The sequence below is a fragment of the Manis pentadactyla genome, chromosome 12 (genome assembly GCF_030020395.1).
Source record: "Manis pentadactyla isolate mManPen7 chromosome 12, mManPen7.hap1, whole genome shotgun sequence".
Classification (NCBI taxonomy): Eukaryota; Metazoa; Chordata; class Mammalia; order Pholidota; family Manidae; genus Manis; species Manis pentadactyla.
In genome coordinates, this window is record NC_080030.1 from 52347291 (window position 1) to 52419379 (window position 72089).

General features: G+C 39.3%; 1 protein-coding gene across 1 annotated transcript; it reads left to right on the plus strand.

Annotated features, from left to right (window-relative positions):
- Positions 1-3993: 3993 nt before the first annotated feature.
- On the plus strand, positions 3994-43813 carry TXLNB (taxilin beta). The gene is made up of 10 exons (XM_057489148.1): positions 3994-4166; positions 6395-6851; positions 14094-14181; positions 19345-19515; positions 26233-26427; positions 28229-28348; positions 32048-32122; positions 36980-37072; positions 39236-39331; positions 40555-43813. Exons 1-10 carry the CDS (start codon positions 4031-4033, stop codon positions 41311-41313), a joined length of 2190 nt encoding a protein of 729 aa, XP_057345131.1. The 5' UTR covers positions 3994-4030; the 3' UTR covers positions 41314-43813.
- Positions 43814-72089: the final 28276 nt, after the last annotated feature.

The window sequence follows — 72089 nt, forward strand, 5'->3', positions numbered from 1 at the left end:
CCTCCACAGAGGAAAAAAGAAATAGATCGTACAAAGGATCAGGAATAAGAATGACCTTGCGCTTTTAAGAATAAAATAGAAAACTAAAAGACAAGAGAATGATGCCTTTAAAAGTTTGGTAGATATGAAAAAAGTTTTGTCAAAAACCCTTTTTTACATTTTGTGAAAAAGTTTGCATCCAGCCCAACCATCAATCAAGTAAGTATAAGGGTAGCAAAAAGGCAATAAAGACATATGGCTTTCTTAGGAAGCCAGTAGATAATATGTTTCACTAAATGAGGAAGTAAACCAAGAAAGGGGAAGAATGGGACTCAAGAAATAGGAGGGAGGTAAAAGGAATTTCCAGGATGACAGCAAGGGAAGTGCTAGGACCACATCTGCGCAGCAGACTGAGAAAGTCACCAAACCAGACTGGAGAAGGAAGTCAAGGCTCTGGGGGTGTTTGCATGTGGGGTTGATATTTCCAAGAAAATACCAGAATGTATAAATTATCTGACTTATCTTATCTGGGGGAAAATTGCGTAGAGAGGCATTTTACAGAGCTCCTGTGTATTTTGGGAAGACAATATTTTCAATACTAAGCAAAGAAAAGAAAAGACAACTATAATTCCAAGAATACCAGAAAGTTGTAAAAGATGGAACTATAATCACATTGTTCTACCTGATTTAGCAGTGAACATTATTGCAATAATGAAAACGTAAACTATGAATTAAAAATTGAGATGCAATTTTATTGAAAAAATGAGGGGAAAGGGGAGTACAAATAATTAAAATCCTTATCTTATGGGAAGACAAAGACAATAGTATTGTCAAAAATTGATGAGTTGACAGCAACATAGGTATTTTATTTACAAATGAGAAAGTAAATCACAGAATAAATGTAAGCAATAGTTTAATATTATTACCTCTGGGGAGCACAAGATTGGAGTAATGGGAGGAGGAGGAAGAGGACAAGGGATTATCAATTCCTGTGATAAGCTTTTTAGCATCATTTGACTTCTTAATTGTTTTCTTGTAATGTTTGTCTAACAATTAAAATGTTATTTTCAAAAAAGAAATGCATTCCTTACAATAGCTCAAATGTTTATTTTATAATAAAATACTGAGCTCTATTAATTTCTCTTCCTTACCTACTCCAGTTCTTTGGAACTATAGCAGACCACAGATGAGTTCTTGGGAGCCACAGCATTTATAGTCATTTCAATTGTAATTGGAAATGTATAAACCCATTCTGAATCACCCGAATAATTTGGGTGCCATCGTCGTCATGTGTTTGTTTAATCAACTTAGCTTCAAGTGGCACTACTTTAATAACTGCAGGAAATAGAGAAATTGCTGAATGATAGATTTATCATAGGAAGTCCAATTGAAATTACGGCAGATATTATGAATGAAACTTATGTAATAATTTGAATGGACCAGGTTTCGAAGAAATTGAGTCAATTCACAAAGCACATTGTGGAAGAGTGAACTCAAAGAGACCAGCAGTCAGCGGCAAGTAACAATGTGGATTCAGCAAAAATTATCTGTCGCATAAAAGTAATGTTCACTTGAATTGTATTTATTGGTTTTGTAGAGTTTATTTTTTTATTTTTTTTTATTTTGTTATCATTAATCTACAATTACATGAAGAACATTATGTTTACTAGGCTCCCCCCTTCACTAAGTCCCCCCCACACACACCATTACAGTCACTGTCCATCAGCATAGTAAGATGTTGTGGAATCACTACTTGTCTTCTCTGTGTTGCACAGCCCTCCCCGTGCCCCCCCCACATTATACATGCTAATCGTAATACCCCCTTTCTTTTTCCCCACCCTTATGCCTCCCTTCCCACCCATCCTCCCCAGTCCCTTTCCCTTTGATAACTATTAGTCCATTCTTGGGTTCTGTGATTCTGCTGCTGTTCTGTTGCTTCAGTTTTTCTTTGTTCTTATCCTCCACATATGAGTGAAATCATTTGGTACTTGTCTTTCTCTGCCTGGTTTATTTCACTGAGCATAATACCCTCTAGCTCCATCCATGTTGTTGCAAATGGTAGGATTTGTTTTCTTCTTATGGCTGAACAATATTCCATTGTGTATATGTACCACATCTTCTTTATCCATTCATCTACTGATGGACACTTAGGTTGCTTCCATTTCTTGGCTATTGTAAATAGTGCTGTGATATTGTAGAGTTTTTTTTAATGCTTTTTTTTAATTTGTATCACACACAACTATAAGCACCAGCAGTTTCTACCTATTTTTAAATTTGTCATACTGGTATAAATAATAATACAATAACTTTGTTCATTAATGGTGAGGGATTTTTGTTCCTTTGATTTTAGCATTAAGTTATTCTGTTAAAAGAGCCTGTACATTGCTTAAAATTGAGAACAGTGACTTACTGCTTATATTTATTGAGAGATGTCACTGAATTAGCCTAATATGGAATGCCACCCACTTGTGACCCTCCCCAAATACTCATTAACTGAGAAAGAAATGTTTTTTTCCTGACTCATTTTAATTCAACGACTTTACTGTCAAATGACACAGTAAACAGCTTCATTGTCTTCATCACTGGGATTTCTTTATCCTCACCTCTCCTTGTCGGGTACACCCACCTGTATATGACCCATGCCTCCCCAAACATGGAGAAAGGGGTAGGAAAACAATTGGCAGTGGGATATTTTAATTTCCTTTTGCTACTACAACAATTTTCCATAAATCTAGTAACTTAAACACAATACAAATTTATTCTTTCACAGTTCAAGAGGACAGAAATGCAAAATGAGTTTCAGTGGGCTAATATTAGGTGTCAGCAGACAAGCATTCCTTCTGGAGGCTCTAGAGAAGTATCCATTTCCTTGCCTTTTCCAGCTTCTAGAGACTTCCCAGATTCCTGGGTTTGGGGCCCCACCTCACTCTGACCTTCTGGGCTCATCAAATCTCCTTTTCTGACCCACTCTCCTGCTTCCCTTTTTCACTTAAAAGGAATTTTGTGATTACACTGGGCCCACCCAGACAATTCTGGGTAATTCCTCCATCTCCAGACCCTTAACTTAATCACATCTGCAAAGTCTCTTATACCAGGTAAGGAAACATATTCACAAGTTCCTGGGAGTAGGATGTGCACATCTTTCTGGTGGCATTACCATGCCAGCTACAAGGGGTGTTGCTGTGCCCAGCCAGTCCCAGGAGCAGAAACTCTGATGGAGGAATCCACTTTGGAAAAGAGTGGAAACACTTTCTCAGAAAACAGGAAGAAAAGGGGAATGGATGTAGATTTAGAGAAAGAGGCATTTTATGGTGGAGAAGGAGGCATTTTGAGGTGGATAAGGGAGAAGGTTGAAGCCTTGAGCAGAAAAAGACTTAGAAAAGCATCTCTGGAAGGTGGAAAAACCTCCAACAAAGAACAGGAAAATGATGGCCTCCACAAGGACTTATCTGAGATGGGAAGGAAGTTACCTGAAAAGACATGGGATCTGAGGTCACACCAGGTGCCGTGCACGTGAACATGTCACTAAACCCAGTGCCAGAATAGCTATCCAATTTTTCATTTCAAATTTTACTAACAAACCAAACAATGATACCAAAATTAAAGTTCGACCACTTCCTTTTTGTTATGCCATTGTTTTTCTTTTTTCATGATTCCTATAAGAAACCTGATGCTACTTAGGCTAGCATAAGAGCAAAACAAGATGAATCAGGGGCCACACTGGAAATAAACCAAGAAAAAAGAAAAACTGATCTGTGCTCAAAAGAGCAACAGTGGTGAGAAATTGTGCTGGCCAAGGGCCATATATTGGGAGTTTCAATTTTTTAAAGCACAGAACAGAGTCTGGTAAGATGTGCTAGCTGCTTCTCTCTTGTAAGACAGTGGCTCAGGAGAGAGCTACTGAAGCCTGGGCGCATTTCTCTCTTGCTGTGTCATACCATGTTCCTTGGCCTCCCCACCCCCTCCTTCCTCTCCTGTTGCCTGGATGCCTGCGGGGTGCGTGTGTGTGTGCGTGTGTGTGTGTGGTGTGTGTGTGTGTGTGTGTGTGTGTATGTGTGCGCGCGCGCGCTTGGTTTCTCTCTCCTCTGTAAGAACACAGCCGCCTGCCTGTCTCCTGCTGTTACCGCTACTCTTACTGGCTTTTTGCTGCCTCTTGCCTCTCTTTCTGCTTAGCTCCTGGCCTTCGGGTAAGTATGACGAACACTCCCCTCAGCCCTGTGAGAAGCTGTAGGGTGTGGTTTGTGGTGTTCGAAACCTGCAACTTTGAGATCGCCAGTGAACTGCTGAAAAACTTTCCATTGTTTTATTTATAATTCAAATCTGTTGCTCAGGGAAGGAAGAGTGTGTGATAATCAACTAGAACTCCCAGGGAAAGTGAAAAATTCTCTCTCGGAAGAGGGGAAAAAACAGGCAATAACGTTTAAAGAAGCTGCAATTTAGAAATAATTTCTTGCTGTAAAACTAATAAACATAAAAGGGACTAGGTAAAAGTAACAGAGTTCTTTGACTTTATTTTTTTCCTCTTGTTGATTTATCTTGAGGTTACTTTTAGGGATTGAGTTGTCCTGTGGTTTACAATGACTCAGTTTTTCTGTTTTGAAGTAAACGTGGACCGTGAGTTTAAATGATATCTTTGGAATTAATAGAAAAACATCAAATGATATGGCCTCGGGTGAATGAAGAATAAATCAGATACAAACAAAACACTTGTGTTTAGACTAACCACACTAACACTCCCGTGTGCAGTTAGTTTTAAATTCATTGCTTTGAAGTTTGGTTTACTTTAGATAGTTCACTTAATCCTAAGAAGGCCCCCTAACACTGTAAAACCCACATATATGTCTTGAAACCAGTAAATGTTTACTGTTTTCAATTTGATTAAACGTATTCTCCTCCCTTGGTTTTCAAGGATGAAGTGTTAAATGTCATGGCTCTTTTTAGAAGAGCTGAAAATAACTTCTGGCTGGACAGCAGGTGCCCTGTGTTTTTCTCCAAGTTCAGGGGAAGCATAAGTTATATATAGAGCGTCCAGCAAGTAGGCATCAGGATGAAGACAACGAGGCTGTTCACTGCATGGCTGGATAACAAAGTTGGTGAATTAAAATGAGTGAGAGAAAAAAAAGTACTTCCTGCGAGGTTAATGAGTACTTGGTGAGGGCCACAAATGGGTGGTGAGGTCTGTGTGCTGAATTTTCCACTCTTGCTGGCGTTCAAGCTTTTGACACCTTCTGCCCTGACACCAGCAGCAGGAAGCTATGCAATGCAGGGAGCAGTAGATTTTTGTTTTTGCTTTCATGCCACCACCACAGCAGAACCTGTGCATTAGGAAGACCACGTCATATTCTTAAGCTTCTAATTAGCAGCATTGCCATTAATTATTGTTCACAAGTAACAGCTCCATAACTTAAAAGCCCAAGCCAAATCAATTGCAACCCAAGGTATGGTGATAGCCAGAAACCCTGGAATCCTTGACTCAGCTCATCCCTCCCCCACTATTTCCAAAGAGCCCATATTATATCTGGATTATTTGCCTGGTTTATTCACTCCTTGCTCATTAAACATTGCTATTTCTTAAAAATAATGAATTTATCCTACAGTTTCTTGACTGAGAAAAGAAAGTTGTAGTCTTTTTTTTCCTAAAAGAAAGTCAATTTTTATATTGAAACAAAAAACTGTTACAGAAATTTAAGGAATTATTATTTATAATCATCACCATGTTTCCATACTAATTCATCATTTTATACCATCCTTCATTCTCTGCCTTCCAAAAATGATGCCAATTTGAACCTCAGAAAAAGCGTTTTGCTGATTGATAATTACATGTTGTTCATCTGGGAAAAGGAAAACACCAGAAAAGGAAGGAAGCATCTCCTGTATCCAGTATAATAATTCGTTTACGCTGGTGTACCCATATTCATCAAATCTTCATTTATGGGTTAAAATAGAGTTTAGGAATGTTATCGTTATGCGTGATTTTAGTAATTTCCATGGCTATTGTTCGAAATGTTTTAACTTTGAAGAAAAACTACTTCAAATTTAAATGTTTTAAACATAGACATTCATGCACTTCCAATGATTGTACATCTACATAGACTAATATAAGAGAAAGAGAACACAAACTGGCCATACTAAGCAATATGGCAAACATGGCCGTGAAAAACAATACAGTGAATTACTCTGTTAATGTCAATAATAGGAGATACTACTGGAATTTAAAGACCAAAGCCAAAAAAATAGTCTGAATTAATTTGGAAAACTGACTTCCCACTGTTTCTAACTAATTGCAATACCAGCAGTTTGTGAAAGTACATTCATTCTGTGTTAGAAACTGTAATTAGTAGGTGCCCATTTGGGATATCCTGACCATTTACACATAACTGGGTTAACTACATAAAACCTGACTGCTTCCCACCAGGTACTACTTCCAGTATGGAGAAGAATCACTCTGGACAGCTCTCTGGGGAACCCCAGTCTGCACCTCCAGGGGACAATTCGTCATTACCCAGTCAAAATGGCCTGACAACACAAGAGGATAAGGATTCCTCAGCCACACTGCAAGCACCAGAGAAGGAAGCAGGCACGCAGCCTGAACAGGGAGCTCGTGATATCTCTGAAGAGTTGAACCGCCAACTGGAAGACATCATCAACACATATGGGTCTGCTGCCAGTACAGCAGGGAAAGAAGGTCCCACCAGGGCCAAGGAGCAGCCTGAGGACACAGAACCACCAGACAACGAGGACAGGGACTGTGATGAGGCTACCGAGGAGACTGAGAGGGAACCCACGGCTTCTGGAGAGCCACTCGCAGCCAAAGAGCCTACCAGTAATAAAGAGCAGAAGTTGGAAAAGAAAATCCTTAAAGGATTAGGCAAGTTGTTATGTTTTAATGTATGACTTCTCTTTGAATTATTCCTTAAAAGGGCACTTCCCCCAAACTTGACTAAAAGCCACATCCGATGTTTGGATTACTATAATAGCTGCCTTCAGGGTCTCCCTACATGTCTTGCTGCACTTGTTCCCAACTGCTTCCCCTCAGTAGAGCTCCTGTGAGCTTTGCAACATGTCACCCACCTACCCTCTATCCCCGGTGGTTTCCTATTGCTCTCAGGACAAGGACCAGAATTCTTAACATGGTCTTTCTGGCCCTCATGGTCTAACCCAAGACAGTCTCTCCAGCTTTACCACCACCATGCTACCCTACAACATCCCCTTCCTGAACACTCTGCCCCCACCACCACCCAACACACTGCTTCTGCTGAATAGCTAATCATTCTGATCTACTCATTCAGTTCTTTAAACATGCCTTGCTCCATCCCCTACAGAGCCTATGCTCATTCTATTTTCTCTATCTAGAAAACCCTACCCATTCCCCAATTCAGCCCTTTGGGCCCTTAATCTTTTAGCTCACAACTCAAATGGCATTTTATTAGCCCAACCCTAGATAAAGTCTTCCATTTTCTGTTTCTATTGTACCATATATCTTTCCTTCCTAGCACTTATCAGCATTTGGGAGTGCACATTTTCTTTTGTGATTATTTGGTTAATGCAGGTCTTCCCTCTAAGCTCTTTTATCCCAAAAGCAGAGGCTGTGGGTGTATTTGGATATCACTGGTCCTAGTGACTGGGACAGTGGATGGTCCATCCTAGGTGCTAAGTAAATATTTTTCATAAGGATGACTAAATGAAAGGGAAATTGTTTAAAGCAAAGCTAGTGAAAGCTGGATTTAAATAGGGATGGTTTTATATATAAAATGATTGTCACTTAGACCAATTAATATAGGCCATTACTACATAAAATTTTTTTATTTAACAAACTCTTCAGAAATGTATCCATTATAGAAGGTCAAAAATTGTAAAAACAAGTATTTTTACTCTCATTACTTCATTGGTTCAGCAAATATTTATTAATACTGGATCTTTTTGAGGCACTGTAGTAAGGGCACAAAGATAAATAAGTCGTTATGGTGCCTTGGTTAAGGAGTTCTAGGTATAGAGAGAAAAACAGACCTAGAAATTAATTTTTGTATAGGATTAAGTGCAAGAACAGGTACAGGAAAATTGTTTAAGAGAGCATGGAGGATGGGTAACACCAAAAATGCTATGAAAGAAGGGTGAGTGAGTTAATTTTTTAGCTACTAGTGAAAGCATGTCACTGCCCACACAAGGGTCCCTCTGCCTGTCTTCCTTAATGAATTTCACCATTTCATTCCTCTGAACACCATCAGCATGTTCTTCTAAGCACTGCACTATTGCAGCTACATTATAAGCTACAAAACAAGACATTTTTAGGCTAATCGAAATATGTATTTAGCATTTTAAACATTATGTCAGTTGTCTGCAGGTGTGTTTTAGCAGGTTTCTTGGCTATTTATCAATTAAATAGCACTGCATTATCGTCTAGACCAATGGTTTTCAAATCTAACTGTGCAAGAATCAAAAGCAGACTTTGTCGAAAATGCTGCTCTGGAGCTCAGAGATTCAGAATTAATAAGTCTGCACTGTTGCCAAAGCACCCAGGGCAATTTTGGCACAAACAAAAATTAACTCACTCACTGTCCTTCTTTCACAGCCATGTTTAGTGTTACCTGTCCCCATACCCTCCTTACAATTCCATCACTTCACGAAGTGCCTCCTCCACCCTTTCAGAGAAAGAATCTATTTGGATCTTTCAGAGAATTTTGGTAAATCTTTCCTCCATCATCTGAAGATACATCCTTAGGCTTTGCTTAGGTACTTGATCAGATGAGTCTTTAATTATTGTGTGTTTATGAGATAACATTTGCTTTACTGGTATTCTTGAGATGCTGAAATATTCTGATTCTCTAACCCAAAGTTTTCCCTAGTTTATATTTTGGGACACTTGAGATTTCAAAGTTCAAGTTTCCTTACTGTCAGACTTCTCTGACCTTTTACAGAATAAAAATCTCTAATACTGATGGGCATAATGTACATTTCCAATACTAATTGGACTAAAAACACCCCCCTTTCATAGGACACCTTTGAATATTTGGAAAAAGTCTTTACAACCCATGCACTCAGGGCTTGGGTTTCCTTGAGAGGCTACACATCCCCCCATAATCAACGCACTACACATAGGAGTCACTGAGGGAACATTTTAAAATCTGTTTAGGTGGGAGAGACTTTCTCCTTGGCATCCAAACTGAAAAGAAACAAAAACAGATTCCCCTTTAGACAGCACCATAACACACCCCATTAACATTTTAAACACCCATGCCCCACTCCTTGTTTCCCCCCCTCCATCCTCCAGGCTCACAAATGTCTTATTAGTCACTTCTCTACCAACATTATGTGGGCCTCACAAGCACCCCATACTAAGAAGCACAAAACAACAATAAAATATAATATGCCTTCTGATAGTTAGGTTGATGACTGATTGAGTAGGAAATCATAGGTTTGAAGCATAAGCCTGGGAGGAAAACAAACCTGATCCACAGGTTCATTCCAAGCTCAGAATTCATCTAGTCAACCCAGTAATTTTATAGACAGGAAAATTGTAGCCTACAGAGTTGAAGAGTCTGCAAAAAAAAAGGTTACTCAACTGGTTGATGTGATTGTGAGGTTAGTCATAAAGAATGCAGAGGGCAGAGATGAAGTCACTAATAGGGCAGGGTCAGAGAGATATAAAAATAATTGGTATATTCGTTTGAGGAGCATTTACCAAAGATCGGTTAGTGGGGTTTGGTTCTTGAGTTACAGGTGAGTTTCAGGTCTGCCGGCTAAGGGGCACCTTGAATAGGATGCTGGCATTCCAAAATGTCTTCAGACAGCGATTTACTCATGCTGCCTCCGCATGGGCACTTTCATCATTTTAGCTCCATTCTAGGTTCACTGTAGGAGGGGAACAAACAGTTGTTTTGATATAAATACTAAATTTTTTGGAAGAGATGATAGGAGATGGGAAAGAGGAATCAGGAAAGACCCAACAGTTTCATGAGCAGATTCATCACGAAGCTAGAACTTAGACCAGATCCTGGGAGGAGAGGAGAGTTTAGAGAACAGGAGAGGAAAATATGTCTTGAGCAAAATTATTAGTACCGTCCTCCTGAACAGAGTTGGGAACAGGTGTATTCATTTCTTACTGCTCTCTCTCATGTTTTCTTTTTTATTATAAGGTTTTGCTTTATTTTGTTTTCCCTGGAATAATCTCCTCATTATTAGATGTGAAGCTTTCTTTCTAAGAATGTTTTCTTTATAGTTACAGCCAAGAAATTGGTAATAGTTTAAACATATCATCAACTGGCCTAATAAGAAGTCCAGATCCACTCCCCAACTGAGACACTGAAGTTCCAAATACATATAACAACATCACTAAAACACATACAGGGAAGGTAGTATTTGCAAAACTGATAGAGTCATGAAAACCAAACCAAACAAACAGAAACCCAACTATGAGAGATTCTTGATTAAGTTTCAAAGTATACAAAAGCATTTGGGAAGGCAAATATACCATCCAAACAGTGTTATTTTTGTTGTGTTATCTGAATCAAGCTAAACATGGTTAAAGCTATTCCAGTTATGGAATCATCAAATCTTAAAGGCTGAATTCAGAAACCACTTAGTCAGCCCACTAGTTTTATAGACAAGAAAATTGAAGCCCAGAGAGTTTTAAGAGTCTGTAAAAAAGGTTACTCAGCTACTTGATGGCAGAAGTCAGGATCCCTACCCTGAATCCAGTGTTAATTTAACTGTACTATCGTTCCTTTCTACAGACATGTATCTTAGTTCCCTTAAATGATATTTCCTTTAAAAGTACAGATAATCAGGAATTACATGGATCATGTTCATTATCTTTCAATTATGTTAGAAAGAAAACAAAATTACAGATGGAAATGTGAATCCGGGTCTGACATTTGAAAGAGAATATTCACGGTCTTTTCAGGTTTTAAGCTTCTGCCACAACACGTCAGAATCTGGAAGGGAAAAGAGAGACTCCCATGTGGATTCAAGACCAACTTTTAGCCCCAAAGTTCTAGCAGGGGATTTTGAAAGAGGAAAGAGCAAAATTTCAATGATTCATTAAAACTGCATAAACTTAATATAAATAGTCATCACTATGCTTATAGTTTAAGAAAAATCCCAGTCCACTTCATAGAACCAATTCATTGTTTTTATGTAAGCTTTTTAATTTCTTTGATGTAAAAATAATTCCTTCATATTCCGATACTTCTTCAGCCTACAGCTGTACCACTGTACTCGTGACATGGCTGTTCTTGCTGCACAGGTGGGCCTGCTTCCGTGTAGAAGTGCCACTGAACTGTGTACTTTGCGAAGGGCTGGCTATATGCCCTCCACATGCTTTCCCCAGCCTTTCTGGGGACTTAGATCTGTCCCTTGCTTTCTTTATGACTAATCTCACAATCACATTGCTTTGGAATGACACACTGGAGAGAAGGCAGGTCATCTCCTCTCAATAAAATGTCCCTGATTAAAGTTGATTGTCCCTTTCCTGTCTAACACTGTCACCAAATGACCCCATTTCTGTGGAATTGTAATTACAGCCTTTCTTAAAAGATGAGCATGTCTCTATCTATTCCCCTCCTCCATGGTAATCCCATACAGCACTCTAGTCCCACCAAACCAACAGAAGTTTGAAAACTAAGTTCACTGATGTCACAAATGTATGAATTCTGCACCTACCTGTCTCCCAACTTTTTGGATTTTTGTTGTTGTGGAAGGGAGAATGATTTTTGAAGGGTGGATTGGTGCTTCTGAATATTAACCTTCTATATAAAATAAAAATAGGACAGCAGAAAGAGACCTCAGTGAGTGTGACGATTAAAAATAAACCACCAAAACCATCTTCTCACAGTTAAAGGAAACAAAAAAGGAGACAAGATACTTAACGTGGGGAGAAAAAGAGACCCACTGGACTCACTCAAATGTTTCCACCTCCCCCCGATGAGACACACAATGGTTTTGTATGTCATTACACACATGGAGAGATGCCCTAGGCATATGTTAAATGTGACAGGTGAGAGCAAGACCTGTCTTTTCTCCTGTCGATCACAAATTGGTCTTCAGGTCAGTGTTCATTTGATTTACATGATACTGATGTGCTCAGGCTGGCTTTGTTTTGTACCATTGTTACCAACCCTTTTCTGAGTACTTGCCACGGGCCAAACACTGTGCTGAGTCCTGGGCCAAATCTGACCCCCACTACAGTCTCTTCCTTTAACAGATGGCACTGTACTTCAGGCCAGCAGTCTTCAACTGGGCACCCTCTACAGACTGAAAGCAAGGGTGAAGGGACAGCCTGACCAAGGCAGGTCCATCCCTGCTGCTGGAGAAAGAGCCCAAAGCACAGGCCCAGGGGACGTGCAGCAGGGACTAGCAGCAGCACGGTGTGCCGTGGTCTGTGACTGCAGAGCTGGTGGGGCTCCCCGCACCCTCACCTCCTCCCCTGTCTTAGGCCATGTCTCTAATCAGAACTGGCTCAAGAGGCAAAGATGGACAAAACCAGCTGTTAGGAATGAGGTCATTTTTTAAATTTCCTTTTACTCCTCTAGGTTTCTTTGGCATCAGAATTCCACATGGGAGTGGAGTGATTTAGAGCAAGCAGACAGACCTCGGATCCAAGCCTTGGCTCTGCCCATGCTGATTACATGGCTTTGGACTTCTCTGGGCCTTAGATTCTTAAACAATTAAATTTACCAGTTGCCTGAATACTCTTTGAAGTTCCTCCTAGGCCTAAAATTCTATGATGTCATTAGAGTTACCAGATTAAGCAAATAATGGTACTGGAAGCCCAGGGGAATTTGAATCTCAGATAAACAATACAAATTTTTTTTAGTACGATCATGTGCTGTGTCCTGTATTTCATCTGGCAACCCTAATTCCATGATTTATCTGCCTCTCCAAGATGAAAGCAAATATTCTAGCAAAGGGGAAATGCCAGTTCAGGGGGGAAAAGTTGTCAAAGCTGTTAACCTTCTTAAACAAATTTATGTCAGGAAACATGCGCCCCCTGCTCTAACTGGACAGAGTGGTTGTCACTCTGTCCCACCTTGACTGGATAGAATCCTCGGTATATGTAGGCCTCAGAGGTATCTGTGGGCTCCTCCCTCTCAACACTATCCCAATGGCTGCTTAAAGACAAGATTTCTAAGCCCACAGACAGGAAAACAGGGCAGCCTGTGCCAAAAAGACCAAAGGAAGAACAATGGAGAAAGAAAAGAAAGACTCCAGAGCTCACCATCAAATAATCATGAACTGAAGAGTTTTAAAATGCAGCATAAACTCCCATTGGGAACAGAAAATGAAACTGCCAACAAAGATTAAGGCCCCAGTGGAAAAAGGGAAGGCTCAGGAAGGTTGAACCTGTTATCACAGACACAAAAAGGCCTGTGCAAAAAGCTTTCTATGTCTTGGCTCCATTTTCCCTCTGTATTGATTTTATTCTCTGCTAGGTAGGAAATATAATCAAAGTTATTCCTACCCAAGCCTCATGGAATGGAGACTCATGCATAGAACAAGAGAACTGTTTCCCAAAAAAAAGAAAGAGGAAAGGTATGAAAAGAACAAGAAGTACAATGAAAAATTGGTAGATCCAACCATCAACTTTCTGTGCTCTGGGCTGGAATTCTAGCAACTCCACGTATCAATGCCGACTATGTCATGATTGTCAGAAAGTTTGATTGGCTATTTTGCTTCCTTTTTTATTAATTAACATGGGAAAATGGGTGATTTATTCTTTCATCAAGTCGATGTTTTTATTACTTTGAATGCCATCAAAATACTTAAAATTCTTTGGAATGTTTAGAATATGGAGTGAAACTAACAAGAATGGATTCTTGGGGTGAAAAGTTAGGGAATACTGTGTTAGTAGACATTTACTGAGCATCTGCCATGAGCCAGACACTGAACCACACATTTTCATGAACTTCTCAACTGATCCTCACTTCGTGCAGTAGATATCATCCCTTCTTATGGGAAAAGAAAATTATATCTGAGGCTCAGATAGGTTAAGTGGCTTGGCCAAGTTTGGATAGGACTTAGGAAGTGGACAATCTGAGATGCCAGCCTGTATCATCTGACTTCAAATTCAACTGTTTTTTTTTTTTAATGTCCTATGGTCTTTGTTTCTTTTTAGGCAGAGAAGCCAACCTGCTAATGCAAAATCTGAACAAGTTGCAAACATCTGAAGAAAAGCTTGATTTTCTATTCAAGAAGTATGCTGAGTTGGTAAGATCTTTGATTAGCTCTTTTTGTTGGGAAGCTTTGGGTGCTGGTTAGAACTGAGAAAAGGAGGCTGTTCAATTTTCAGCTACCTCATTATAGACCATGGCTGGTTACCTCATTCATAAGGCAGAATTTTTTTTAAAGAAAAAAGAAACAGAAAATCAGGCATAACAGCAAAAGGAAGAAGGAGAATAGAGCTGGAGTCCACTTCACTTTCAATTATGTTTATATTTTGGAAGATGGAAGAATGACCAATAATTGAAAACTGTGGATATTGTAAAATTTGCTTTGGCTTTGCAATAAAACAGAAATACATTCACTGTACAGGCAAACTTTGATTCAGTTTTTGTTCCTAGGTGTTTTGAGGGGGACCCCTCAGGAAGACAGAGGGTTCAGTTAATCCCACCCCTCAGTTTGTGACACAGTCTCATTTGGTCTTGATGATTTTACTCATTCATTCATTCATTTATTCACTGCCTTCAGTCTTGTCTGCCTCCCCCACATTGGAAAGCGTGTGACGTGGATTGCTTTGTGTCCAGTTCTAGGTCCTCCCCATGCAGTCTCCACGTCTATAAAGTGAGAGCCACTAGGAGGAAGGGAACCCACCCCCAGACATCAGGGAATCCATGTGTGGATTGTCTCCATGCCATCACTCCTACAATGTGGAGCTGGGAAAAGGGAGAGGGCTCAGGGAAGCCAGCATCTCGGATCCTGGTGAACCCCCTCGCAAACACCTGCTAAGGGAGTGACATCTGACGTCTGTGCACTAGACACCCTGAGTATTTGAGATCCACAGCTAAGATGTGGCATCCTCACAAGTGGCGCTAAGCAATGTGCTTCTTTTTCATTTCTGCTTCTTTCCTTAAAAAAAATTTTTTTCATGTACTTATTTCTTTGGAGAAATGGTGGCAGGAGAAAGAAACTTAAGTCCACATGCATAGCAAAATAATTCCTCAGGGCCTCGCACCTGCATGGACCCCTGTAAAAACCAGGACACAATTCTCTACTCTTAATTTTGTTTTTCTAACTAAAAAGAGCCTCCAAGACTGAATAGGATTCACGCCCACAAACCCTTCAGTTCCCTGGTTGCATCTTCTTCCTATTGATGGAGTAGTTTCATGAGTGATTTGTTTTCTTTTTCCCTCTCACTTCAGTACTATAATCCTCATTTGCTCTTTTTCTTCCTTTTACCTTGATGCATCCTGTTAAGCCGAACTTTCATGCAATAGACCCAGAGAAATCTGAAACCCTGGTAGGCTGCCAATAAAACTTCTAAATTATGTTTTAATCACATACACCACGTCATGATGATATAAGACAAATGCTGAATATATAACACAAGTAAAAACATATCTAATCCTGTAATCTAAAACACAACCTCTGACTTATTCATCTTTCTTTTCCAGCTCTGCTATATATACTTTTTATTATAATTACCATCATAAGGTACACATAATTTGTATCTGGTTTTTTGGCTCACATGACAGACATTTTCCCATGTAGTTTATAGTCTTCATAATGATATTTTGTAAAAGCTACGTCACTTTGCATTAAGTGGCCATACCTACTGGTTCTCTAGTTTGGGGATATTTAGATTCCTTCCACTGATTGTGTTACCAGATATTGCTGCAGAGAACACCATCATGCATTAGATTTGTTCTTTCTCCTTCTTTTTTATGACCTTAGGAAAAAGCTCCAGAATCGGGATTACTTAATCAAGCAGTACGAATGCCTTTTTTGTTTGCTTGTTTATTTTTAATGACCATAGTACTTTCCAAAAGAATGATAGAAATTGATAAAGCAAGTATCAGTGTATCAACTTGTTTTTACTGCGACTTTTCTAACATTGGCTATCAACTGTCTATGAACAATTTCAATGCCATAAAATAAGGTAGGTGTCAAAAATAATATGTGTCCCAAAAATATGACCCCTATTCTCAACTGTCCATCCTTGCTTGTTGCAATATTTTCCATGTCATTTTTCCTTTGCCCTTTTAATCCACCTACATACACCAAGGCCATTCCTGTGGGTTCTGGTGCCATATTCTGGCTGGACTGGACAGCATTCTAGACTAGCTCAGGAAGCCATGTGTGCTACACTGCAGCCTCACAGCACTACACTGGAGAAGAATCACTTCTCTAGTCTGCCTGAGATTTTCTGCACTGACCAGGCCTGTTCACCCTGATCTCTGGGTACTCCTTGCATCTACTCACATTCCTAGCCAAGCGATCACTCCCATGGATGCTATTTTTCCAGATATCCTACCAATTTAAGGCTTATGTACTACACTTTGGCATTTGTATCATGTTTTATAAAAAACTTTAAAACCCAGGAGATCATTCTAGAAAAAACGAATTGGAGAAAACTGGCCCAAAAAACCCATTACATTTCCTTTTCAGAAAAGAAAAATTACGAGGAATTTCAATCTTTTACTTGGAGACTAAAACCTATTTCCCTGCTCACTGATTTGGATATTAATATAGAAGGTGTCTGACATATAAGTGTTAACATAAAATAAATCATCAAATTCAAGGCTGTGAATCAAACTGCCACTCTAGCTCACTCATCCTTACAGATTCTGAATCCCATAATGTTATCTACTATTGTGTTCATTAATAAATAAGGACACTGCATGACTAAGTTAAAAAATAACCCAGAAGAAATATTTTTTGCGAATTTCAACTCTAAGGTAGTTATAACAACATCACTAATACTGTTCTAATTTAGTAGATGGCATTAATTTGCCTTTTTTATTTAATAATAAAAAAGAGAGAGAACAAGGGAAATTACAGATAAAAATCCCATATGTCTGCTACAACTGTTCAGGAGAACCATGTCTAAGCGCATCATCAAATCACAAAGCCAGCATGTGGCTGAAGTTGACTCAGTTGCAATATGTTTGCTTTCATTCATAAAGAAATCCCGTGATCACAAAAATCTGAAGTATTTGAATGAAATTAACCACACTATAAAAAATGTGTCAGAGAATTAAAGGATTTTATTTAGAGCAAAGCAAAATAGATCCAGATAAATGTGATCTTGCTTGGTAAAACAACATTAGACAGTCAGTGAGTGAGCACAAATCATTCATCTCTTCCAGTCTAATACACTAGAATGTCCTTCTCCTGAAGCTCAGATAAATCCACATAGAGCAGTGATCCCCAAACAGGGGCAGTTTTGCCCACCACAGGACAATAGGCAATGTCTGGTGATGTTTTGGATGTCACAGTTGGAGGGTGCTTGTGACATCTAGTGGGTAACGGCTAAGGATGTTGGCAAACAGCCTACAGTGCGCATCCCAGCCCCAACAACAAAAAATAATCTGTCCCAACAGTCAGTAAGGATAAGGTTGAGAAACTGACATACGATTTAATTTTCAAAAGATAAAGTCTAAACCATAATGGCAATAACAATATAAAAATCTCAAGAAAAGACAATGGGGCATTTAAAAATGAAATATAAGCACAAGAAGTTTCATCCTATCTAATAACTGGTACAAAATGAAAGGACTTCATTTATTAACAGGAGACTGCATGAGAAATACATAATAAAATATCACTGATTTCCCAACTGAACCTCAAGAAAGATACCAAGTTCAATCAATATTTACAGTAATATGGGCCTAGTTTGTCCTGATGCTAAGTCTTACTATTAAGTAAAAATTGCTCAATGTATGAAGATAGAATGTTGTGATGAACATCCCCAGCTTGGTCTGGCAAGGGGTTTATAATGGTCGTTTCAGTGTGGTGGGAGGCAGGTGGAAAAGAGTAAAATAAGATGTGAACTGAAGGAAGTGTGATAGTCCTGCTCTTGTAGTTCAGGAAGAATAAATGCTTTTCAAGACAGGGAACCTGATACACGTGTCCTGTATCAGCACTTACATCAGGCTCTTTGAGGCACCAGGAACCAGAGCACCGAAGGGTTGCCCAGGGCTTTTCCTCCTTATTGGCCAACAAGGTCGTTATTAGCACAAGTATCTACCTGGCTTAAGCACCCTTCAGGACTTGGGAAACTAAGTCCAGCAAAGGGAAAGGCTTTGGTAAAAGATAACCACTTGCGTAGGGCCACACTGACTGTCAATCTGGGATTGCCTCTCCTAGAGTATCTTAGTCTGATCCCCAAACTTGCCTCACTGTAACAGGAATTCCATTAAAATATTTCTCCATTTAGCAAATAAAAATACAGAATGACCAGTTAAGTTTGCATTTCAGGTGAACGATTTTTTTTTTTTCAGTAAAAGTATGCCCTTACAATACTCTGGATATACTTTTACTAAAAACATATTCCTTATTTATTTGAAATTCAAATTTAACTGGGTGTCCTACATTTTATCTTGCAAAACCAATCTCAGGACTTCAGCATCCCAAGATGGAAAGTCCAGTGGAACATGGGCTTCGCTTTCCATGCCGCCCCTGATACTTTAGTTTGAGCTGCTGGAGGACTGGTGGAAGAGGCCCCGGCAGTGCTCAGCAGAAGCAAGTGTCATGATTTATTTGCTCCAAGCACGGAGGGAGCAGGGGTGGTCAGGGAGCAGGGCATGTAGCAGATACTTGCCATTCATGATGTTGAGCTCTGGCCAGTGGCTATTTCTGAAGATTTGGTGAATTGTCAGTGCAACGAAGTCGAGGGGAACTTGTTCTTCTCCCCGTCTCGCCACCCACAGCCTTCATCTTCTATACATCGTGGCTGCTTTTTTCTTTCCTATTTTGAAATAGTTGCTATAAGCTTGTTTGAAAAGAGAACCAAATGCAAACCATGCAGACACCCTGTTGACTGTTTCCCCAGAGAAGGAATTACCAGAAATCCTAGCAGTTCACAGATTCTGAGACATGCCTTCCTTATTGACTGGTATCATTGGACAGATTCAAGAAAATACAACTATTTCTAGACCACAAAAAAGAAGATAAAAGTAAGAAGAGATCAGTAATAGCAATGGTGATAAGGAGAAAACTATAAATGTTATGCTCTCAAAACCGTATCTTCAAGTATTGTAAAGTTAAACTTTGTGGAGTCATTTGATTCCCACAGGATAGTGAAAATAGCAAAAAAAAAAAAAATGTGTCCAAAACAACCATAGAGTGATCTTTAGGCATTTCCTCTTCCTTTTCTGCCAACTCAAAAGAGATTTCTGTCATTTTCTTTCACCTCTGCACCCTCATGTCTAGCTGGATGAACATCGCACTGAACAGAAGAAGTTAAAGCTCCTGCAAAAGAAACAGGTACAAATTCAAAAAGAAAAGGACCAGTTACAAGGCGAACACAGCAGAGCTATCCTCGCTCGAAGCAAACTGGAGAGTCTGTGCCGGGAGCTGCAGAGACACAACAAAACACTGAAGGTATGTGTCACCGCGGCTCTGGATAACACACTTTCTTGCTTGCTGCATGGACACCAGCTTCTGCTACTTGTAGGAATAGTGTAAGGTTCTGACACTATTGTGCGTCCACAATCCCCTTTGCAGCCTGTTTCCTCACCCCTAAATGGGGATGTTTCAATGTGTAGTCAGGAAAAAAATTCAATGAGGTCATACAGGTAAGATACCACATAGCCCCTGACCCAGAGCAGGCCCCAGGGAAAATGTGTGCCATTTCCCTTACGTTTTTCTTATGCTGAGTTTGTTTTGTTTTGTTTCTTTAAGGTAGGCCTTAGTTCTACTTTTAAAATACAAATTTGTAAAAATTCAACATTTTTTGTATTATAATGAAATCCGCATGACATGAGATAAACTGACACAAAGCTAAGTGATAAAGCAAGATTTCAGAGCCAAAATGTCAGTCCTCAGCTAAAAGAGAAGCTACTTGTAAAAAACACTGAAGCTCTTCAGGCTTAATTATTCAATCTAAAAACAATAGACTGATCGCTTCCTTCAGTCTGCATGGGTTTCATTAATTACAGCATCAGCCTCTAGCTGTGTGTCTAATTTGATTACACACAAATGCTAGCTCCATTCAATGCAACAAGTTGTAGGGTTCTCCAAGATAATACAGCCTGCATCCACAATCCCCTTTGCAGCTGAAGATCCTAAAGCTTTTGACAAATAGTAATTAATTAAACACCAAAATTCCTGTGTGATAGGTATTGTTACATGTGTGCAAAAGGAGATACTTTAAGAAACAGAGAGATTAAGATCATCACTGAGTTTATACAAGAGAGTCAGGAAGAGCAATAGAAGAGGCTAATGGCTCCTTATATTCCACATTCTTTTTCAATATCCGGAAAATGGGAGCCCAGGGTGATGAGCTCTAACTTTCAAGTTACTGGGCCTAAGAGAGAGGCTTCTGGCATCTCTGCAGTCAGTGCTTTAGGGACAATGAGACCCAGGTTGGAACACGGTGCCTGAGGATGGGGGCATCATCCTCAGCTCAAGCTATGTGTTCAAAATTACAGCACTCTGTGTTTACATAGATATGGCTTTCAGTGGTAAGGGGACAAAAATTTAAATCAGACATAGTGGGAAGATTTATCAACAGAGAGATTTGAAGAGTAGAATGATGTGGCTTGGGCTCCAGGTAACATTCCAAGACAGAATGATCAAAGTGGCAGGAAATTGTGGCAGGTAAAAGGAAATAACAGTACATAATAACACAGAAAGCTATTGTTATTTTATTTAACAACCCTGTGAGGTTTAATATGTCCATTTTATTGGCAAAGAAACTGAGGGTCAGCAAACCAAATCAGTAGTCCAAGGACACGCATATATTAAGTATCAAAATCAAGATTCAAACTCAAAATATTTTCTAAATTCCCTTTTGAATTTTTTTTGACCCTTGCATTATTTTAAAATGTTGCTTAATAAATATATGTTATATATATGTGTGTGTCTGTGTGTGTATATATATATATATATATATATATAAAGCATATATAAAGAATACATATATATATAGAAGTGTTGCTTAATATATATGGTCGATCTTGAACATACTATGAAGAATGCTCTTCAGATGTTAGATGTAATGTCACACAAGAGACAATTAGCTATTGGTTGTTTATGTCTTTACTGAATTTCTGTGTAGTTCAAAATTTTTGTGTCAATTGCTCAGGAACAGTCTGCTAGCATAATCATGAAATTGTCTACTTCCCTTTTTAGTTCTATTTTTGCTTCAAGTATTTTCAAACATTAGTAAAATGCATATACACATTTATGATTGTTCTGTCTCCTTGATGAACTGACTGCTTTATCACTATGAAATGTCATTCAGTAATAATCTTTACCTTGATGCCTACATCTGATATCAATATAGCCACTGCAGTTTCTTACTCTTATTGTTACATGGTAATCACTTTCCATCTACTTGTTTTCAACCTGGGTCTATATATTTAAAGTACATCTCTTATAGTGCATCTCACAACATATGGAACCTTGTTTATTTTCATTCTTATAATAACTCCCTTTATTTAGAGTGTGAGTCCATATAATGTAATTATTAGCATGGTTGGATATACATATACCATTTTATTATTTATTTACTATATGTTTTCTGTTTTCTGGTCCTCTGTTCTTTCCTGCCTTCCTTTGGGTTTTTTGAATATTTTTAAAATTCTACTTTAATCTATGAATTGGATTTTTAATTAAACTCTTTGCATATTTAGTGGTTGCTCTTTGATTACTATATGCATTCTTAGGGTTTCAACAGTCTACCTGGAGTTAATACTGTTTCACTTCACATATGTGAAGAAACATTGCAATTAAAAACTTCCATTTACTGCCCCCCACTTTTAAACTTTTGTTGTTATATGTATTATATTGATATATGTTTATAAAGACCATGAGAAAATGTTATCATTTTTACTTTAAATGATCATATGCATTTCTTTAAAAATTAAGGGCAAAAACTGTGCTTTATATTTACCCATATATTTACCATTTCTGATGTTTTTAATCCCTTCTGAAGCTTCAAGTTTCTGTCTGGAGTTATTTCCTTCAGTTTGAAGAACTTCCTTTAGTATTTCTTATGGTTCAGATCTACTGGAAATTAATTCTTTTATTTGTTTTGTATCTTTAAAATATCTTTATTTTGCTTTTATTAATAAAAGCTATAGTAACTGGATATAGAATTCGGCATTGACAAAGTTGTTCCTTTTCTTTCTTCCTCTTAGCCTCTTATAGATCCTGTATTCTTTATTCAAGCCTTCATAATTTCTGATGAAAATCAACCATTTGAATTATTGCCAGCTTGTATGTCATACGTCATTTATCTCTGGCTACTTTCAAGGTTTTTCTATTGATCTTTGGTACTCAGAACCTTGACTGCTTTATGCTCATGTGGTTTTCTTCATATTTATTCTACTGGGGATTTGCTGAGCTTCTTGTATTGGTAGTTTATGTCTTTCACCAAATTTGCAAAAATTTCAGCCATTTTTCCTTCAAGTATTTTTTCCTTCCCATTCTCTCTCCTTTCCTTCTAAGATTCTAACTCCATGTCTGCTAGACCCTTTGACATTGCCTCACAGTTCCTTGAATCTGTCTTCATGTTCTTCAAAAATCCTTCTTCTCTCTTATCTTCAGATTAGGTCATTTATACTGGTCTATCTTCATATTCATTGTCTCTTTCCTCTGTTATCTCCATTCTGCACTAAGTCTACCAGGTGATTTTTAAATTTCATATTTTGTAACTTGTAACTCCAGAATTTCCATTTGGTTCTCTCTTACATTTTTTCTCTCCTGAGATTTCCTATCTTTTCATTAATGAGGCAATACTTTCCTTTATGTCATTAGGCAAAGTTATAATATCTGTTTTTAAATTATTGCCTGCTAATTCCACATATGGGTCATTATGGAATAGGCCTCCTCTGATAATCTTTTCTTTTGAGAGTGGATCACATTTTCTTAGTTCTTCATACGTCAAGTCATTATAGATTATATCCTGGATGTTGTGGGTATGATATTATAGAAAACATGGATTCTACAATACTCCTTGAAGAATGCTGGAGTTTTTTTAAACAGGCAATCAAACTGCAGACTCTCTCTTGGGCAGCATATCAAATCTCAGTTCATTGCCTTTTTCCTTACCTAGATAACTTGGAGTCTGCCTTGCACATATACGGTCAGAGTCAGTCAAAGATTTCAGCAGAGCTTATTCACAGAATTTATGGCACTCTCTCTCTGTCTCTCTCTGTCCCTGTCTCTCTCTGTCTCTGTCTCTGTCTCTCTCTCTCTCTCTCTCTCTCACACACACACACACATACATACACACCCATTCTCTTTCCTGGTAATTCCCTCTCATCTTCCAGTAACTGTAGTTGCCCAGAACTCTGTACTCTTATTCTTCAGACCAGAAAAAAGGTAGGTAGGTTTGCTATAAGATTTTTACCCACCCCATGCAGCTGCCAATTGCTGTCTTCCCTCAAGCTAAGGCTGTGAAAATTGGGAAATGTACATTCCCTTTGTACAGGTATTAATTTCCCTCCAGAACCTGCCTGTCTACTACTCCAGTGTCTTTAAGTAGTTGTTTCTCATGTTTTTCAGAGTTTGTCATTGTTATCTGTAGAAGAGTCAGTGTGGTATGAGTTTCCTTGGCCATACTAGTGAAACAACCTAAGTATATCTGAATCTAAAAATCCCTGTGCTAGGAGCTTGAGAAGATATAGGAAAAGAATGCATACTGAGGCTCTTCCCACCACCATAAATTTTAACTATTACTATTCTTTACTAAAATTGACTCTTCAATGATTCCAAAACACACACACACACACACACACACACACACACACACAAAAGCTCACAATTCAAGATAATTTAGAAAAAGCCAGTGAAAGTCTGAGACAAAGGTTTGTTTCAATAAAATACTACATATATTTGAAGCAATAAATTTGAACTTCAAATTATACAGAAAAATAACTGCCAACTGAGAGATGGCTAAGTGTCTCAAGAGAACATGATTTTAGTAGAGGAGTAAATAGGATTTATTATCAGAATACCACAGAATTTTAATGTGGACAACAATATAAGAATTATCTAGTCCAAACTATTCATATGTCTGTATGTAAATTAATTATTCATTGATTCATTAAACATTTACTGAATACCTATGGATTATGTGCCAGGCACAACACCAGTTCTAAGATGCACAATGATGTTTACAAAGTCTGCTTTCTTAGTAATTTCAGACTTTGCTTCTCAATCTAACTTGCATTATTATTTTCACTTTGAATAATGTGCTTGATAAAGAAAAAATTTTTATTTCAGACACTATCCAAATGACTGCAAATTCTTTATAAATTGACTCAAATTTTATTTTATTTATTTTTCTCTCACTGAGAAACAATGTACTATAAAATGCAAGATGCCATTTTGTGGGCCAGAACTGGATGCTATGATGGTTTGACCTGTGTTTAATGCCATCCTAACATCCATACATTCTTTCTGTAATCAGTTGCCACTGAAAAACTCAAACTTGCTGGTTAAGATGGAATAGTACTTTCATTTATTCCTTCATGAATAGAATAGTCATAAATACAAATGTCATTCAGATTATTGTTTGTAGTTCTACAGCTAGGAACTTGTTGACTTCTAAGCTAATCAGGAGTGATAAGGAAACAATCACTACCATATGTGTATTCAGTTGACTCCCAACAGATACTCATAATTATTTTTTAGTGAAATACATTTCAAAAGTGTTACCATACAAAGTTCAGGGAAATCACATCTCAGTTCATTTCTTCGAATTAGGAAGTGCAAACATTTTGTACAATATCCCTAAGTTGTCTCTCAGTAAATCTTTATACCATGAATAAATTATGATTCTGATGTCAAATCATATTAGAGGTAGGAAATATGTTAACAATGGGGGGGAAAGAGGATGCCCAACGATAAATTAAAATATTTCCAGAGCAATTTTAGGATCCGTTTTTATTGTATTTTAGGTTTACATCATTCTACTATCATAATAAAAATTTGCAGTTAATTCTGTTTAAAATATTATTTCTTTGTAAAAATCCTGTTACATAATTTGATCTTGGTAGGCAACTAAGTGCAGTATAATTTTACTTGCCAACAATGAAGCAAGTATTCATAGTAACAATTAATCAAAACTGAAAGGAATCCTAGAATGTCTGTATCACTTGTCAGCAGTGTCTCTATCTTTGCTATGACAGGGCAAGATTAAACCCTTTTATTCTAAAAGAATGAGAGGAATAATCACAAAGCAAACAATTCTCAATACAGAAATGGGAGAAATTTGAGCACATTGTTAGTAGTTAGAAATGAAGGGAGAGTTTTGATTTAGGAGAAAAGAGAACAGAAATGAGATAAAAGTTAATTTCTAATTCTTGAATGTTAGCAAGATGCAAGAGGGGGTAATTGGATGTTTCATTTTAGAGTTAAAGATTTGAAACTTAATATTGCCCTTAGATTCATAATTTGCATTGAACATTTAATTACCCTATGTGACATATGGGGTGATTGTTCTTTCAGAAATAAAATACCCAGCATATTTTTGGAGATTTCCTTTTACATTCTTGAATTGCTGTTATTGATCTATAGCTATCCTGGTTTCCTTTTCAAACTTTTTGATGAAAGTTCTTTCTTCCTAAGAAAAAGTTTAGATTGTGATCACTTATATTCATTCACAAAACTTGGGTAATATAATTATATGGTGGTTAATATGCCATAGTTTTTATAGAGGAATGTAAGATCTAATGTTCTTTCTGCACCGAACCAAGGAAACACATGCTCTATGACATCAATCACTAAAACCGAGTGGCCTTTTTCCAGGCCACAGCCAAGACATCAAAACCATGTGACTGTATGTTTGTTAGAAATTGTTGCAGTTTATTCACTCAGCAGGAAACCCGTCATCTTTAAAACAAGCCTATTCATCACCAACTATCAAACTCAAGGCTCTCACTACACCTGCTCTGGATGACTGTGTATTCATAACTTAAATCTTTGCTCATACATTTATTTTGAGGCCGGGCAATGTTAGCTCTAGAGAACTGGGGAAAAAATGTCCTACTTACCTTGCATGCCAACCTCCTTCCTTGACTTAACTGAGTTCTGTAAACCTGGGTGCACGTAAACCAACATAACAGAAGATCTTGCTTTTTTCAACAGGAGGAAACCCTTCAGCGGGCACGTGAGGAAGAAGAGAAGAGGAAGGAGATTACAAGTCATTTCCAGACTACCCTGACAGATATCCAGACCCAGATTGAGCAGCAGAGTGAGCGAAATATGAAGCTGTGTCAGGAAAACACAGAGCTTGCAGAGAAACTGAAAAGCATCATTGATCAGTACGAGCTAAGAGAAGAGGTAAGACCCACATCAAACAACTTAGTGACAAACTATATAGACCCAGATCTGGGGTGTGAAAGTGGGGAACTTGGTTAATAAGGAAGTTATGGCTAGCCCTCTCAACTGATTAATATTTAAGATTGAATTTCTTTTTTTCTAGCCAGAAGAAAACAGATGGTATTGCAAAATACCTGGCTGAAAATCATATGTGATGTCTTCAAAATTGGAGTCACTGCAAAGCACAGGCAATAAATAGAAAGTGGTAGAACATTAGCATAGTTATCCTTGAAAATTACATTTCTCAGCCAGTTTAAAACCCTCTCTACAGAGCCAAGAAATATCTTACACACTCCCTCTTAAGAATCCCCATGTCATCCAAATGAAGAGTCTGTATTCTACATACCCACAGCCAATAAAAGTATTAATAATGTAATGATCATAATAATGATATTACTTATTCATTGCTTAGTTGTACCATGCAATGTGCTCAGTACTATACTTTACACACAATGTGTCATTTAATTGACTGAGCAATCTTATGTACTAGATAACAATATATTACCCATATTTTATAGATGGGAAGCAGAGGCCACAAGATTAAATCACTTATCCACAGTCACAAAAGCCAAGAGTTTTGCTTTCAAAAGTTTGCATTAGAGGGACTATAAAGATCTTTCATCATTCCAAAATATAATTTAACATTTAATGTGTTTTTAAAAGTCCAGATGCCCCTTCGGGACTTTGCTGTATCATATACATTTCCCCATCCAACTCCAATTTTAAATCTCTGCCATAAAATTAACAACATAGGCAAAATGGCTCTGTTGGCAACATGCTAGAATTTTATTAAGAAAAAAAAAAACTGAGCCAAGAGCACATGGTAGCAGCAGTTAAGTAAATCAAGAAACTCCTCACAGTAAGCCAAAATGTTGTGCTACCATTTTATCTTGTCATGAAGATCAGTCCCGCTCCAGAGTGGAGGTTCAGGCAAAAGCAAAAGGGAAGGACCTGAAAGGAAAATGCCCATACTCTTTAGAGGGATCTCAGCTGGGAAGGGCCTGTTGTATATTCCTGGGTTTGGTTCTAAATAAGGCCTGGATATAGAATTCCATATGTCCCCTTGCCTATGGGACCTCCTAATGACCAAAAAGTTCTCCACACTGAGGTCAAGATGGAAGCTTCTCTTCACCGAGCTAGTCAGAGAACAAAGGGTGTGTGGAGCAGGCAGTAGCGCATTTGCATATCAGTTCACCTGGGACCCCTGGCCTTGTCCTGCCCACCAGAGCAGCTGAGTTGAAATCAGGGGGCTCCAAACTCAGTCCCAGACCTCAGGCCACATGCTGGTACCCGAAAGTTTCCTGACAATCCTTGAGGCAGGAACATGGAGGAGACTTCACCACGATAAACTGCATCCATGTCATGATGAAAAGTGGTTTTATAGTCATAGAAAGACCCCAAACACCAAGTGATAGCCTTACAATATACATCATGGTCTATGCTGCCTGGCATAATAACTAACATCATATCGAATAGTTACCAAATTCAGGAAAATAATGTTGGGACCTGTTAGAGTTAACACTGCTGAACTCTGGCACCTTGACCTTTGCAGCCACCTTTGTGTGCTGCAAAATGCTGGGGACCTTGCCCATGTATGCCTTTTATATAAAGCTCTAAGCTCTGCCAAAGCATGGATTCATCCCTCCTTTTTAAAATAGTAAAGCCTGGAAAACATGTCTTTCTGTCAATATTACTTTTCAATTTTAGATTTTTAGCATCAATAATAAGTCAAGCTTAATATGTACACTTTGTTTTTCCTCAGCATCTGGACAAGATATTTAAACACAGAGAACTGCAGCAGAAGCTGGTGGATGCCAAACTGGAGCAGGCGCAAGAAATGATGAAGGAAGCCGAGGAGCGACACAAACGCGAGAAGGAATATGTACTTACCATCTGTGTCACGTGTTTGTCTGGTCTGCCTCGAGGTCAGGGGTCCCCTGAGAAAGCTGTCCACGGGCATGCTCATCGAGCATTGGCCTGGAACAGTCTGAGCTTCCTTGGAGAACTACACTGGCCAGCCCAGTAGGAGGCACTGTATCTACACTATTTTTTACATTAAAACAGTCATGCATCCATTCAACTAATCTTTTCAGGTATCTGTCGTATGCTGAGCACCATCCTAGGTGCTGAGGTATAGCAGTGAACAAAACCAGGAAGGCCGTGTCCCAGCAATGGAGACTAGAGTTAACTGGGAAGAGACAGGCAGTAAAGAGGCAAACAAATAAGGAAGGATAATTTTAGATAATGATACGTGCTCCGGGGGAAGTAAGGAGGAACTGAGGAGGGGCAGAAAGAAGGGGCCCACTTAAGACTGGGTGAGCAAGAAGGCCTCCGGCGGGGAGGATGCCTGAGCAGAGCCCTCCCTGCGGAGGTGGGACGGGGGAGGAGGCCTCCAGCGGCAGCGTCTGCATCGCAAAGTCCCTGCTGCTGGAACCAGCTGGTACCCGCCAGAAACAGCAAGAGGTCAGGGTAGCAAGAGCACGTTGGCCCAGTAGGAGAAAGTTTCCAGACGAAGTTGGAGAGGTAAGCTGGGGGCAAATTGTACGGCTCAGCAGGCTCAGAAAGCTTGGATTTTCTTCTCTATATAATGGGAAAGTTCTGGGTAGTTTTAGCAAGGGAGTGACATGATTATCTTCATCTGTAAAAGATGAATTTGGCTCCTGAATGGAAAGTGATCTAAAAAGTTTAGGACAAGAAAGCGAGAAGATGGTTAGGAGTCCAGGCAGCACTGGATGAGATACGATGTGACAGCTTGGACTGGGGAGGTGGCAGTGGAGAAGGAGGGCAGGACACAAAAAGAAGTCGTGTTTTTCAATGTGAAACCAACAGGTGATGCTCTGAACAGGAGCTAATATCAGGGAAGAAGGGAAGGAGTCAAGGATGACGCCTGAGTGTTTGGCTTGAGAAACCGAGTGGTGGCTGTTAGGTCAGCTCATTAACTCCAAGCACTGTAGGGGTTATTCTCTCATTCTACAGATGAGAGAATTGAGGCTCAAAGAGGATGTGCAACTTGTTTAAGGCCTCATGTGCTACGTGACCAAGATGTGTTGGGCACACTTCCAACACCTCTCTCTGTCTCTGCATCTGTCTCCAGAGCCCACGCTCTGTGATGGTGCATCACACTCAGAGGTGTGTTTTAGAGGCATGAGTCCAAGAATGTGCCTGTTGCTGGGGAGACAGATTTAAGATCCAAGCAGCAGACTGATCACTCAAATGTGGCCATTTAACAACTGATCACAAGCTTCCCGTCTACCTAAACTCAAACTAGAATAGTAATCTTAACACAACTTTGGTTTTCAAACATGGTGACCAAAGGATGAATTCTGGAGAACATGACCTGGAGGACACTGGACAACTTCAAATGCTCATAATAAAAAGATTAATTTATTAAATCCATTGATGACCTAGCTCTCAAACCAAGAAGTAAAGCATTTAATTATTATTCAGAATCCAAGAAAAGAGATACCCCACTCTTGGCATAATTACCCCCCTAGGTGAAACAGGATATCAGTACATTTGGTATATAATATACGAGACACGACAGAGAAGCAACTAGGCAAAGATGCATGTGCAAGAGACACGGGGTGACCAAGCCTTAGCAGGAAACCAGCATGCTGCCCTATTTTCCTACGCTGCTTTAGCAAAATGGCAGATTTGAGTCAAAAAAGATAGGCCCCCTCAGTTCTTCAAAGCTGATCACCTACATGGATTCCAGTTCTGATGCTTCTTTTTGAAAGAGATGACTTATGAAGTCAGAGCTGCAGGGTTTCTTTATCCCTAGCAGGACAGGCAGCCACCTCCTTCCCTCCCAGTCAGGGACCACACGCCGCACAGGGCTCCTCAGTCCTCCTTGGGAAGCAGGGGCTGCGGACACTGCCGCCACCGGCTCAGACAGCCAGAGGGGACACTGCAGGTCTTCTACTCCACGCTGCCTCAGACCTCTCAATGAGTCCATTGCACTTATATTCATTAATCTTCACTGCTCTCTGGGAGGTAGAGAGGAATATACACAACCCATTTTATAAATGAAGAGGTCAAGCCATGGGAAAAAAGATAAACTTGGATTTTAAAAAAAGATGCCTCCAACCTTTTTAAAATAGCAATTTTATTGTGTTTTGTTCTGATTACAAAAGTGGACATTTTTTAAAATAGTGATAAACAAAAGAAAGAATTAAATCAGCCTGTCCTCAAATACAATAGAAACCTTTTAGCTGATGGCCACCTGACTAAACAGATTAATCCATGAGGTTCACCATTCTCTCTCTGAACATGCTAACAGACATCCACAGCATGTTGAATCTTATAACTGGTTGGCCACTCATAGTTGCCCAAGTAAGATGGGGCTTACCAAGAATCAGCTCTTTGTTCTCAAACCTTTTCTTTACAGTTATCCTTATTTTTGTATTATGTAAATCAACAGAATGATACGTCAGTTGATGAAACATAAGTGTGAAAAGAAAGAGTTATTTCTATGAAAACTACACTTAATGCTTTGAAAGACTAGATGTAGGCAAATAGCAAACCACAATTGTCAAGTCAGATGTGAACAGCTATAAAAAAACTGGGACAAAGTTGTAAAAATTCTTAGAATTACCCGATCCAGCTGTTTCGCAAATATCTTTGGGTCTCTTGGTTCTAGCACCACTGTTTAAAAAAATTTTTTTTTAATTATAAATCTTATATGGTACATTCTGGATATAACTTTGTAAAAACAAAACAAAACAAAAAGCTTCTTAATTCTAATCAGAAGATCCATACCCAAAACAAAGACCATAGCCCTACATCAAACTGATAAATTAATGAGCATACATCTTAAGTTAAAATGACGTTTTAATTATGAGTGTGTCCTTTTTAGGCCTGAAACAGCTTTTCTAATTTAACCCATCACCTCCCACTTCTGACTGTGTTTGATAAGATGGTCTTGTTTGTATTTGTAAGGCAGTTGTAGCAGAAGGATGAGGCTTATTTTGTTAATCTTGTACAGGATTTAGAATAATAGGTCACATTTCTAATCTGTTTCTCAAAATGTAATCCAGGGACCACCAATATCCAAACCATCTTCAGTATTTGTTCTAAGTATAGACTCTAAACATGTTCTATGTTTCCTAATTTACATTTCCTGAGAGGGATTTGCATTTTAACATTCTCCCTAGAAGATTCTGGTGCATGCTATGGTGAACAGTGGTCTAGGAGAATAACTTTGGGTTTAACGTAAAGAAACCATGGCCCAGGTGGGGGTGTCCTGGAGATATTCAAGCAGAAGCCAAATGATGGTTAGGGCAGGATTGCTACAGAAGTTTCCAGAATTTTGGTGGTTGGTTAAATTTTGTGTGATTTGTGCTTGAATAGGAGATGATTTTTGTTTGGTTTTTTTTCCAACAGAACCACCAATTTTTAGTTGAGAATCCAACTTTTTAGACTAGCTACTTCCTTGGCTTTCTTAGATTCTTCACAAAGTTCCCAAAAAATTTCATTAAGAGAGTTAATTAGCAAGTTATTCAGTTGTATACACAAATTACAACCAAATGGTCATTTTAAAGACATTTTTAACAGCCTCTGCATGTGTTCTCTCTTCTCACAGTTGCTGAACCAGGCAGCAGAGTGGAAACTGCAGGCCAGAGTGCTGAAAGAGCAGGAGACAGTCCTGCAGGCCCAGGTGACATGGGGACAGCAGTGCATGCGGGGTACTCTCCTTGCTGTTCCCAAGTAAAGGGACTGCGTGCGAACCAAAGACAGTCTGCACAAGGCCTTACAAGTGGCAGGGAAAGGGGGACAGGAGTTGGAGATGAAGAATGGCTTCATATTTATCATTTTTAAGCAAAAATAAAAGCACATGGTATGTCTAAGGAAAATCAGTGCCCTAACCACCAACTTTGTTGACACACAAATGAGGCACCAAAACGGTCAATCAGAATAGGTGGTGTCCAGGTTCCTGCCTCTCTGTGGCTATGTCCTCTCTCTCTTCAACCCCATTAACTGATAAAGGTAAGAATAAAATGCGAACTGTTCAGATGCACTGTCCATACCTGTCGATACTGAAAATGTCATTACTTGTTTGGTATTGCTTATAGTAAAAAGAAAGTAGAAAAATAGAGTCAACACCCAAGTTTTGTGCTATCAGAGGTTGGCCTTGTCAGTGGTGAATGACTAGGGGTAGCAGACAAGTTTTGATCTGGCTTCGGGATATCATGTGTGTGTTTTGATGATACTATAGGAATTCATATTTCAGACTCAAAAATAAAGCCTCATGCAACAGCTGACTGTAGAGGAAAGCCAGATCTTTCATAGTTCCAGTGCCCTTAGGGTCTGTCTCTCCTGGCAAACATTTCCTAGCAGTTTAGTATTTTAGTATTTTATTTATAAACAGTATAATTTGAACTGTAGAGCCCTCCTGCCCCACGCCAGGGGCCACAGAGGGGTTCTAGCTCCCCTAATGGGAGAAATGGCCAAGTACTAAAGGGACTGTAAGATCACACAGAACAAATTCACAGAAGGTGAGGAAATCACAGGCCTTCCAAGCTGGACAGTATAAATTTAAGATTTGGGTAATTCACTTCTAAACGTTTATGTGCTGACTGCTGAACACTTGCTCATTGTGTAAAAAACAGAATAGTTGTTCATTGTACGAATGAACAAGTTCAATGAACACGTGTTCATGTTTTAAAAAGAAAAATAGGAAATTTAAAAATCACAAATTATACCACTGTGCAGACCGAATCACAGATAACATTTTGATATCTAACCTTCCTAAAGCATACTTTTCCGATGTGTGTACTGAATGTAATGATGAATTGCTTTCCCCCAGTAATATATCAAAATAGTTTTAAAATACTAACTGCATAGAAATTGGAATTGGCTTTTTTACTATTTAATAAAATCAAAGGTCCCAGATTTAAAAAACTTACTCTAGAGTTACAAACTCAAGATCAACCCTTAGGCAGTCAGGGGACCCATCACATCAGGGTGTGGGGTAGATGGAAGGCCCCAAATTCCTATGTACAATAATGTTTAAATAAGCTCCTCTTGAAAAACATCCACACTGTGCTTTCTAAACTATTAAATTTTGAAAAACAAAGTCTATTACGGATTATTTTGCAGAGCACTCAAAAGCTTCCTTTGTTTATAAAGTGCCTTTAAAGGAGAGTGGGGGGGGGATGAGGGGGAGGCCTAAGTCCCCATTTCTATGGTCTGAGCAAGGGAAATACTGAGGACAGGTTGTGTTTTCCTTTTCAGTCATAAGACAACAGCTTGACAGTTCGGGCCATGATTCTCACTTAGGGAGGAGACGTCTGACTTTCAATTATACAAACCAAGGCAATAGAGTAAATGTCAGAGATGATCAATGGGATACAATTGGCAGTACAAATAGAGTGTTCATTGGATCGATAAGGATGAAGATGGTCCTAGATGTGGAAAGTCAGCAATGCAAGCACAACACAGCAACACAGATACAAAATACTGCCCAAGGGGAAAGATCAGCGAGTCAGATGTGAAAGCTGGGTAATCATAGTCTTTAAACTCAGAGGTCCTCACCTTACTTACATGGGATGCGAGAAGATTGCTCTGCAACTACTACTGTGACTGGATATGTTCCCAAAGCAAATTCTGGGAAGACAGCCCCTAGACATGGTTCTGCTTCCTGAATTAAAATTTAGTGCTCTATTAAAAGAATGCGTGTGTGTTGCCTGGCCTATTTAAAAGTGAAATGTTGGGGCAATTGTTGTTATCACTAACCCTAGGATAGTTTGTTTCTGTTTCTGTTTCTGCCTCTGGCAGTGCTGTGGATGACCTCTGGACGTCCCTTCCGTGATTCTCTGAAATACCAGAGTGATAGCGGAAAGATGACGCGTCCAGCCAGAAATGCCTCAGGTCGCTGTAACAGTGAGAGGGAAAATACAGCCAACCAAACATCCCTGAAGTGAACAGGAAGTACGTTGTCAGTTAGTGTGAGGAAGGAGCGTTAGAGTCGGCTACCTGAGAAAAGTATAACCCACACGGGCTTTGCCAAGTATGGCAAAGAGTTCGTACAGGAAGGAAAACAGATTATTAAAAATGGTCACTGGATGCAGGAAAAGGGAGTTGTTCAATGGGTACAGAGTTTCAGTTTTGCAAGATGAAAAAGTTCTGGAAACTGGTCACATAGCCATGTAAATATCCTCCACAATACTAATCTGTACACTAAAAACGGTGAAGATGGTAACTTTTATGTGATGTGTGTATTTTAACACAATTTAAAAGGAAAAAAATGTTGAGGGGGGAAAAAAAAACAATCACTAGAAAAAGGCCAGAGTGGTAGTGAAGTGAGACACTGTTTCTTGGCACTCTGGGTGTGACTGTATTCTCCAAGCCACAAGAAAACAGGGGAGGAGAAACAAAATCTGCCCAATTTACACACCAAAAACATGTTGCCCAAAGAAAGCAGGAGAGCTGGCTGGGGTGGGCGTGGCTGCTCCCGCTGTTGTTATCAAGGTTGCCTCTGCGAGGACGGCCTATGTGCTCACTCCTGCCCCCTCCTGCCTGCAGCCTGCAACTACAGGCCTGCAAGAGAGCTTGGGAGGAGGATCGGCTCAGACTGTAACATCTGCGACCGCCCCCGCCAAAACTCTGCTGGAATTACTGAAAAGTTGGAAAAAGAAAGGGAAGAAAATAAGAAAAAAAAGCCCAACAGGAGACTTAGCCAAGAATGTAAAAATGGCTTTTCTGAAAGAAGGTCAAGTGGATTAACTGCAGGCAGATGTTCCCACCCTAGACCACTGGATCGTGTGCAGTAAAGGCAGCGAGGCCCACAGCAGCTTACGCTCAAATTGAGGGTCTTGACCTATACGGGCCCTGAAATCAATTCAGCGGCACCTAGCCAGTACTTTGAAAAGAATGAAAGAGAATTAAATACACTATGTCAAGAGTACATTGCACACAATGAGTAAGGATTGCCTATGCACTGTGCGTGTGTGTGTAAAACCCTAGGGTACCTTCCTGGCCATGAATTCCCTGATGCTCCTTTACACAGTCTTTAACCTGTATGCAAGGAATCATGAAAAGCAACCTTCAGGCCACCAGAGTTGCCCCAAGCTCTGTCACATACTCATGGCGCTAATGAATTATTTCAAAATGATGGTCAGCTGTGGTCTGACTTTTCTTTGGAATCTGTATCCTATGGAAAGGTTTTGTGATATCATTTTGCTCTTATTTGCTGCAGTTAAAACTCTGCTATTCTGAATCATTTGAGAATGAGCCATTCTAGATAAGCACATATTCTGGGTTCTAGCGGTTGTCTGATTCCCACAGACTCCCTCTAACTTCCACTCTCAATACCGGGGATTCTGCAATCTCCTGTCTTTTAGTCAGTCCCTCCTCTCTGCTTTCAAAATGGTTGTCTCACAGTCCCACCAGTTTGCAGTCGGTTGGTGCCCATTTGAGTACTTAGGGCTGTTCCAGATGCTCAAGAGTATCAATGACTCATTTGAAAATGGAGGCTTTACTAACATGATCATCCATATGAAATCTCCACTCTCTCAAAGCATGCTATCCTAAAATTATTTTCAAGAGCAAATTTTATTTCATTATGTTCTAATACTAACATTATGTTCTAAATACTAACAATCAAATATTTACACACTCCCCTTCCCTGTCCTGCCCTATTCTCACCCTAAATGCAAGACTTGGAATTAGGCATGTAGAGATCCACAGACTCTGCTCTGTACTCCCATGAGAAGCCACACACTTGTACGGCTAAGCCATACAATGTGGGGTTTTTGTGCAAATTAGAAAAACGTGTTTCTTCTTAAGGACCATTAATAAATTTTTATCATAAACTGAGTTTGATGAAAAGGGACGTTTTACTGCTATTGGCTAGAATACTGTGTATTCACAAATACACAAAACCACAGTGTCTAAAATGGAAATGGCAATTATTTAGAGTGGAGCAGCCTACGTAAGGCAGTAGCCCTCATCCATGTCTGGCCCACATTTCCTTTACCACTTCTTTTCATTTGTCGACATTCTCACTTCTTTCAAGACCAAGTTCAAGGCTCACCTTCTCCACTAAAATATGGCTCACAAAGTCACCTGCCATGCTCACCTTCTCTGACCAGCATCGCATTTAACTGACTTATCCCTTCGTATTCACTGTCTTACAACCAAATTCTCTTTGGGATTATCTTTCCATTAGGAGTGCAGGTCTCTCAAAAACAGGAATCACAAGTTCAATGATTTTCTTACGTAGAGTCAATCTTTATGTTCAGCGCTCAATAAATGTTTATGGGTAAAATTACAATATGACATGGTGGTGATATATGCTATTACTTCATTTTTCTTTAAAGAAGTACTTCAGTCATACTCAATGATCTTGGTTGATCTCATAGTAAATAGAAAAACTGAACATATGACTAACATTGTACTGAGAATTCTCTAAAATCATTTTTCTTCTCAATTAATGAACAGTGACATACTACTTTGTTCCGGAAGCATTTTGAAAGCAGCCCTAAAATAGACCCACTGTTTCCCCTGTTTACAGCTTACTCTTTACTCTGGGAGGTTTGAAGAGTTCCAGAGCACGCTGACAAAAAGCAATGAGGTGTTTGCCACTTTCAAACAGGAAATGGATAAAGTGAGTATTGCTTACTCCCCACAAAATATTGACATTTTCTATTTTGACAGACAATTGTCCCTTGGTTTCATATTTCTCTCACCAAGATATTTCAGTCCATTTCATGAAGTAATGAAAAATTTTTTATATGTGTAAATGAGATTTGGGCTCTTTTTTTATTGGTAAGTGGCCAGTGAACTAATCTTAGGAACAGTCCAAAAACACTAGGATACATTTTCACTCTGAGGAAGAATATTTTCCTTTTCTAGTCCATGGAGGGAGCTTTAAAAAAAAGACAGGAGCTGCATTATACCATTATGCTGTTTATACTACAATCATAAAATATTTAATCTTCTAATACTTAAAAAAAACATTTACACAAATCAAATACACAGAAGTAGAATGTTACAGTGGAAAATACCATCTCATAGGATCCTCCATAGGATATGTTGCATGATGTAACTGACAGAGCCTGAATGAGAAGATGGAGGCCTGAATTCAAATTCCGATGTGCTCTTACCCATCAAGTAGCACTGGACTTTACTTAACTTTCCCCTACTTTCTTTTTCTTTTATCTGTAAGTTAATATTTCCCTTGCCTACTTCACAAAACTGTGAAGTCCAAATAAATTAATGTATTTTAAAGGGTTTTAAGCTTTTTAAAAGTCTTTTACAAATATAAGATGCTAATATTATTATTGTACATAATGTTTAAATCTTGTTCAACTCAGTGTCTTCCCAAAACAAAATCAGCATCCAAATTGTATTTAACAGGCATTGACATTAATCCTTTTTAGGTGTAGAAAGCATCCTTCGAAAGCATTTTCATAAGATAATATGATGAACTGCACAACTCAGTGATCAATCTTAAGTTGGCCAAAAATGTAAGTTTCAGCTTTCCCAGCCCAGGATGGATCCATCTGTTTTTTCAAAATATTTTTAACTAAGGAGAATTAAGATTGGAATAAATATTAAAGTAGGAAAAATGTTTATATTTATTTCAAAATTACATAGTTTTAAGAGTGGAATAAATATTAAAGCAGAAGTTTTTAAGCTGGGATTCATCTATAGACTTTTAGTAGTAGACCTGAGAATGAGCAGAAAAAAATGTGACACACATAACCGCATCTCTTTAAGTGTGGGCCCATAGATTTCATCAAATTCTTAAAGGAGTTGATGACTTTTAAAAGTTTACAAACTACTAACTTGGTTAAATGATCAAAGTAAAAACCACTCAAGCCTCACCTAGCTTCTCTATAGAGCCCAGGGGCTGACAGACAGGGCCCAGCCTCTGGCCTCCACATCTACCCAGACTCAGGCCCCTTGGCCGGAAGCAGCAAGTGCCCAGGTGCAGCTCACCCAGGGAAACTGCCCCTGATTACATAATGTCTTGCCCTTCACTTCATCCGAGCAGAGAGGAGATTCTACAATCAGGGACATGAGTGGTTTCAGGCTCAAAAACACAGGCTGCATTTTATTCACTTCTGTATCCTCTACACCCAGGCCCTGCCTGGTGACCAGCAGACACTCTGAACAGCTGCATTAAGTGAAATGAAATCAGCCCCATTCTTCTGCTAATTCACATAAATATGACTCCACCTCTCAGGACTTCCATTTGCCCATTTATAAAGTGGGAATGAAAACAGAACCTTTGTTGTGGGACGTTTTCAAGGATTAAATGAATAACACATGTAGACACGCTCTGTGAATCCCACCACACTCCACAAATGTACAGGCTGAGAAAATGGGAAGTTGCCTCTGTGCAGTACTTCTCGGAGTGCCCGGGTGTCACCCACATTTTAATGGCTAATAAGCCAGGGCAGCTTTCTCACTTATCATCTTCTATTCAGTAAAGTAAACAATCTAAACGCCAAAGTTATTCATGGCACTAAATAAAGCTATTTTTGTGTCAAACGAAAGAAAAAACAGTGACAAACAGGGGTGGCACCAAGTGGTTTCCTTTTTCCTGAGTTGGCTGTGGTGCAAATAAGTTCACCCACCACTGACCTAGATGGTTCAGGAACAAATCACGACTCTCACCACTCAGTCTTCATTTCTCGACATCAAACTTTTGTTTGCCTCAGCAGCTAATAACACAAGGACTTTTCTTGACACCATGTATGGAATAGCTTCCTTGATAAACTAACTCTTCAGGATTAACATTAAAACACTTTAATTTCTGTAGACGACTAAGAAAATGAAGAAGCTGGAAAAGGACACAGCCACGTGGAAAGCCCGGTTTGAGAACTGTAACAAAGCCCTGCTGGACATGATCGAAGAGGTGAGGCAGCTCCTCCCCTAGTTCATGATCTCCTGTCTGGTTGACATATTCATACCCGGATAATAATTATAACTTAATAGGACAAATTATTACCTTTGAAAAACAGCTAAGTTTTTCTGGGATGTGATCCATGAAACTGTAATAAAACTAATTAAAGCAAAGGTAATTCAGAATGGGGTCCAGACTCATAAAGAGCTCTGTGACCCTAAATTACAAGCCTATATGTTGATTCCAAAGCTGCCCCCAAAGCAGCTCCATGCCTGAACTGCAGATTCCTTACAAGCTGGTGTCTTACTTGCTGTGTGCACGGTGCCTGGCACATAACAGGTGCAGAATAGGTTAAGTAGTTGATTTGATCATACTGAGAGAAGACACCAGCCCAAGCACCCAGGGTATGTGTCATCTTATAAATAGATAAGGAGATACAGTGTTTAAAGCCTCCATCAGATATTTAATTACTGAAATTATGTCAGGCTCTGTAGGTTTTGAGATTATGACAGCAAAGACACATGGCAGGGTTTACAGGTGAAGATCCCTCCATGTGAACAAACGAAAGACAAGTCTTAAAGAGCACAGAGTGCCACAAAGGTGTTGGGGGAGGAGTAAGAGGAGTAGGAATTACTTCATGCACAAACACGTCGCCATTTCCAGGGAAAAGATGGAGAGTTGAATAGTTGGAGCAGCCAGCATCATAAATTAGTGTGTGGTGATTTTCTCTGGCCATAATCACTGTTCTAACAATTCATCCCAAATTGCAACCAATTCCAAAGAGATGTGCTTATTATTCATCAACATAAATCAAACAGTTGCTAGACTGGCATTCAGCAGTTTATCTATAGAATAGATGAGGCCGTGCTGACAGCCAACTCCCAGTCCAGCTCATTCATTTTGTCACAAGCTTTTGCTTATGCCTTCTAAGTCCTGGAAGCAGAAAAATTGGTCTACTTTAAGATTCCAGAGGCCCTGGACTGAAGCAGAGAGAACTGTGTCATCTTTCTTTCCTAAAGGAAAGTGATTACAATTCTTCCAGAGACTCACACGCATGCAAAAGCGAAGTGATGCCCCTAAGCGTCTGTTCAGCCACCACTCTGTGGCCAGGCCCCAGAGCCTAGCAGACAAATTCCTGGACAAATGATTTTGCTTAATTCCAGGGGGGCATATTGGCAATTTTGCTTTTCATGATGTTTTGTGTGTGTGTGTGTGTGTGTGTTTTCGAATCACAGAAAGCACTGAGGGCTAAAGAATACGAGTGCTTTGTGATGAAAATTGGGAGGCTCGAGAACCTCTGTCGAGCTTTACAAGAAGAGAGAAACGAACTCTACAAAAAAATTAGAGAAGCGAAAACGCCCGGAAAGGATGACCCGAGTCAGCACACCTCCGACGAGGAGCCAGAGTCAGCTGCCGAGGGAGGGCCGGATGCAGAGGAGGCCGACAGCGTTCACGGTGCTGGGAAAAATCTGGCCACAACCTTCATGATAATTCATCATCCAGAGGCGACCCTCGACAGATCCCAGGAAGTCCAGCCAGGATTGGGCAGTCCTCAAGGGGGCGGTGACAGCGCCCTGAAGGAGCCCGAACGGTCCCCTCTGGGCACATCCTGCCATCCAGAGAGTTCCCTGCCTCCCCCAGCTCCTCAGGCCGAGGCTGAACCTCCTCCGGGGACCAGCAATATCCCCGTGGGAGCAGAGGCTCAAGACTGGGGTCTCCTGGCTGCAGCACAGGCTGGTCAGCAGCCCCTGAAGCCAGAGGCAGAAGCTTCCACTCCGGGCCCGTGGCTCCCAGCAGGGCCTTCCCTACCGGCGGCAGAGGCAAATGGTCCTGCTCCATCACCCGCAGCAGGTGAGCAAGCTCCAGCTGGCGTGCCGGGGTGTGAGCCTGGTGGGCAGCCCCCACCAGCCGCAGCGACAGAGGAGGCGCTGCCCGCAGGGGCCTCAGCCGGGCCCCGGGACCCGAAGCTCCTGGGGCCAGGCTGGGAGGGGTAGCCCAAGCCTCACCCGCCCGTGGAGGGCTGCCCTTCCCGGCTTCACAGCTCTGCCTGACAGTACATCTTTGGCACTGTCTTCCGAGAGGCATTAGATGTCTAATGGAAGAGACTTAATTAGAATCAAGACATTTTTAAATGTTTTGCAGAGTACATTCAGCGTTTGGTATTTGTTCTCCATTTATAACTGATGTAGAGGTTTTCTATTTAACACTGGTTGATGGTATAATTTTCCCAAATGGCAACAGAACATTCAAATAGCAAATTTGTATTAATTTGCCGTTAAGGTGGTACTTACTTCAATTTCTTAACAGTAAGATTTGGTGTTTAAAGACTTCCACTACAATATGTAAATACCGAAAATGTGGTGTTCTGTTTATTTCCATGTATAGCTTAGTAAGTTCCACAGTAAGTAACAGATGTCCAGGTTCCATTTAAACATTATATACTTAATACACGCATATGTGTGGATGTATATATTTTTTTATGCACATATATACACCAGGAGCTACTGCAAAGGCCTCAGCTGGGACACACACACACACACACACACACACACACACACACACACACATAAATTTCTCTCATCACTTTTTGGATTTCTCTCATGCAAACTGTTTAGATGCTAATCAAAAAATTATCTCTTACTTGCACTTGGGACTACAGTAGACTAATGCTAATCAGAAGCAGGTTCAGAACACAAATATTTAGGCCATATAGTGCTGGGCAAAAATAAGTAACCCAACGGTAGGTCAATAAATTCAACCAATTAATCAAATGACAGAACAACAGTTGGGTTAGACAGCAAATCTGCGCGGAGTACACAGACCCAAAGAGGGCCCTCAACAGAAAAGGGGAACCGTCACATCATAGACTGATGACCTCTTCCAGCTGTTTATCCTACACAACTCAGCCCCTTGCCTTGCAACCCTCTCATGCAGTCGGGCAGCCCATTCGCGGCTTCCCACGAGGAAAAGGTTCAAAGCGGGAAAGGGAGCTAGGGAGTGGAGGGACTGAGGGTCCTGACTGAGGGATGGAGAGGAAGCGGAACTCTCGTCTCCTGATGGATACTCAGCTGGCCCTGCCAACTCCTCTGTTCCCTCCTGTCATCTACCGCTCTCTGCAGAGGGTCACCTACCTCTGCTTGCTGTTGCTGCCTCCATCTATACTCTCAAAGCATCTGCTCCATTTTTCAAACGTCCTCTTTTGCAGCTGGAAATTAAACCCAGCCCTCATCTCAATTATTGCTAAGTAAAAGCTACTGTTTTTCCAAAACAGAAGTCCATATAGGGTCTCAATATCAGTGATGAGGCTTACAAGCCAACATATTTTCTACTTTGAAGAGTTCTCCACAGCCAGAAGTACAAAGCAGGGGACAAATTGTCCCCTACTCCAAAGGACTTGAAAAATAGGTGAGGATTCAAGAGAAGGCAAATGCTACAAACACCTGGGGTTATCCACATACATATAAAATTATCACTGCTTGACAAGAACATCTAATAATACTGAGAGCATAAATTGCTCTGCTAGGGTAGCAGCAGACCAACAAAGAAAGAGGAAGGAAGAGAGGGAGGAGAGAGGAAAGGTGGGGAGAAAAACATCTAACGCAGCCTTACTATAAAAGTTGAATCCAAGTAAAAAGATGGATAAATGGAATATTTCTCTACTACTTATCCAGGAACTCATTCTTCAGTGTCGCATGTGGCTGCCTGCCAAGGTACACAAAGTGCTTGAAGGCAGCAACCATATGCTACAAGAATTGTGAACTGCATAAAATTCGTTTGAAGTAGACAGTGAGGGTAATAACAAAATGCTAATCAGGAAAAAATGCATATCGCTATTTGAGAACCTGTGTTTTTTTTAAAGGCTTAAAATATTATAACCATAGTGTATCCAGCCAAATTGAACATTACTGAAAATCTTAGAGATTTAAACATTCATTTAATTCAAAGCCAAATATTCACCATAACAATCCAGGAGGGTCTCCTTTCCCACTACTTACAGAGGCTACACTTCCAAAAACAGAGTAAGATTAGATAATCATAGTCAAGTCTCAGTTTGGGTGGTTAGCAAGAGAAACAGGCAGGAGAGGAGCCAAAAAAATTCCATAAATCATATATTCTAATGCCCAAAGTTCTTTTTGTTTTCCCTCTAAAAACCTTTCATGGCAACACATTACTCACTACTGTGTGTATCTTGGGCAGAGTTTTGGATACAATAACTTGCTTGAAATTTGTAAAGCTTAATATAGGCTTTGGAAGAATTATTTTAATATTCAAGAATGTTTGATTATAGTCCTTTGTTTTAGAATTCAACTTTACTAATTATAACAATAACTCATAAGACCTGAAGGAATAAGGGATCTCTGTTCTGTATCAAGTTCATGTAATATTTCTAGAAATGCCAAGTCTACTTTCTAGAAGTACTACTCATTGTTGACATTTTCTAAATTAAGTAACTCTAAGTTATGTATCTATTAAAAAGTTACTTCTCTTCCTGAATGTTCTAGCAGTGGTTTTATTTTTTTTAATTTCATTTATATTTACTTTTACTTTTGTTACTATACTTCAACAACACCTAACAAAGATTATGGTTGTATTCTACTGTTGGTTGAATTTTGGGTCTCTGAGTAGAATGTAATGGTATGGAATGCTTTGAAAATCTTAGAGTGTGTGTGTGTGTGTGTGTGTCTGTGTCTGTGTGTGTGTGTCTGTGTGTGTCTGTGCATCTGTAGTGAAAGAAATGAAAAGGGGAGGAAGTGAGGAAGAGAGAACATGACTGCCCAGGGCTAAGGAGAGAGCAAAACTCACTCTTCTGCCTGACCATCTGCTGCTGTTATCACATGGCCAATGTTTCTCTTCAGTCCCAGGCTCCGTGAGACTCTGCTTCCACAGACTGGAAGCGTGTGTCCTCTCAGAAACACTCTGAGGAGTGAGGGAGGGGCTGTAGGAGGTGTCAGCTCATGCCGCTTCTACTCAGTGCTTTTAACGGCTCCAAGAATTTCCTCTAGCAAGACCGGAAGAGGGCCAGCCATTCTGCCTTTTGCTAATTCTCTCCTTCCCAACCGTATTGATCCAAGAGGAGCTTCTTGAATATGGCCTTTCCTAGTATGCCTGAACAAGAAGATTGCTTAGCTAGAATGGAAAAAAGATTAAGCCTTACCCTTAAGGCTTTTTTGCTACTTTTTGCTTGGTGTAGATACACATTTTTTAAATTGTTCTTTTTTTTGAAATAATAAAAATGTTACATGTTCATTGCAAAACTGAGGCTGCTTTTCAATATGACTAAGAGATCATTAGGAGAGAAACCACCTCAGGAAAGCTTCCTCTGCCCCTTCCTCCAACCAGTAGGCAAATCCAGTATTTAAGAAAAATAAATGTAATTTAAAATGTAAATAATTGACTAAGAAAAGATGTGAAATAAAAATGATGACACTAGTCTCTAAACTTTATTCCCATCATAAACTGGCAAGTAAGATTTAGGAGGCAAGTAAGGCAGATGGGTTAAATTTCACAAGGTTTAAATCATTTCCATTTCTGTACTTTAAAACCTGAATATCAAAGTTATCATTAGATCAACCATAAGGGCATTCCATTAGAAGCATTCATAAATGATAGTAATAAAGATTTTTCTTGATGCCTGTCAAGCTGTATCCACAACCTGATGTTAAGTCTCCTTACTGAAGGTCTACGAACGCTAGTTACTATTGTATATATATGTGAATGTACACACGTACACGTACATATAAATGCATATGTATAAAATTTGGCCTAGATTAAATTCTGTTCCTATAGGTGAGTTTTTAACACCTGTATTTTCAAAAGATACTTAGTATTACCTTTCCTGATAAAGACAAATGAAGAAAAAAAATCATTTCCTGCGTAAATAAGAATATTTGATAGAAACATTTAACTAGCAAAATAAACCATTGATCCAATTGATCCATGGCACAAAAATTATTCTACCAGGAGAAAAGAAATGAGATAAATCACTTCAACTGCAAAATCAAGTTGGCTAAATCTAAGTGTAAGTCCTTCGTCCTGCTGGATTTTAGAGCCTCAGCTTTCTGTTAACACAAACATCTATCCCATTTTAACTGAATTTTTAAAAAGGTGATATAATGCTCAATTACCTTATGCCACAATTAAAACACACCAAGGTATAAAACTCATTATTTCAGAACTGACAGTCAGTTGACATTTTATGTCAAAGACCAAAAACCACCACTGAAATAAAATAAGAAGACATTAAGCTAAGAGGGGCAAAGGGAGAGAGAAAAAAAGATTTTCAATCCCATAGCTATTATATAAGAGGCAAAATAAGAAGATAAAACTTTAAGACCACTAAGAGCAATAAAGAAGAGAGACATAAGTTGTGGGAGCCTTGTGTAAAAGCAAGATGCCCAGAGGCAAGAGCCATAATGAAGTGAATATACTTCCACACCACAGCTTCAACACAGGGAATTTTTACAAATGTCTGTCTCAGTATTATGGCTTTATTGTCTTTCTTTTAAAATAATAAATGCATTCTTTTCAGTATAAAAATAATAAAATTATATTATAGAAGTTAGAAAATAGAGAAAAGAGAAAAATTAACTATAATTCCATCCCTCTAACTTAACCACTGTCTGTAGTCACTGTATCACACTATATTTTAAATTAAGTATCTTTTTTATTTAACATGATGCTAGTTTGTCTTTGGAAGAAGGCACAGTAGTTCAAGTGAGAGTAATAGCTATCAGTAGCTGCCAGATTTGAGTGTTTACACTATGTATTCATATTATACATTTCATTATGTAAACATGGAAATACATTATATTATTTATAGAATAAGCATGACTGCAAATACAAATGCACAGAATTCTTATATGTTGTTAGAAAAAGTTATGCCGTGAATTCCACCACATATGCACAGGTTTCCAAATAAACTTACTAGACATAGGCAGAATGAGATACCTAAACTTAGCAGAACTTAAAAAGAAATAAATAAATAACCAACTCTTAGAGAAATACAAATGTAGTAATTAACAAAAGAAAAAGTCAAACTCCAGCTTATGAAGTGACAAGAAACACAATAATACCATAAATCACAGGATTGGCTAAATAAAGGCCAATGTTCTAAAACAAATCTAAATTCTTCAAAGTTAATGAGGCAGTGGTTTTGTTGCTCTAATAAAATGACGGTCACCAGCATTAGCTATATCATGTCAACTAAGAAGGACAAAACTAAAAAGCACTGTTAATCTGAGATTGCTCTAATATCTATGGGGTAGATGCCATCAGCTATGGAGTATTCAGAGATCTCACATACTATGGAAAATTGAACGTCAAAGTTCAAATTTATGGAAATAATACAACAGGGGCACCTTTCATCATACCCAAAGTCATGAGGTTCAAATGTCTCAGATGGAAGTCGACCCATGTGATATCATAAGCTACATTTATTAGAATAGAGCAAATGCTCTCCCCAGGCCAGTGTAATTCCTCAAAGGCTGTTGTAATGCTCTGAGTAAAGAAATTCGTGTTCAATTCTCTTGGTTTCTTAACATCCTTATCAAGGAGTTATTCCCTGGAATAAAATCACTCAAGTCTAACCAAGGTGAAAAGTATAGGATAGCACCAGTCTAGGAATCAGGCTATCGAATCCCTAGTCCTTGTTGACTTTGGAGAAATCACTTAACATCTCCGGGCCTCAGTTCTCTCATCTTTAAAATTAAAGCTTTAGATGATTCTGAGGCTTTTGGTATCTCTGATAAAATCCCAAGAGACCTATAAAGTTATACAGGGCTCTCCACTCTCTAGGGAGGCTTTTGTTCTTAGAGATCTGCAAATCACCTTGGCCACTTGCATTAAGTCAGGCAATGTGAAGAGATTACTCAAATAAATAAAAGTAAGAAGTAGCTCAAATAAAATTATTTTAAATTTTAAAAATTAGACAAAAGAAAGATGAAAGAGGAAATCACAAACTCTTGGATTTCTTCAACAAAGACCGAAGGCTTTCTATGTATAGGGTTCTGTGTTAGCCCCTGGGAGGGCCGCAGTTACAAGGCTAAACAAAGGATCTCAGGACCACCCACACCTTAGCTCTATCAGAGGCAAGCCTGAGGGCTCCTCCCACTACCTACACTGCCGACCCAGCACCAAGGGAAGGGGCTGCAAGAGATGCCGAGAGGTCCCGTTGACCACAATGTTCAGCAACCAAAAAGCAGAAAGGAGACTTCTAGGGGCAATTTTATTACAAATGGTACCCAACTTTCCAAGTGGAAAAGTTGTGTTCCTGATAGAGAAGAAAGGTGGTATGAAATGTGTGTGTGGTTATTTGTGTGTGAATGTGTGTGTGTGTACATGTGCATACTTGTGTGTGAGGAAATGTATATCTGTGTGTAATATCTACCAGTACATGTGTATTTTCATGTGTGTTGGATGTATGTAGCACTAGGTGAAAGTTTATAATTGTATGTGACTGTATTCATGCATTGTAAAGTGACATGAGCCTATGCAAGTGTGTGTAGTCATGAAGGAGTTTGTGGCATGTGTGTGATGGGGCTGGGAACTGAGAAGCTAAAACAGATGTGATTTAGTCATGTGACTAGCTTGTGTTTATAGGATCATGCCTTGTTGCAGACTTCTGTTTGCACGACTAATTCTTTTTTGCTTAGTGTTATAGGGCACATTCTTTTTGGCTAACAATCTGCCTTCAGAACAAACGGGCAGGTGGAGGAGGCTGCATGTGTAGTAGCTGCAGCTATTTGCAAAACAATTGCACACACCACCAGCCCAACATGGCAGCCACCACCGACTCACAACTCCCACCCTCAGGCAAGTCTACAGGTCTGTCTTGAGAAATTCTCAGTGCCATCCTTCACATGAACCAGCGCCAACTTGAGAAGGGAAGACAAGAAGTGGCAGCAAACAGGCTAACTTTTTTTTTTATTAAGGTATGATTGATATACACTCTTATGAAGGTTTCACATGAAAAAGCAATGTGGCTACTACATTGACCCACATTATCAAGTCCCCACCCATACCCCAATGCAGTCACTGTCCATCAGTGCAGCAAGATGCCAGAGATCCACTATGTCCCTTCTCTGTGATACGTTGTTCTCCCTGTGATCTCCCACACCATGTATACTAAACCTAATACCCCCTCAGTCCCCTTCTCCCTCCCTCCCCACCCGCCCTCCCACACCCCTCCCCTTTGGTAACCACTAGTTCATTCTTGGAGTCTCTGGTCTGCTGCCATTTTGTTCCTTTGCAAAAGGCTAACTTGATTCTTGTGTTTCTAAGTAAGAGAGGAGGTCCTCAAAAGGCCACTATCCCTAACAAAGGTGGCGTCCTTGGGGGCAAAGTTATAGTCTCCTTTATCTCTGCGAACTATCACCCAGCTGAAACCAAGCCCCTGGATATTAAGCATGCATGTTTCTCTGAACTAAAAGCCAAAGAAAGAGTATCTAGTCCATTTATGCTTTCATCAGTGAGTCAGAAGGCACCAAACCAGACCTGACTGCAGATGCCACCAGCCAATGTCAGGCCCATGACTCATCCTTTGTGCAGAGATTTTTTGCTGTGATACAATTCATCTCCCCAAAATGTCTACTATTGACTAGCTGTGCTGTCATAGCTGGACCATCTGGCAGCTCCCTTGCCCATTATTAGACAACTAATCCAGAAGTCTTCCAATTCAATGTGGAAATAATTTAAAGCAATACCCACAGGAAGTAAAGTGGGGGCTTTTTATAACAAATTAATTGCCTGCCATTTACAAGTTAACTTATGATCTTCAAACGTTAAAGGGAACAAAACAACAAAACATAAATAAAATTGAAAGACAACAGAATGGGAGAAGATAATCACAATAAACACAGCAAAGCATTAATGTCCACAATACAAACAGAAATCATACAACGCAGTAAGACAAAGAATTCAGGAGAAAGTGAGAGAAGCAGTGGGAGGGTGCAGGCAGTGAGGGGCAGAGGGCATTGTCCAGAAAGAATTTAGAAACAGTAATAAAACCTACTACAAGACAATCTAATCAGCTTTTTATCACCATCATGCACAGCAGTTCTGAATAACGTCATCAGTATTAAAGTTGTCCTCCCTGCCCCAGGTGATCGCTCCACTGTGTGCCTCATCTCCCATCTGCCTGCCGCCAGCATGGGATATGATGGGCAATTCATAGAAAGAGAAATGCAAATGACCAAAATATATCAGGCCAATAAAAAAACCATGAGATACTATCACTTTTGTCAATTAGACTGACAAAAATTTAAATATTGATAATATCCAATATTAGCAAGGATGAAAGCAAGTGGGGACACTCAACAAATGGTTGGTACAGTATTGGGTCATCTGTCTTTCTGTCTATTTGTAGGAGTTCTTTTGAAGGGCATTGAAAGTAGGTATTACAGTGCAAAAATAAAAATTATTTACAAAAAGCAGACATATGGCTCTTGCCTGCCCGCATCCTTCCCTTGGAGGAAGCCCTGTGCCCTGGATACTTACAGTCTGGATGGGGCCATTCATCACAGAGTGCTGGCCCCCTCACCCAGTGCTGGCCTCAGGGGAGGGCCCGAAGCAGCCTAACACTTGATAAGGTATTCCATTACAGACAGGGGCAGCTCTAGGATTTCCACAGAGCAGGGAACTTGGGACTTCGGTCTGCTTAAAAGAGGGGGCAGGAGGCTATTAGGTTTTTCATGAAGTTGCATTTGCTTTATGGCAACAACATTGTTTTAATTCGTGTGTTACCTTGGGGTTTAGGGGCCCTGGAGCTGTTTGCATCCAGTGTGCCTAAATCACCAAGGGGTTAGTCTAGTCTAACTACTGTTTCTTTCTATTGGAATTCTGCCTACCTCCTGGAGATAGCCTGTGTACAGGATACAGACAAAGGAAAAGAGTGGAGGCACAGGACAAGCATAATCCTGATAACTATATTTGTGCTTCTGGATGCAGTTGGTCTTTTTGGATCAAATAGTTGCCCTTTTTGTTTAAGAGGGTGTGAGTTGGGTTGTTTTCAATTGCCTTCAAAGAGCTTTTGGTAACAAAGACAAGGAGAAGCTCATATAGCTGAAGTGTGGTACACCAAAAAGAAGAGTTTAAAATTACAATTGAACTTATACTAAAATGGTTTTAAAATCATTTTTCTCAGCTAATCTTTTAAGATCCTGTATTGCAAAGATGATGAATTAGTACAGTGTGAATTCTTTCATGTAACCCCCAACTGGGTCAAGAAACAGAAACCCCAAGAATTCCAGAAGCTGCCTTGTTCCCCTTCTCGACCACTACCCACTTTTCTGATGCCCAGCAAGATGGATTTGTTTTTCCTGTGTGTGTGTGTGTGTGTGTGTGTGTGTGTGTGTGTGTGTGTGTGTGTTGTTGTTATTTTACTTTATAAAAGTATAATTTTTTTGTCTGGCTTCTTTCACTCAAAACTGTATATGTGAGATTCACACATGTTATAACTTACAGTAGTTTGTTCATTTTCAATTATTATATAGTCATCTATTGTATGACTATACCACAATTTATTTATGTATTCTAATGTCTACTGACATTTTAGTTGTTTCCAATTATTGGCTACCACAAATAATGTTGGTATGACATTTCCTAAGTATATGCTTAGGAAACAGTTTTCCAAAGAGATTGAAACAGTTATTTCAACTACCAATGTTCAAGAGCTCTAATTGCTCCCTGTCCTTCTCTTGGTATCATCAGTCACTTTAATTTTAGCCATTTGGGTGTGTGTAGTAGTATCTCATTATAGTTTCAACTTGTCTTTCCTGGATGACTAATGAGGCGGAACATCTTTTCTGATAGTTATTAGCCAAGTGGATATCCTCTGTGGTGACATGCACACTCATGATCTTTTCCCATCTTCTCCTATTGAGTCATCTATGTTTTTCTTGTTCATTTGTAGAGCTTCTTATATTCCTGAAAAGCAGCATTTTATTAATTATTGTAATTGTAAATGAATTTTCATATCTGTGGCTTTCTGGTTTTTTATTCTCTTAGTGATATATTTTGATAAATGTGGTTTATATTAATGATGTCCTATTTATCCATCTTTTGCCTTTTTGATAAAAATGTTTCCTGTTTAAGAAATCTTTGTCAACCCCAAAATTATGAAGAAATTCTTTCATGTTATCTTCTAAAAATTCTATTGTTTTACATTTTACATTTAGATCTACAATCTATCCAGAATTAATTCTTAAGAGAAAGTGACATAGGGATCAGATTTTTTTTCTATATAGTTAGGTCATTCATCAAGCACCACTTATTGAAGCAAAACATTTTCCTCCATTGCTTTTTAGAGCTTTCTTAGTCATAAATTGAATGAATGTATGTGGGTGGGTCTTTTTCTAGACTCTCTATTCTATTCCATTGATTCATTTATCTTTGAACAAATGCCATGTTGTTTTAATTAATGTAGTTTTATAATAAGTTATTATAGCCAAGAATTTAGGTCTTCTTACTTTGTTGTTATTCAAGATAGTATTGGCTATTCTTAGCCTTTTATTTCCATGTGTAATTCAAAATCAGTTTAATAATTTACACACACAAACACAGAGGTGGGATTTTCATGGGGATTGGATTTCATACAAAAACCAATTTGGGGAGAACTGATATTTTCACAATACTTAGTTTTTCAATCTAGGAATGTAATAACTGTCTCTATTTATGTTTAATTATTTTTCAGTAACATTTCATTGTTTTGGGGGTGTCTGCTCATTTTTCATTAGGTTTAATTCTAGGTATTTGGTGTTTTGTGGTAATATTGAAAATGACAGTTAAATTTTCCTAATTTTTTGTTGATTTACATAAAAATATAATTGAATTGTTTACCTATTGACCTTATAGCTAGCAACCTTAGCAAATTCACTATTTTTAGATGCTTTTGGGTTCTCTAAGCCCAGTGATGGTATCTATTTCTCCCTTTCCTCTCATTGTATCTGTTCTTCATTTTTGTTGAGTTACTGAACTAGTAAGGTTCTCTAATAGAATTTGAATATATATGGTGATAGTGATCTTCTTTGCTTAGTTTCTAATATCAAGGGAATGTTTATATTTTCCCTATTAAGTAGGATGTTTGCTGCATGACTTTTTGATATATTTTCTATCAGATTACACATGATCGTTCTATTCCTAGTTTGCTATGAGTGTTCATTTTAGATAGATATGAATTTTATCAGATGTTTTTTCTGTATGTATTCAGACAAACACAATTTTTCACCTTTTCTTCTACTACTGTGATAGATTATAGTGACATTATCAAGTGTTAGTTTAACTTTATGCTTTTAGAATGAATTAAACTAGGTCATGAAGTAATATCCTTTTTACATTACTTAATTTGGTTTGCTAATATTTTGTTTAGGAATTTTGGCATCTATGTTCATGAGAGATTGCCTTAATTTTCTTTTCTTATGATGTCCTTATCATTATGAATTGGGAAGTATTCCTTATTTTTCCATCCTTTGAGAGAGTGTGAGTATCTTAAATGTTCTTTCCTTAAGTTTGGAAGAATTCTTTGGTTAAGCTATCTGGGCCTAGAGGGTTTGTTTTTTGGTGGGTGGGTGTGTGTGTGTGTGTGTGTGTGTGTGGAAAGGATTTAAATTATGGATTTAATTTTAATAAATTTTCTCATTTGTTATCAATTATTGGATGCTGTATTTTTCAAGAAATTAGTCCATTGCATCTAAATTTTCAAGTTCATTGGTACAAATTGTTTATGATATCCTCTTAAAATATATTTTTTAATTCTGTAGTATTTGTAGCATTTTTTGCCCAAATAGTAATTTCTACCTATGTCATTTATTAATAATATCAGAGGGTTATCTATTATACTATATTGTTCACAGAACAATATAGTATAATATGGCTTTTGGTTTTATCTGTTTTATTTTCTCTATTGCACATTTTGTTTTCTGTTTCTTTGTGTTTATTTCTTAAGTTTAGTTTACTGCTCTTTTTTTAACTTCTTGAGATAGATGTTCAGATCACTGATGTTCTTCCTTCTTTTCTAACATGTGTATTTAATACTACCTAAGAAAGGCTTTGACCATTTAATCCCACAAGTTTTGATCTATTATATTTATTATCATTCAATTCAACACATTTTCTAATTTTCACTATTTTTTCCTTGATAGATGTTTTAGAGTGTATTGATTCATTTCTAATCAGAAAATGCTCTATTTATGTTTTAGCTCTTAATTAATAGCTTGATTCTGCTATGTCATAAGCCATATTCTATATGATTTGATTTATTTGAAATTTTCTTTATAGCCTCGTATATGGGTAAATGTTCCATGTGCAGTTGTTGAATGCAGTATTCTACATACACCAATTAGGTCAACTTGGTTAATGATGCTGTTCAAATCTTCTTTATCCTGTCTGATGGATTGGTGGGTTGACTGGTATTCAGTCACCAGTTCTATCAATTACTGGAAGAGGTGCATTAAAAATCTCCTACAGTCAAAGATTTTTATATCTCTCCATTTTGTTCTATCAAGTATTGCCTTATATGTTACTAGGTATATGTATACAAATTTATAATTGTGATAGCCTTACATTGGGATGACAGTTACTATTATGAAATATCTCTTTTTATCTTTAGTAATGCTTAAAGTCTACTTTGTCTGATATAAGTATAGGTAAATGAGCTTTCTTTTAGTTAGTATTTGCATGCTGTATTTTTTCCCATCCATTTACTTTCAGCATTCCTGAATTCTTATAATTTGCAACATGCACTTATGTACATTATAGAGCTGAATTTGGGTATTTGTAGTTGTTTATTTTGTTTTATCCAGTCTGACAATTTTTGTCTTTTAAATGGAATTTGTTATTCATTTATACATAATGTTACAATGAGTGTATATAAATTTAAACCTACCATCTTGCTATTTGTTTTAAATTTATTCCATCTGTTTTGTTTTTTTTCCTTTCTTATCATATCTTCTTTTGGACTTTAATTTTTATTATTATCCCATTTCCCCCCCATTAGCTATTCTTAGTTAAATAATCTTTTATTATGCATTTAGTGGTTACCATAGAGATTTCAACATTCATCTGTGACTTATTAAAGTCTAATGAATAGTGTTACCTTTACCACTTCCTGGCCAAAGCAAGGCTTTAGTACATTTCAGTTCTATCTAATCCTTTTCTACCTTCCTCTGATTTATCTTCCAGTTTCTGATCTCTCTCTTCAACAATATCAAAGCCATTGTCAAACCAATCTATTGAGTTCTTAAGTATAGATATTAATTTTTAAGTTTATATTCCATTTGATTTTTGCATAGTTTCTAAGCAATTCTCTATCTCATCATTTAAATTCTTTAACATACTAATCACAATTACTTTAGCATCCATGCCTGATAATTGCAATATCTGGATATCTTAAGAGTTTTGAAGTTTTCAGTAATTTTTGCCTTGAGATATACTAATAAGTTTTGTTTGAATGTAGGGCATTTGTTAAAAATCTTTGAGACAATTTAAAGCTCTGGATAGGGTTAGCTTCCTGAAGGGCGTTTATTTTTGCTTCCAACAGACAGTTAAGGTGAACACCTTACCCAATCACAAATTGAAGGGACTTGAACTTCAGCTTTTTCCTTTTTAAAGAGTCACTTATTTCCTGCAGAATAGTCATTTGGTCCCAATGAAAGGCCTGGAGTGTTTGCCAGTGCTCTAATTCATTGGCTGTCTCTAAATTCCAACTTCTGTTCCTGATGTTCCTAAAACTGCAGGAACCTTCTCAGCCTCTCAGCCATAGCTTGAATATTTCCAAGTGCCTTAAAAGGGGAAAACATCCTGAATGTTACTTCATTTCTCTTTTTTTCCCCCTTTCCTTAAAGACCCTATCCCATCAAATTTTTGCTGCCTGGGTAGCTCTCCAATGTCCGCAAACAGATATTCTATTTTCTCCAGCTGTTCTAGTTATTCTTAGAGGGAAGTTTACCCTGCAACAAGTGATTCCACCTTGACCAAAAGCAGAATACCATTCAACTTGTCTTTTGAGCATCAACCTTAAGATTCTGGAAATTCATCATGTTTCCTTTGAACTCTAACATTAAATGATTCCCTATGACTTTGTCACTTCCAAGTTTTTATTTCTTTTAAGAACCAACTATGAAGGATCTTTTTTGTTGGTTTAACTAATACTTTGACCTTTATTATTATTATTAACAGAGGCCACAACTCTCTTAAAAGTGAATAAGGATTTGCTAACATGGCAGAAATTCATCCCACATACTAGAGATTAGCAAAAACTAAATCCCAGTGGCTCATGGTTTCCCATCACTTTGTATAAGAGTTGAGTAAGTTGAATTGGTAGAAAGAAGAGGTACATTATTGGCTGCCTTAGTCTGTTCAGGCTGTTATAACAAATATTATAGATTGAGTGGTTTATCAACAACAGAAATTTATTTCTCACAGTTCTGGAAGCTGGGAAGTCCAAAATCATGGTACCAACAGATTCAATGTCTTGGGAGAGCCGTCTAACTGGTTGATAGATGGCCATCTTCTCACTGTGTCCTCACATGGCAGAAGAGACAAGATAGCTTCGTGGAGCCTCTTTTATAAGGGCACTAATCCCATTCACGAGGGTTCTATCCTCATGACCTAGTCACCTCCCACAGGCCCTCATCTCCTAATACAATCACATTGGGGGTCAGGATTTCAACATATGAATTTGAGGGGGCACAAACATTCAGTCTGTAACATTGATTGAGACTCAGCTGTCAGGAAGCAGAAGATAATAGTGGTGACCATATTTTCTAAACTTCAAGTAAAGACACTTTCTGACAAGAGCTAAATGCTCTCATGTCAGTAGTAAGACAGAACGCTAGAAATCAAGACTAAGTGCGAGAGGCCAGCCCACATATATAAAAAATACAATTCTGTCACTGGTTCAAGATATTCTTGATTTTCACTAACTTGGTTCCAAGATGGGGCTTAGAGAGCTGGCGAGTTTGATGAGATCTTCCAGATCAGCGTTACAGGAGGGAAGGGCTTGCCTGACGTCTGATCTCCTCCTCCAAGCTGCTCCCAGACCAGTCTGCGAGGAACCAGTTAACTGACTTCTAACCTGCTTCTTTTAGACAGTGGCTTCTCTTCTGGATGTCTCCAGGCCCCCAGTCAGATTCCAAAGGGCTTCACCCTGAAACTGCCTGCAAGCAGGGACAGACAGCAGCAGCAGCTGCCACGGCACTGATAATAGGTTTGTGCTGCTGCTTGCCCAAAAAAGCTGCTTTGAGTTGCAGATTTGCCTTCCTGCCTGCCCGAACCCGCAGCGTCCGCGCTGCCGCGGCGCCGGCACACAGAGAGCAGGAGTGCCACCTACTGAAGCACTGGGGATGCAGCCAGTGCCTTTGCCAGCCGAGGCCTGCTTGTCACCCAGCAACGGGACTGAAAACCACCTTTGTACGGCCAGTAAGTAGGCCTCATCTTGTGCCAACTTTAGTAATTGTTTACCACGGTTAGACTGAAAACGTCTCAAGGAAGTTTATTCTGCTCTAAACAAACGAAACAAAATTACAGTTGGGATCCAGGCTGTATTCCACTTAAGTGAGAAGTGGACAAGCCAGCAAATGCAGCGTTTGACACAGAACATGGAAATTAAGTACTTACCCTGTACCAGACATGGCGCGAGGCCCGAGGGACAGAAGTATGAATGGTCTACACCACACAAACAACGGACAGATGACAACCAATAACCTGTATTCCACTGTTGACAAAATACACTCGAGGAACCCAGCCACCACTTAGATGACAGAACATATCTCAAAGCATGGGATTTGGAGCATCTGGATTTTCCATTTTTCCTGTGTTCTATTACTAAGCTTAGATTAAGCAGTCACATGGCTTCTTTATTGCTCTTTTTTGAGTTGCCAATTAACAAAAAATATATTTAGAATTCTATTCTCAGAACAATTGCTTTGAGGATGCCTAAGCACCCTCCTGGCCTGCCTCTCAGAGAATCTTGCCAGGACCACTCTCAAAGTGCTAAATCCTTTCCCTGTTCACAAACTCCTCTACATGTGCTAATAGCACATTTCTAACAATAATCAACAAAATACATTTTTTAATGTTTTTATTATCTAATGATATCAGAAAATCTTACTTAAAACACATGCATGCATACATACATACATACTTACATAAGTTGGTAAGTAAACACTCTTGTAAGTCAGAAGCCAACACACAGCAATTTGGTCACATATTTGCACTTGGGAAGCAGAACCTGAAAACCAACCCCCCTGAGACTCTGGTGATTCAGCCACTGTGCACAGCCACTATCCATGCATGTTCTTATAAGCCATACAGGTGTGCCTCATCCATTAAGGGGAGCCAGGTAAATACAAATGATAGGAAATGGGCAAAGAAGTATCATGTTGGATTCAAGATAGATTTCATCCAGAATGCAATATTCACAAACTAAAATTTCTTAAGCTACGACTGTGAGAATTATACTTAAATCCTGCTAAAGTTTCTGGTATTTTATTATGATTTTACTTTTGAATATAGTCCAGGTGGACATGAGCTTAAATAATATGTTTTAAGTATTTATCGTAGTTCATATTTTCACCCATAAGTATCCATTGTCATGTTTCCAATCTATTTCTACCCCCCTTCTTTTTGCAAGGTCTCACAAAGTAGTTGAACATGTTTCCATCCAATCATTCAGCTTCTGACCTGATAGACTTTTCTTCTATGCCTTATTCCGTAATTCCCACAAATCAGTTCAAAGGGGGCTATAAGAGCTGCTGTCAGCTGCTACAAATGACATTTAGTCATTAGGTGAGCTGTGGCAAGAACAAGCACGCCCCACCCTGGACACCACTCAGAACCTTCCACAGAACCCTAAGGTCACCCCAGCCCTCATTCTTGCCAGTATATCTGCACTGCTCCAAGGACAGACCTCATAGCTCACTTGGTCTCTTTTTGGGTTGTATAGACTGGTACGTAGCAGGCAAGACACAGAGGCTGACCCTCAACTTTCATGACCCTTCCTTCCCTCCACTTTTCTCCCTCCCACCCTCCCCTCAAGATCAGCAAGGAACTATTAACGGTCACCTGACCAAGTCAAAAATGCTCAAGGCTTGCAAAGAGCTATGGTGAAAATAAACATGAAACAAAACAAAATAAAATAACCATAGATGTTTACATAGGGAGGAAACTGAAAACTCCAATTCAACCTCTTACACAGAGCTTCAGTGCCCTCTTCACTCCCTGCCAAAAAGTCGCCACCACATCAAACTACCCCAGTGATGGGAACTTGCTAACTCCAAAGCAGCTTATTCAATGTTTGGATGATTCTTCTTCATATCAGCCAAAATATGACATAATAGTAGCTAACATTTGCACAATATTCCATTTTGTAAATATAATAGCTTATTCTGCTCAATACTGCTGTGGGGAAGCTATTACTATTATTCTGCTCTACAGACAAAAGTGAGGCTTAGAGAGGTTAAGGACGCTGCCCAAGATCATCCATCCAACAGGGAAGAGATTGTGAGGGATTTGCACACAGGCTGTTCGACTCCAGAAGCCTCTAGACTTTCAGGTCTGCAGAGTGTCATGACTCCTACTTCCAACTTCCACTAATTGGCCCTTGGCCTGTGCCTTGCCTTGGGCCATGAAGGCACCTGATTCCTTTTCCACATGACAGCCTATATGCTTAGGATAGAGGAAGTGCTGTCTCTGCTCCTTGCTAATCATCCAGGTCCTTCAACATGCCTCAAATGACACAATTTTCTTACTTCTCTCGTTCTCCAAGCCCTCTAACCCAGCATGCATCATTTGGTCTATGACCCTCTGAAATGTGTTACCCAGATCCTAGCATAACCATATCCTTGATGTGGTTTGAGTAGGCAGTGTAGAAAAACATGACCACTGCCTACATTCCAGTCCAGCACTGCCAATACAACTTTGTGCAGTGATGGAAATGTTCTATAGTTTCCCTGTCTTCCTCAGCTGCCACTAGCCACCTTTGGCTCTTAAGTGCTTGAAATATGGTTATTGAGACTGAGGAACTCAATTTCTATTTTATTTAGCTAATTTTATTTTTCATGGCCACATATGTTAAGCAGATCCACAGTAGAGAATGTAGTTCTAGATTCTATATTCCTACATCACATCTTGATCCATGTTGAACGTTCTCAATAAATATGTCTTTGCCAATCTATGATACTCAGTTGGTTTTGGGACCTCTGAGCCTATTTTACATTTGCCTTTTACAAAGGTCACCTCATGATCATTCCAATCTGTTCAAATCATTCTAAATCTGATTTTGTCACTCAGACTATTTAGGATCTCTTATGCTCTGTGTCATCTGCAAGATGACTAAACATACTTGCTATGTCTTTAAAAATAATAATAATAATAAATGTACTAACATTTATTGAGGGCTTACTAAATGTCAGGAGCTATGCTATGCACCCCAGTACTTAAATACACAATCATCTAAGCCCAGGACTGTCTGGTTCCACTGCCCCCACCCACCATCTACCGACCAGACAGCCTTCCACATTGAGGAAACACACACACAAGTATATGCACACCCACAGGACACAAGAAACTTTCTTCCACTCAGACATCAGTTATTAATCTACATTTTGCATGCCATTGTTCAACCACGATTGTCCTTGCATCCAACTTTTTATCAATGTTTACAAGAATTTCATGAGAGCTCTTGTCAAGTATCTTTTTGAAGCACATATTCACAATATATGCTGCCCTGAATTACCTGTCTGACAACTTTTTAAGAAATGTAATGAGATCAATCTGCCCTGATTTGTTCTTGAACTCATCCTGACTCTTGGAAATACTTAATACTCATTCCTCACTTAGTAATTCACACAGACAAAGGCACATTTCCATGTCCATCAAGAAGAATTTAAAAACTAAGGCATTCATGAAAATTTTGTTTTAGCAAGCTATCTAGCTTGTCAAACAGGGTAGAGAGATGCTCTTAAAGTTTAGAGCCAAGAACAGGTTGGAATGAAAAACAAGACTGAATGAGAACATTTAAAAAAGATAACACACACCTGATAGGACATTACATGAGATTTGTTTTCCCCTGTTGCTCTAAGTTCAACCTAATTCCCAGTATGGAGTATGAGTGATAAAGCACTCTCATTCTAAAAAGTGAAGATGGAATATCTTTACATAACTTTCTTAGGAGGTGGCCTCAAGCCATCTGTCAACTACTTGTACCTATATTTGAGAAAATTAGAATGATGAAGGACATATTGGTGGGCAGGGATTCTTGGTAGAGAGTTGTCAGACTGCTGTGCCATTTCTCTCTCCTCTCCCCGAGAGGACGTGTAAGTGGGAAAAGACTTAAGAGATGGGTAGAGGATGCCTGCAAAGTATCCAGACAGATGGGAAGAAAATCAGGAAAGTGCATTGTCATGGAAACCAAGGGAAGAAAGTGTTTCAAGAAAAAGTGAGTCAGCAGCTTTCCTCAAGTCCTGCTAAGAGGTGAAGCTAAGCAATGAGAGCATTTATTATATTTAGTGATAATGGGACATTGGCTTGCTTGATTAAAGCAATTTCCCCAGAATGGTAAGGGTGGAAGTGAGATTGCAGTAAGTGAAGTGCTAATGACAGAAAATCCAGACAGTTCTTTGAATTAGCCTGTGAAAGGGAAGAGAGAGGAAGACTGGTGACTGACGGTAAATGTTGAAGTCCCAGGGAAGAACGTTTAAGATTTAACATTAGCAGTATAAAGCCCTCAGTAAAAATCAACCTGCAATTTTACATGTGTTACATGGGGATCATATCCTGAAGTGTAGTAAAAGCTGTGGGTCTTGAAGAGCTATATGTATATACACATGAATTTTTTAATCATCTTTAAAACAAAGATCAAAGTTCATTCGGTTAAGTCCTGCTGCATTAACCAAAATAAAAATAAAATAGAAAAGGAACCTAATGATCATTTAAAGTTTGAAATTCCTAAAACGTTCAATTTTCACAACTGTGGAAGATGCCATCTAGGTTTCTGAGAAGTCCAGGATTGTTTCAGCTAAGCCAGAGAGGACACAGTATACATCTCTGAAATGGTCCTGGGTTAGTCCAGTAAAATAAAATGTATAACTACACATTCGTAGACATGATCTTTGCCAGTTAGACAACAGATAAAGTCAGGCTCAGACAGGTTTCTAAACTGTGCTATGTAACTAGATACACTTGAGAAACTTTCAAATGGAATTGTATGTAATATCACTTCAATCAAAAGAAAACAATGAAATTAAGAATTTGTATCCGTTTGGAGAGGAAGCAACGGCTGCTACGTGGATACTGCGGGAGGTGGGGGTGTGCTAAGTGGGAGGCATTTGATTTCCTCTGGTGCTTTAAGCTCTGGAGGTGTCCTAAGACTCCAGCGCCGCTGTCTGGTCTTCATCCCAGAGTGCTTGGGTTAGCCACTTTGAGCAGGGGGTCGTGCTTTCTATGTTCTGTTTCTTTTAAGCAGCCAAATGAAGAACAAAAGAAATCAAACCATGAGGAGTCACCAAGATGGAAATTTGTTAGAGTCAGGACTGAGAGCCTCAGAGGCAGTGGAAGGAAACAGCTAAGAGATAGTAACATAATGGAGGAAAAGAGAAGCTGTTTAAAGATAAGAAAAGAAGGAATGAAGTTACAGGTACTGAGAAGTTTAGTGATTTGGTGGCAAGAAGTTGAAGGATTTTTCATTAGCTCACTTTTGTTTCAAAGTGAAGGAAAAGACAAGGTTGTCACCTGTGAATGAGGAGCAGTGGCGGGGGGGGGGGATAGGTTTGAAGAGAACAGAGAGGAGGTTTTTTAGAAATAAATAAACCTGCCATGAAGCATGGGTGAGGGAAACAGATGAAAAGAGCACAAGGCTGCAGACCTGATGGGTCTGGGCAGAACCAGGCGGGTGTCGCGGCCCTGCACACATGGGAGGGAGGGCTCTCCGGGAGCTGCCGGGCGACGTGACACATAGAAAAGGTGGTCGAAGGCTGGTTCTTGCCAGCCAGAATACAAGGAGTGACCAGGACAGTATCAGCAAGACAGGAAGTGATGCACCAGGCCATGAGATCTAGGCTGGACTGGAGTACCCAGCATTCAATAAATCCTTGTTAACAGAGAAAGAAAGAAAACCAGAAGCCTGACAGTCATCATTCTTCCCACCAAACCTAACCACCACACCCTGGCGACTTCACATTCTGACCATCTCTCCATTCTCTCTACTTCCATCCACGTCCACTCTCTCACCACATGGTAACCAGCATCCCTTACCTGCTAATTCACTTCCGACAACCACCACTGATAACAGAAACAAGAAAGTCTGACCTTCACCCACCACTGCAGCCTAACCCTATCCTTGGTTTCTGTACTCCAACTATATCAGACTTCTCTCAATTCCAGGCACACATGATGCTCACTCCTCCCCATCAGAGCCCTTGTACACTCTGCATCCCCTACGAGGAAGCTCCTCCTGATCCCATCCCTGTCGTGGCCTGGCTATTCTTTCCACACAGGCTTTACTCCTATCTTCACTTCCACGCCATCTCAACTCCCCTGTTGATAGGCCTCAGACTGGGTTGTATCCTGTTATGTGTTGTGCGGTGCTCAGTTCTTCTCCCATGTAGAACATGTCAGACTAGTATCTGCCGTCTGATTTTGCTGCCAGATAAGATAGCTCCACAGCAGCTAAGCCCATCTGTCTTGCTCACCACTGGACCCCAGGGCCTAACACAGCACTGATGTTCAATAGATGTTAAATAAACCATCTTGACTTACTGACTAGTAAAAAGAAGATCAGGTATAAGGTGGCTACTAGCAAGAAATCAGGGCAATCATGGGCTTAGAGTGCTGGCTTAAACTGAGATTGGAGGGGGAAAAAAATGTAATGGGAGACCTAGAGTAAGAGAATCAGAATGGAAAGTTCGATAAAATCATTTTGCAAAGAAAAATGGATGCAGAGATCATGAGAATAATGCAATCATTTTACTGAACTGAGTGTGAATCTAGGGGCTAAATATAGGCTGTATCAGTCAGGATTATATTTAGCTGCCTATAATGGGGGACCTAAATATGGAGCTCTATCAGTCGGGGTTCCCAGCGTGAAACAGATGGCGCATTCAGAAAGGTTTAACTGGAACAAAGTTGAGAAGCCACTGTTACAGAGGTGTAGACTGTGTTAAGGAAACCAGCAAGGGGTGGGGAAGCTCCCTAGGGTTATCAGCAGTGAGAAGTTACTACCACCCTAGGCTGCAGGGACAGTGGACACATGGCGTTGCTAGAACCCATGAGGAGCTGGAGTTAGGGAGGTGGGGCCCCTAGGCAGGAGCTCTGACTTCAGGGAAACAGCCCCCTCTAGCACCGAGACCAAGCAAGCAGGGAGGGAGCAGGGAAAATCACAGTTCTCATCTCCCACACTCATCTCCTGCCAAGTGCCTCCAGCGGCCAAGCCCAGCTGGAAGCCAAAGGCCAAGGGAGCCTCCTGGGGTACAGATCACGCAAGATGCAGGAGAGAATGGATCTCAGGCAGAGGACTACTGCAAAAGGAAAATAACTGACATAACGGCTCATTTATCTCATGTTACAGCAAGTCCTGATGTAGGTACCCCAGGACTAAGATGTCAGCTCCACAGTGTTCAAGAACCCGGCTTCCTTCTGTCTTTCTGATCCACCATCTTTAACACTTGGCTTCCTTTCTTACAGCCGTGTCATGGTCCAGGATGGCTGCTGGTGCTCCTGACATCCCACCATAGCTTCCAGGGAGACGGGAAAATGTATGCAGTATGTTGGCTGGGCATGTTTTCCCAGAAGAAAATTCTGAGTTTTTAGTGAAGAAATAATAGAATTAATAATAAGTACCCTCCTGAAACAATGATTGAAGAAACATTACTAGAGATGGACTTACTAAAAGATGGTTTGAGTTTTTCTGAGGGAAAAATATTTTTTTGCCTCATACACTGACTTTATAATCTAACATCTGTTTGGATTCCACAGGCTACTCTGATTCATAATCTTTCTAGACCACTGAGACCATTTGCTTTATACTTTATTCACATTATTCTCAAGGAGTATTTGTCAATAGTAATTAATTTCCTTAGCTGATTGTAATATACCATACTTTCAAATGATAAAAGATGAGAATTCTTAATTCATTCACTCAAATATGTATTTATCGAGTGCTTACTATGTTCTAGGTACCACTCTAGATGCTGAGATACAGCAGTGAACAAAATAGGAAAAATCTCAGTCTCCATGGAGCTTACATTCTTGTAGGGAAAACTGAATATAATCTGTAAACTTAAAATGTGTGTGTGTGTGTGTGTGTATGATTATGTTGGTTGGCTGTAAATGCCTTGAAGGAAAATAAAGCTGGAAAGGGGAAAGGGAGTTTTCAGTAGGAGTTGAATTTTCAGTAATCAGAAAAGACCTAAAAAGAAAAGATATGAGTAAAACCCTATAAGAAGGCATGACCTGCTGATAACTGAGGGGAGAGAAGTTCAGGCAAAGTGAACACCAACAGGTAGAAGAGATAATCCTTCGAAGGGACATGGAAGGCAGAATAACAGCCCTCCCTAACATCTCCATGTCCTAATCCCCAGAGACTGTATGATTATGTTCTATGGCAAAGGGGAATCAAGGTTGCAGAAGGACTCAACATTGCTAATCAGCTCACCTTAAAATAGGGAGATTATTTTGGATTATTGGGTGAGCCCCATGTACTCACAAAGGTCCTTAAAAGTGGAAGAAGGAGAAGGAAAATGATGTCAGAGTGACTCAATGCTCAAGAAGGACTCAACCCACCGTTCCTGGCTTTGAAAATGGAGGAAGGGGGCTATGAGCCAAGGACTGTGGACAGCCCCTAGGATCTGGAAAGGCAAGGGAACAGGTCCTCCTCTAAAGCCCCAGAAAGGAAGGCAGCCCAGCCAACACCTTGATTTTAGCCCAGTGAGGCTGGTGTCAGACTGCAGACCTATAGGACTGTAAGATAAGAAATGTGTATTGTCTGAAGCCACTTAGTTTGTGGTGATTTGTTATAGCAGCAATAGAAAAATAATACAAGAGGAAACACGTCAGTGTTAGAGGACTAACAAGCTGATATTACTGAAACAGTAAATAAGAGAAGGAGTGGTAGAGAAATGCTTAGAGAATTGGGGGCCAGATCATGTAGTTTCTTGTTGGCCACTTTAAGGATTTTGACTTTAACTCTGAAAGGAAAAGGGAAGCATTATATAGTCTCAAGCAGGACTGTTGTGTTGAAAATATACAGGGACAGTGCAAAGCAGTAACATTGAGATGAACTGGAAGGTTACTGCAACCAGCTGAGCAAGAGATGATGCCTGTACCAAGCACTGAGCCATGTGAAGTGGTTGGAATCTAAACATATTTTGATGGTTGAGTTGACAGGATTTTCTAAAACACTGGATAGACAGTATGAAAAAGAGGAGCCCAGCATGACTATGAGGATTTTGGTACAAACAATTGGAGTTGCCAGTAATTGAAATAGAGAGGAATGAAGGAGGAACAGGTTTGGAGGGAAAGATCAAGAGCTCCGTGTTGGACATTTAAGCCTGAAATGTCTAAGACATTCTGTTAGATTGCACTGTTGTTCAAAATTGTTCCTTCCCTTTCTGGTTGGTGGAGTATACTTCTCTGTCCCATTGACTTGGATCTTGACCACATGACTTGCCAATAGAATGTGAGGAGATGTGACATACATCATGTTTGGAGGCATCAAAAATTTCCACCTGCTCTCTTGCTCCTGCTGTCTGCTACAAAGAATAGTTCAGACCAGATAGAGGTAGTACATTCAGCCTGGCATCTGAAAAGGAGAAGACAGGCAGAGAAGATGCATCTGTGGAGAGAGGAGAAAATCTGAACCCACCCCATAGCCTGGAGCTGAGATGCACCTGAAATGCAAATCCGTGAGCAAGAAATAAATGTATGTCAGCACAAGCCACTGAAATTTGAGTGTTACTTGTTTTTGAACTAATACAGTCTAGAGTTTAAGGGAGCAGTCTAGGCTAGATACGTAAATTTAGGACTCATCACTATACAGTTAGCATTCAAAGCCATGAGACAGGATGAGACCACCAAGGCAATGAGTAAGACCAAAGAGAAAAGAGGATCAAAGAGTGAGCACTGGGTGCTCTACTGTTAAGAGATTGGAGAGATGAAGAGGCAGCAGCTAAGGAAGAACTGAGAAGGAGCCAGCCAGTAAAGTAGGAGAAAAAATTGGAACATGCACTATCCTGGAGGAGGGAGCATTCACTGTATTAAAAGCTAACAATTTAAGTATAATGAGGACCGAGATATGACCACTGCTTTTAACATATGGAGGTCACTGGTGAGCTTCCTAATACTTTTAATGGACTGATCAAATGAAAATATCCTTCTTTGTGATCATATTCACCTATTCATTAATTTCAATAACTATTACTTGAGCAACTATTATGTGACAAACACTATACTAGAAACTTGATATATACCAGTGAAACTGACCCCCAACTCCCCCACAAAAAAAAAAAAACCCATGCCCTTAAGGGGCTTAGATTTTAATGGAGACACTCAATAAACAATAAGCATAATAAATGAGCCAGATGTGATAAAAGCAATTAAAAACATAGTGCAGGAAAAGGGAAATCAAGTACACCAGAGGGTTGCAATTTAAATAGCGTGGTCAAGGTAGACTGCTTCATAAAGAGGGTGGCATTTGATTCATAGCTTTAAAGAGTTGACTCTCTGATCGAAAACTGTACCCCAGGATTTTATTTTCCTCAATGCTCTCAGTTTACAGCACTTAGCTGGCATTAACTTCATCTACAAAACCTGTGAATGTAGAGGCTTCCCCAAACATTAGTTGAATAAATAAACCAGGAGTAAAAACCAAGATTTAGCCTGCAATTATTTGCTGTTACTCTTAGAATAATCCAATTAGTACTATAATCCATCAGAATCACTCAACAAAGAAATGTCATGTTGGATTAAGTCTGCTATGGTGTATTAACCCAAAACTTCATAAGGCATTATTAACTCAAAAAAGGCATTAGTAACAGATTACTAAAAACTGAGGTAAGTATACGTTTACCTGCTTATAGAAGAGGCTAAATTGAAGAGGGCTGATAAGAAAGCCAGTTGAGAACAATTTTTTAAAATAATAAAAATAAAAATAAATTTAAAAACCAAATTCAAAGAAAGAGAAAACAGATAGGTGGTTGTCAGAGGTGAGGGTAGGGACATGTGAAGGTGGTCAACCTTCCAGATGTAAGATAAATAAGTTCTGGGAATGCAATGTACAGCATGGAGACTATAGTTAACAATAAATACTGTATTGTACAGATGAAGGCTGCTAAGAGATAAGATCTTAAAAGTTCCCTTCACAAGAAAAAAACAAAACAAAACTGTGAGTTCTGGCAGATGTTAAACTTACTGTGTTATCATTTCACAATATACACACATATCAAACCATTATGTTTTCCACCTTAAACTAATACAATGTTATATGGCAATTAAATCTTAATAAAGCTGGAAGAAAGAAAAAAAAAGAATGCCAGCCTGAAGAAGTTACTTTCACTTGAGACAGACCTGAAGTTAAACTTGGTGTTTCACAGGAGGCGGACAAGGGCCAAATAAGCCCTTTTCCATTCTGTCTCAGGCACATGGCTCTATGATTGCTCACTCAAGCTTGTTGATGTCTCATGAACCACACACACTTGGTGAGTCTCCTGGGTACACCTCCCCTCTACGATAACCAAAAATGAACAATATTTAACAAAATCATTTCACATATTGCTTCCAACTTTAAATCATTTATTACGATGCTAGGGACCAATCAGCAGGTGCTCATTCGTTAAGGTTTCACAGTGGAGAAAAAAGGGCTTAAGTGAAAAAGTCTAGCCCAGTATGGCCCAGAACTTTCTCCAAGGATGGAAATGTTATGTACTTGGGGCTAACCAATATGATAGCCACTAGCCATGTGTGGCTATTAAGAACTTGAAATATGGTTAGTGTAGCTCAGGAAATGGATTTTTAATTTAATTTTTTTTCAATTTAATTCAGGTGGCCACATGTAGCTAAGTGGCTACTCTAATGGATGGCACAGCTTTAGAGAGGCCTCCATTCTAAGCAATCCTTGAAACTGTGTCCCTTCTTAACAGTCAGGAAATTGAGGAAGAGGATTTTTAAAGCACCTTCTATTTCTGACATTAACTCTAATTTTTTAACCTCAACTACTTAAATAATATTAAATACAATCACTTAAACATATGAAAGATGAAGTGATTTTTACCAATGGCCCAGAGTAAAGGCCAGTTCTTATGGTCCAGGTATTTTCTTTGTTTTTATTATGTTAATATTTTATTTTCTGAAAGGAATCCCCAAAGAAGCAGGCCATCAAAAACACAAAACCAGGAAACATATATACCCTAGTACCATAGGTGAAAAGGAAAACTGGCTGAATTCTCCCAGTTAGATCGTTCCTCTGGCATGCAGAGCTACCAGTACATTCAATTATTCATTTAACAAATAGCTAATGGGTAAGGCTTGTACTAGGCATGATGAATATGAGATGTTGAAACAAAGTCCCTGTCCTCCCGGAGAGCACAGAATGATATCTACATGAAATCCCATCATATGGCTTCCAGAGCACAACAGCTGAGCAACTCCTCTGTACCCCACATCTGAGCAACTTCAGGCCAATGAGATCATCTTTGTTAAATGCTGACATTGAAATCTTATAAAGCTCTGTTTTCATCTGGCTTGCCCTCCTGCAACCCACAATTCCTATAGCTGCAAAGACAGTATTGTCTTTGAAGAGTTGAAAGCTTACTTCCTTGGCCCTATTAGAAATCTGACCCGGAAGTGTATACTTCAAAATGAGCACATCTCCACAGAGAATTCAATTTACTTCTAGATCTTTCCTGCATTTAATAATGATTTTTAAAATCTTTAGACTCATAATTAGTATCTTGCTAATTAAAATTATATGTAAACCAAGGAAAATGAAGTGCCAAACTGCTTGCTCCAACCTCAAAATAGAGAAAGTTCTAAAAGAAAAAACTTCGGCTTGATTATCTTAAATATTATTCTTTTTAGGTAAAATCATTTCTTATAGTAACTTTGAATACACTTTCTCACACAGCTTAGATGATTTGTTAGAGATATATTCTTAAAATTTCAACTAATGCAAACCCAAATACGCACATCAGCTTTAAGAGAAATCATAAAGATTTTAGCATCAGAATCAGCCTGTCACCAACTCTGCAATATTTTTACCCCCCAAAGCTATAATAAAACACTAATACTTCTTATTTGAAGCATCAAAGAAATGCTTAGTGTTCAAATCCCAACTTCAAAAGAGTAAGAACCACAGCCCATATCCCACCTACATAGACACCAGATTAAAGACATCTGGAAAATGACTGAGATTTCAACACAGTTCTTCAAAACACTCTTGCTTCCCTGCACACAAAGTGCTACATAGGCATTAATAAGCCTGACAAAAATGTACATGAGAGACATGCCAGAAATGAAATTTATCTTTCAGAATTTTTTTAGTCTACAAAATTCTTCTTGATCTAAAAATGCAAACCTTATAAATCAATGCTTTGTTAGAATTTCAATGAGTTCTTTTAAAAAGGATCTACATTTAAAATTTCATTTCACTGTTAGGTAGAGGATCACAGATGAACACAGTAATTCTCAGCAAGAACTAGTTTAGGTGTGTATACCTCCAGGAGTCTTGTAACCTCTCAAGGAATGCCAACACTTCAAAAGTAGAACTTGGCCAAGTTTTTAAAGATGTTCTTGCTATTAAAGATGGTCTTCTGAACAAATAATCAATGCTCCTTTTAGCTCCTACCCCTGCACATAGTATGTGCTCAATAAATGCTGAACTGACTAGCATTTAACATGTTGAGCATATCATGGAAAGCCTAATTTTAGTGAGATAGTCACAGCTGCTTAACACCAAAGAGCAAGGCATCTGAGACAGGTGCTATTTTTTAAAAGCAGAAATAAATGGAATCATCACTGCCTTGATCACTTTAATAACATCACAAGTCTGTTTCTCATTGAAAAGTTTATAGACTCAGTCAATTCAGTAAATCTCACCCTGGGAATATTAGGAGGTTGGTAATTGTGTTTTCATGCCATAACAGAAAGCAAGATCTGAAAGGTTAAGTGATTTGCCTGAGTGTGTAAGAGGCAGCATTTAAACGCAGCCCTCCTGCCTCGGACACCAGCACTGTGGCCAGGCCCTGGCCTGGTTGCCTGAGCCAACTTCAGATGCCCAACAGGGGTTAAGAACCCTGCAGAACTTGAGCAGGTGCAACTTGAAACCTAGCTTCCCCCCAGCTGGATCGGGCCAGTAAAAGCAACCACCACCACTGAAGGGCATTATCCTGGCCAGCACAGGGCAATTGTGATCTGTTTCTGCAACATAATGAGCCATAAGAAGTACATATTATGGCCATTCACATGATCAAATATACATTTCCCAGGTGTACTTGGTCTTCATCCACAGTTCCTGAAAATACAGCAGAGTCTCAAAGGTGAAATGGGTGTCTTGTCAGATTAGTAAGAGATTTTTGGACCCCACCCTGGGGCAGGCAGTGAAGCCCTCCCAAAAACCTGAGAAGAGCTTATCACTCTCTCGGATCCTGCTTCTCAGTCGGGGAGAGCTTCTACTCTTGGGGAGCTGGAATGCTCCCACATGCCGCTGAACCAGGCCCCAAGCTGAATGAGGATAGAAGCTCCTTTATTTAGGACATTGCCCTACGTATCTCTTCATCTGGCTGTTAAACTGCATTCTTCGCGGTGTCCTTTATTTAACTGGTAAACCTAAGTGTCTTCCAGAGTTCTGTGATCTGTTCCAGCAAATTAATTGAACCTCAGGGGAGGTCGTGGGCACCTCTAATCCATAGTCAGTAGGTCAAAAGCACAGGTAACTGCCTGGGGCTTGCAATTGGCATCTGGAGTTGGGGGTGGAGGGCAGTCCTGTAGGATGGAGCCCTTAACCTGGGGTATTTGGGTGCTGTCTCCAGGCAGATAGCATCAGAATGGAGTTCTCGGACACCCTGCTGGTGTTCAAGAATTGTTTGGTGTTGTGTGTGTGGGAAGACCCCTCTCCCACACGTAACACACTGGAGTCGGTCCTGCAAGCGACATTAATTGCACTAAGTCAGGAACCTGGAAGCCATCCTTTGTGGGTATACTGCAGATGAAAAAATCGCTAAAACACAACTGACGGGCAGCTGTTTCACCACCGAAAGAAAAGGATCATTTCTCAGCCCAAAGAGAAATAAGTTTTTGAGCTTAGGTCACAGTTTGAAGCAAAATCCAAGTGGGAAAAAACAAATTAAGCTTTCACAAAATTTCTAACCCAGCCTATTATGTCAGATTTCATGTGTTTATTAGTCCCACAATCTTCTCACCCACTTCTCACCTCACTGCCTCACTGTGGCCTGGTTTTACCTCATTTCACACACCCACTGATTTGAGGTGTGTTAAGGAATACTGACACTTCAAAAGTAGAATTCAGCAAATGTTTCGAAAAGGTGTTCACAGCTGCTGAAGCTCATGTCCTCTGAACAAGTAAGGCTGCTCTCCAAAGCAGCTCCTTTATGAGTCTGACATTCCTCCCTTAGTATTAGAGAACTCTCCAGGTTTCCAGGCACCTTACTAAGCAGCTCACTGCTTAGACCCACTTCCTTAGGGTCACCAACGTAGTGATGGGAAAGACCTACATGGTGATGTGTTGTCAAGCCATTTCCTTCATCTGTAAAATAAATGCACTGTTGGACAA

What these genes read in the sequence shown, in the direction of transcription:
- TXLNB (XM_057489148.1), top strand. Translation starts at nt 4,031, where the DNA reads ATGTGTGCGCGCGCGCGCTTGGTTTCTCTCTCCTCTGTAAGAACACAG. An exon ending in AGTACGAGCTAAGAGAAGAG is followed by an intron (nt 26,428 to 28,228) that starts GTAAGACCCACA and finishes GTTTTTCCTCAG; the next exon opens with CATCTGGACAAGATATTTAA. An exon ending in TGCTGGACATGATCGAAGAG is followed by an intron (nt 39,332 to 40,554) that starts GTGAGGCAGCTC and finishes TTCGAATCACAG; the next exon opens with AAAGCACTGAGGGCTAAAGA.